The sequence below is a fragment of the Haliotis rubra genome, unplaced genomic scaffold (genome assembly GCF_003918875.1).
Source record: "Haliotis rubra isolate DU_JTF1 unplaced genomic scaffold, ASM391887v1 Scf144, whole genome shotgun sequence".
Classification (NCBI taxonomy): domain Eukaryota; kingdom Metazoa; phylum Mollusca; class Gastropoda; order Lepetellida; family Haliotidae; genus Haliotis; species Haliotis rubra.
The window spans coordinates 1,055,971-1,116,918 of NW_025765381.1; the positions used below are offsets into that span (position 1 = coordinate 1,055,971).

The 60,948-nt window shown below is 39.4% G+C and overlaps 5 protein-coding genes across 6 annotated transcripts in view; 3 read left to right on the top strand and 2 right to left on the bottom strand.

Annotated features, from left to right (window-relative positions):
- The window catches only part of LOC124269332 (transmembrane protein 11, mitochondrial-like), a 6,925-nt gene extending 5,534 nt beyond the window's left edge, over nucleotides 1-1,391 (top strand). Inside the window, exon 2 of the mRNA XM_046704346.1 lies at nucleotides 454-1,391. Within this exon, the coding sequence (XP_046560302.1) occupies nucleotides 454-958 (505 nt within the window). The 3' untranslated portion in view covers nucleotides 959-1,391. The remainder of the gene's footprint in view (nucleotides 1-453) is intronic.
- Nucleotides 1,392-9,027: 7,636 nt separating this feature from the next.
- Nucleotides 9,028-16,852, bottom strand: LOC124269333 (dehydrogenase/reductase SDR family member 7B-like). The gene is made up of 7 exons (XM_046704347.1): nucleotides 16,759-16,852; nucleotides 15,413-15,602; nucleotides 13,977-14,080; nucleotides 13,039-13,258; nucleotides 12,522-12,614; nucleotides 11,577-11,729; nucleotides 9,028-9,674 (listed from the first exon to the last, which is right to left on the bottom strand). The coding sequence occupies exons 2-7, from the start codon at nucleotides 15,567-15,569 to the stop codon at nucleotides 9,463-9,465; spliced, it is 939 nt and encodes a 312-aa protein (XP_046560303.1). The 5' UTR covers nucleotides 15,570-15,602; nucleotides 16,759-16,852; the 3' UTR covers nucleotides 9,028-9,462.
- A 73-nt stretch (nucleotides 16,853-16,925) lies between these two features.
- Nucleotides 16,926-40,385, top strand: LOC124269334 (ubiquitin carboxyl-terminal hydrolase 22-like). The gene is made up of 13 exons (XM_046704348.1): nucleotides 16,926-17,129; nucleotides 19,414-19,546; nucleotides 20,203-20,316; nucleotides 20,659-20,760; nucleotides 21,853-22,025; nucleotides 22,937-23,084; nucleotides 25,844-25,946; nucleotides 27,915-28,018; nucleotides 29,139-29,196; nucleotides 30,295-30,421; nucleotides 31,254-31,417; nucleotides 37,828-37,977; nucleotides 38,498-40,385. The coding sequence occupies exons 1-13, from the start codon at nucleotides 17,010-17,012 to the stop codon at nucleotides 38,538-38,540; spliced, it is 1,539 nt and encodes a 512-aa protein (XP_046560304.1). The 5' UTR covers nucleotides 16,926-17,009; the 3' UTR covers nucleotides 38,541-40,385.
- A 10,331-nt stretch (nucleotides 40,386-50,716) lies between these two features.
- On the bottom strand, nucleotides 50,717-55,078 carry LOC124269337. Its single transcript, XM_046704351.1, has 4 exons — nucleotides 54,910-55,078; nucleotides 53,755-53,984; nucleotides 51,731-51,910; nucleotides 50,717-51,033 (listed from the first exon to the last, which is right to left on the bottom strand). The coding sequence occupies exons 3-4, from the start codon at nucleotides 51,871-51,873 to the stop codon at nucleotides 50,868-50,870; spliced, it is 309 nt and encodes a 102-aa protein (XP_046560307.1). The 5' UTR covers nucleotides 51,874-51,910; nucleotides 53,755-53,984; nucleotides 54,910-55,078; the 3' UTR covers nucleotides 50,717-50,867.
- A 1,084-nt stretch (nucleotides 55,079-56,162) lies between these two features.
- On the top strand, nucleotides 56,163-60,687 carry LOC124269335 (acyl carrier protein, mitochondrial-like). Of its 2 annotated transcripts, none has more exons than XM_046704350.1 (5): nucleotides 56,163-56,359; nucleotides 57,628-57,741; nucleotides 58,533-58,620; nucleotides 59,522-59,630; nucleotides 60,540-60,687. In XM_046704350.1, exons 1-4 carry the CDS (start codon nucleotides 56,201-56,203, stop codon nucleotides 59,611-59,613), a joined length of 453 nt encoding a protein of 150 aa, XP_046560306.1. In that variant the 5' UTR covers nucleotides 56,163-56,200; the 3' UTR covers nucleotides 59,614-59,630; nucleotides 60,540-60,687. The 2 variants fall into 2 exon arrangements, with proteins under 2 accessions (XP_046560306.1, XP_046560305.1); XM_046704349.1 differs by lacking the exon at nucleotides 57,628-57,741 and adding an exon at nucleotides 57,771-57,884 and having other exon boundaries at nucleotides 56,164-56,359.
- Nucleotides 60,688-60,948: the final 261 nt, after the last annotated feature.

Sequence of the window (60,948 nt, forward strand, 5' to 3'; positions counted from 1 at the left end):
GAGATGTGCATCTGTTACTATCACTTTGTGTTATTGTTTAACCAAGGGTATGTTTCTCTTCCAGAAGTGGTCCTCCCGAGTATGTGGTAGTACGAGAGATGTGCATCTGTTACTATCACTTTGTGTTATTGTTTAACCAAGGGTATCTTTCTCTTCCAGAAGTGGTCCTCCCGAGTATGTGGTAGTATGAGAGATGTGGTGGTATGTGCATCTGTTACTATCACTTTGTGTTATTGTTTAACCAAGGGTATCTTTCTCTTCAGAAGTGGTCCTCCCGAGTATGTGGTGGTATGAGAGATGTGCATCTGTTACTATCACTTTGTGTTATTGTTTAACCAAGGGTATGTTTCTCTTCCAGAAGTGGTCCACCCGAGTATGTGGTAGTACGAGAGATGTGCATCTGTTACTATCATTTTGTGTTATTGTTTAACCAAGGGTATCTTTCTCTTCCAGAAGTGGTCCTCCCGAGTATGTGGTAGTACGAGAGATCTACGAACATGAGGACGCACAGGAGGAATTTGAGCTTGAGCTGGAGAAAGCTCTGGATGCTAATGCCAAGATAATCATCATAGAACCTTCCAAACTCGGTGACGAGACAGCCCACTGGATCAGTGTAGGCAACTGTCTGCACAAAACATCAGTCCTTACTGGACTGGGTGCTCTCATATCAGGAGGATGCTGGCCGGAGAGAGGATTGCTGTTTCTGCCCCTCGGTTCTTTGAGTGTATTGTGTGCTGGGGTATATGCCATCTCCTGGCAGTTTGATCCGTGTTGTAAATATCAAGTCGAACACAATAAGAACCGCATTAAGAAAATCCCAGTGCATACATTGACTACTACCACTCCTGTGGTGTTGGTTAGACGAGACGACAAACGGCGCAAACTACTTCACAATGCTGTGTCGCTTTGTGCTGGTGCTTTCTGTGCGTGGAAGATATATCAGTGGTATATAGAATAGTGGTTCCGTATGCAATGCCTATGATGTCAAACTATAACAGCAGAAACAATAGGGTTGTTGTCGATGAGAAATATCCTGCAACTTGTGCCTCGATGACTGAGCGTGTGGACAGATTTCAAGGGTGATGATGTGTGCAGTGTTTTGTCTGTGAGGGCTTAATTGTATAAAGTTACCTCTTCAAGATTTGTATAGATGCCGAATCAGAAAGTTGCACCTTTTACCCTCGAGTGAAACTTCGAGAGCCATGTCCTTCATGGTTCAACCTGAAAAACATATTTTTGGGAACCTTTGACATATAATACTTATACCATTGATTAGCAAAAGCTATTATATTTGAGTATTTTCAGATAACGAAGACTCTTTGTTGAAAAAAATTCAGGGAATGAATTATTCACATGTTTATTGACCAGTTATTAAAATGTGTTCAATTGTAGTGTTTGTGATGTCTTTATACACGGTACTAGTTTTAAGAATTTGTCTTTTAATTACTTTTTTACTCAGTAATAAGTTTATAAGTGTCATATCTATGCATTAAAGTGGGGCAAGACGAGTTGCTCACATGCAGAGTTATGTCCCTTATACAGGGATCCAAGAAAATGTGTGTCTTCTCAGCACAGTGAGTGAGTTTAGTTTTACGCCACTTTTAGCAATATTCCAACAATATCACAGTCCTTAAGGGGACCAGAAAATGGGCTTCACATACAGTGAGTGTACCCATGTGGGAATCAAACCCACAGGTCTTCAGGGTGACAAGCGAACGCTTGNCAACCACTAGGCTACCCCACGGCCCCCTGTCAGCACAGTACTCTCATGCACTGGTGTCATGGTGGTAAACGAGAATGTGCATGGACCTCCAAAATGAGACTTAACTGTCGTATCATTACTGACGTATTGGTTTTAAGTGACGCTGGGTGCTAAATAGCATTCACTCACTGACTTTGGAAAACCAGAAATATTTTTTATAGAGAACTTCTATTTGATTACAGCGCTACTTTGTGCCCCTTTGACCATGTCAGCAGGTGAATACTGAGTTGGCCTGTGTTGTGTTAATGTCGGTAGCTTGAAAAATTTCTTCAGCTTCCCTTGTGTCAGATTTTGTTACTGACAAAAAAGTCTATGGAAAGCACATGTATATACATAGAGAATCTCACCCGAGTGTCTTTTGCATATCCAATATATCACCACGAGTTGATAAAGTACAAATATCAGAAGCTTGCCATGGATATTTTTACTTTTATCAACGAGTGTTGATATATTGGATATCAGAAAACACGAGGGTGAGATTCTATTTATCATCAAAATCACTCTTCTTTAGTTTTCAATGAAAACATGTACACTTCTGAACACGGTACAGCCATAAGACTTGCAGTGCAGCGATGTCATAGCATTGTGATGTCATCAAGTTCATGACATCATATCATTGTCAGGGCATTGTACAAAATCTACTGTCAAAACAATATCTCCGAGGAGATATCGTTGATCTCACACAAGCAATATCTCCTGTGGAACACAGTTTTGGATGATAAACATGGATGTATCTGGGCTGTGGGTCTGTGGGATATATGCAGGTGTGTCATTACTTCTGCAAATTGAAAGGTTAGTGCTTCAAATTTCATGTAAATAAAGTTGGATTGTCGCATTTTGTTGACCTAGATGTAATTTAAACCAAAATAACTATGTAACACATGTTATGTTTAGGATTACACATTCTCCGAAAAGTACAGATTCCAATACTTTTATTGTGTTTAGTCCCATCTGGGCTACAAGTACTAGAATCTGTACAGAATCATTACAGAAAGTGTAATCCCACATATAACATAAGTTACATCTGACCGCTTTCTAAATAGCATTGTGTATTCAAAAATAACAGTGTGAACTACACATGTGTAATTACCATGTCTCTCATATACCGTGACTTGTATCTGGAACACAAACAATCAGTGCTAATATGCATAATATCCCGAGGTATCTATGGTCTGTGCCAAACATTCGGATTGCTGTCTTGGAATTCGTGAGCGTGATCATGCTCCTGCCTTTCCCTGGAGGGACATAGGCCTGTTAATAATCATATAACTTGTTGGTCCTTGTTCAGACAGGTGTTAGTCCACATTCCGTAATCAGTTAGCCAACTTTTGTGAAAAGCTGGATGCAACCGTTCACACAGGCAGTAAATTGTGTGAGCTGATGATGGCTTCAAACAGTATTTCTTCTCTGTCACAACTGCATGTGGTTGACCAGCCATTACCGTTGCAGGTCAATGTCAGTGTTTTCTAATAAGTGAGGACAAACCTAGTAATCATCTGCAAATCTGGGATTTGAAACCAAAACCAGCACTGGCAAAAATGTTTAGACAGATTCCAATGTACACATAAATTATAAGGAATCACAGATTTCTCTAACCTACAGGATCACCCGCTTTTGGAAAAAAGACTTCTTCAACCATACTGATAGTGACTTCTCTTGACTCAACTATTTATGTTTGCAATACAATACTCACAGACAACAACTACTGGTTTTGTTTATGCTCAGTCGCCATGCATACATCTAGCTTACCTGCATATGTTGTTGTTTTTTTGCACTCAGAGACACCATCTATATGACATTTGTCAATACCGGTAAGTAATTAAGTCTCAGCCAGACAATCAAATGATTGAAAATCATGAGCATCGGTCTACACATTTGAGATGTGATGATATACATCAACCAAGTCTGGGGTCTCACTGCCAGATTCTATCAGTCAGTTCTTACAACATGCAATGGTTACTAAAGATCAATTTTGACCAGCATCTAAGGGCTTATATTTATGCCCAAGGTTCATCATGACATGACCAATGAACATGTACAGCTGTAGACAACATAATTCATTAGCAAGAGAAAGAATAAACCTTTTGAATAGATGAAAGTGAGTGTGATATAATTTATGGCAAGGAAAACATCAAATGACAGGAAGCAGATTGAGTCCTTTGCACAAGTTCAACAGGAAATGTTTAGAGGCAGCCTAAGTATATATTAGACACTTTGAGGTCTCTGTTCTTTACTTGATTTACATACACTCTATGTCTACATGTATTTGTTATGAAAACCCTATAAACTGTTGGTTGGAAAATTAATAAAATTTTAAAAGTCTGTCATCAAAAGTGATTCTTCAAATATTGTCTTGTTGGGTGAAATTTTTGAAGACAATGAAAGGGCTATTTACTTTTGTGAGGTGTTGAATTTTGAATATTTTAATACTTTATTTGACTTGTGAACATTTCTTACAATTGGATTTAATTACCAATTTTGTAAAGTTTTGAGTGATGGGTCTGTATCAGGTAAACAGCTTAACATCAAATGATCCATAGAGTCACTGAGATACAGTTCTAGGCTGGAATCTGTAGTGCATTAGTGACAAGCATCTGTTCATCTGACAAGCATCTGTTCAATTGACAAGCATCTGTTCATCCATATGCAGGTGTTAAAGCATTCGCTCATCACCTGGCTTGGATTTCCTACATTGGTGCATGTAAAGTTCATTTCAGCTGTGATATTTTTGGAATATTGATTAAAGCTTCCAAAACCATAGTCACTCACTCACTCATCCATCCATATGCTGGATGGATCACCTAGATTCCACCACAAATGACTCTTAAATGAGTTGTTCCTTTCAAAGATTGAATTAAACCAGTTCTCTCTACACAGATTTAGAAGGCAATATGACTGGGAATAATATCATGATGTAACTTTCAGAATGATGATATTCATTTTCTATGTTCATGTCTCTATACAAACCAAATCATGACCTTATAATGGAAGCTGTGTATCTGCGAATGTGCAGTCAATAACAGCAGCAGAGGGTCAAAGATTTGCTCACTGGCTATCAGATGTAGTGCATTGATGTTTACCTGCAGGGCATGAACTAGAGTCTCTTGCTCACAAGAAAAGCCCATCAAGATCCATCTTAGAACTGATCTTCAGTAACCCATGTTTGTCATAAGAGGTGACTAACGGGATCGGGTGGTCAGGGTCGCCGACTTGGTTGACATGTCATCGTATCCCAATTGCATAGATCACTGCTCATGCTGTTGATCATTGGATTGTCTGGTCCAGATTCAGTTATTTACAGACCACCGCCATATATCTGGAATATTGCTGATTGTGGCATTAAACAACAACTAAACTCACTCACTGAAACGAAAAAGCATTCTTACCCTCTGAATGCTCTCTGCCCATGAGTGTTGTGATCATGCCAATATTTCTTCAGGTCGGTTTAGGAGCTAAATGCTGCATGCTTGTAGGAAGAAAATTTGTAATGTGTGAGGCTTATCCTCAAACTGCTTGAATTAAAATTGCTGCATCAGTTGATTTAAATGCATTATGATCACTAATAATATCACGACTTCTCAGATGTAGGTCATTTCATTATTGAAAAATAATAATTAAAAACATTTTCCATACCACATTATACTGTTTGTTAAAAGTTACAAACAAAATCAGAAAGATTGTAACTTTACATGCATGATAATATATGAATACAAAACCATGTCCAGATAAGTAGTGTTATGAATAGCCAATAAGTCAGGCGGAAGTTTATAATTACATCACTTATCCACTGAAAGAAAACATGTTCGTATGTAGTGGGGTAGCCTAGTGATTAAAGCGTTTGCTCGTCACACCGTAGACCTGGGTTCGATTCCCCATGGGTACATTGTGTGAAGCCCATTTCTGGTGTCCCCCGCCCTGATATTGCTAGAATATTGCTAAAAGCAGCATAGAACCATACTTACTCATGTGTAAGGATAGCAGGGAACTGTCCTTTAGCATCAGAGAGTATGTCATGGCAATGCTTTCCACTTTACAGTTCATGGAACAACAGAAACGTGCAAATATTTTTTCAACACAGTGCACCGCAGCTCTAATAGCTTCTATTTGTTCACACTAAATGAACTGACTAAAGTTATGCAAAATAAAACAGAATCGTTGATCTTGACAAAAGTATTTTATTTTGACCCACCCAAGCTACTATCCAAACAAAAAGCCAATCTAGTGTCACCTTTGTGAGCAATCTCAGTTACCTGATTCACAAGTAGTTTTACTTGAACAAGATGACCAATGTTAACCATTCACGTTTCATTCGATAATAACAATTGCATTGCATACCTGCATAGGTACATTTATAGAATAGGGATAAATATATACTACATCTCTGTAAATACTACAAACAATTTCATATCACTAAAAGCACTTTGATACGAAGGCACAGAAGTTCAAGGCGTTAACAAAACACTCATGCCAATGTTAAACAATCAAAAGGAATTAACAGACTCTTATCAAGTTATATGTTCCAGTGACTTTTGTGCGACAGTGATATAACATAATCATGATAATTATGCAAAAATTAGATGAACAAAACAACTTTCATACAATCTGACTGAAAATAAACTTTATTGAATCATTCACTGTTTCTCTCACACATATTCGTGCTTTGTACACTTTGTATCATACCTTGAAGATGATCAACAATTATCCTGAGTATTGCATCCCCATCTTGTAGAAGCATGTTTCCTCCGAAAGCCAGCTATTAAATAACTCCCAATGCCCTATCAACACAATCAAGATGTGGAGCCTCCAATACCCTGTTCAGTAGCATTACCATACAATGAGTAGTTCATGTGTACTATAGTTTCTCAATTTGGATGTACATAAGATTTGCTCACACAAAATTCTTGCTCCATTTCAAGTTGACACAAAAAAATTTATCTTCATCTTTGTTAAAGGAACAATTATGAAGTCTAGAGCTTAAAAATAAACCATTAATGCAAAACATTTTGTAATGTTTCTTGTCTGCATGCAACATGGTTGGATATTAATGAGAAATAAGCACACCTTGATTATCCAGCGTTTCATTTATTAATAATAATTAATAATCCATATTAATAATAGACATAATATAATATAGGCGTGACTGCTCAGTTTAAGCTACCATTTTAAACACTGATGTATCATTCTGAGGGAGCATTTCGCCTGGTCGTTGATCATGACCAAAGGGAATTTGGTACTGGGTCACTGATAAGTGAGATGAAGTTGTTGACGTCACTTCAATAACAAGCCTATGGTTAAATGGGTCCAGGATGTTTAGACTTAAAAAAAAGTCTTAGTACCAAAGCTCTGCTACATCCTCATAAACTCTGCCACGTTTCGTTTTAATTTCCATTTTCTGAACAAATTAATTCATATACCGCATCTCGAAACTAGAAATTAATTCATATACTGCATCTCATAAACTCTGCCACATGTTTCGTTTTAATTTCCATTTTCTGAACAACTTAATTCATATACCGCACATGACCAAGGCAGTGAAATGCTGCAATACTATGAATAATCAGATCATATACAGCATGCAATTACTTCCCTTTGCATGTGCACTACTTAACTGCGCACATTGTATTATGGTCATGGCAAAAGTATTGTTTAAATTTGATAACGGGTCAAAGTAAAAAGTAGTGTACTTATCATGGAAAAACTTATGTAGGGAGGTTGGAAAAAAGAAAAGACTGCCCACCTGCACAATTTTCAATAGCTATTGCCTGACAACTGTTTTTTTTGTATTTTTTGGGCCTTAGCACAACAGATTTGAGTGAGTTTAGTTTTACACCGCACTCAGCAATATTCCAGCTATATGGCGGCGGTCTGTAAATAATCGTGTCTGGACCAGACAATCCAGTGATCAACAGCATGAGCATCGATCTACGCATTTGGGAACCGATGACATGTGTCAACCAAGTCAGTGAGCCTGACCACCCAACCATCCCGTTAGTCGCCTCTTACGACAAGCATGGGTTACTGAAGATCAATATTCTAACCCGGATCTTCACAGGTACGACAAGCATGGGTTACTGAAGATCAATATTCTAACCTGGACCTTCACAGGTGCAACAGATTTGAGATGTAATGCCCTGGATAACTCTGTATGTATGAATGTTAGGTTAAGTATTTAAAAGCCACAGTCTGACTATGTAATATGTTGTTATGAATTACCATGTCAAACTCAATAAAAGCTGGTACAAAAGAAACTGAATTATTATTTTATGTTTGGGTGGCAATTGTCCTGGGTGGTAATTGTCCTAGGTGGCAATTGTCCGGGTGGCAATTGTCCTAGGAGGCAATTGTCCGGGTGGCAATTGTCCTAGACCCGTAATACATATCACTACAATCCAAACTTGTGGAGCCCTGTCATCAGCACCACTTTAATGTCAGTAAATACAATCACAAGTGATCATTAGTAAATTCATCCCTTCCTTCATACAGAGTTATCTTAACATAATGACCACAAACTATTTCACATGTCTATTATGTCATGGATGTGCAATTATCTCTTGAAATCATTAAAACTACTCACAACCACAGCAAAGCTCTGTGACTAATTGAAATACAAAACTAACAGATCATCCCTGAACATAATCTGAGCTCTACATCAAACAAACATTGTTCATTTGGTAGACAGTCAAACAGTTAGTAATTATTTTAATGGTATTTGCTTGGCATATCACATCAGTCGCAGCTAAAACCCCACACTAACATGATCTAAATTTGGGACCAACAAACTCAATGTTTATTGAAATGACATTAATAATGTTAATTCTAATTCTAAATGAAATGTCTCATTCATAGTAAATAATCAGCTATGTGAAATGATGTCACTGATTTGAACACTGTTGATATTATCTGAAATTAAAACATGTAACACTTCTTACTTCATGAGTTCGATCCACAACAATCAGAGCGTGAAACAAATCTGAAAAATGTGAGCAAATTGTCAGTACCAGTGATTGATATCATGAGTAACCTTCCATGACATTGTGTATGGTGACATACAACCACGTCACCAAGCCCACTCATCCTTCTAGTCATACATCAAGTACAACAGAATCTGCAGTGGGGTTTCTCAAGCATGGGGTTTCTCAAGCATCTTCACGACGAACTCAGTCATGTTATGGCTTATTGACGAGACAAAACTAATGTGACTTGTCTCTGAAAAAATTAAATGTATCTTGGGCACATTTTTCTTAAAGGTCTCTTTAAATTATTTTTGAAAACAATTAAATGCATCTTGGGCACATTTTTCTTAAAGGTCTCTTTAAATTATTTTTATTGAAAACTAAAGTGATGTGTACGAACGCATTTAATTTTTCTTAAGAACTTGAGACAATATGACTTTGTTCAATCATAATTGAGCTAAATTGTGCATTAAATCCTGTGATTTCAGTCTAACAGTCTCCACACAGCACAGCAACTTGAGACCCATTAATTAAGTCCTTCAGCCATTCATCTCCCTCATCCAGCTGGACCAAAGCACACATGATACTGAAGACAAAAAAATCTTTAATATCTCCATGTGAAAAAAAATACTTAAGCAAGGACACTTTGGCTACTGAAACATTGACATCTGGCTACTGAACACACTCAAACAACAACTTATTCTGACAAACCAATCACACAGTGCCCCCTCACACAGACACTTCAAATCACTTATTCTTCAAATAGTTTATTTTCTGTTTCCGTGCACGAGACCTCATCAAAGAGAAATATGTTTTTGGAAACAAGACCCTGGTGTAGTAGGCTAGTTTTGGCATGAGCGTTGCCAGAATGACGTCTGCCTGGTTGAACTCGATGGCCTGGAGTACACGTCGCGCTACATACTCAGGGCTCATACCTAATGCTGTTGTGGGATCTGTCACTGTAACAGAAAGTGGAAAACTGTCAGTCTGTTTGCAATATCACACAATATCACAGCTGCATGTACCGGTATCACAGCTGCATGTACCAGTATCACACATCATCACAGATGCATGTACCAGTATCACACATCATTACAGCTGCATGTACCAGTATCACACATCATCACAGCTGCATGTACCAGTATCACACATCATTACAGCTGCATGTACCAGTATCACACATCATCACAGATGCATGTACCAGTATCACAGCTGCATGCACCTGTATCACACATCATCACAGATGCATGCATATCACCATCATCACAGCTATATCACACATCATCACAGCTGCATGTACAGCTATCAGTGCATGTACCAGTATCACATCATCACAGCTGCATGTACCAGTATCACACTTCATCACAGCATGTACCAGTATCACACATCATCACAGCTGCATGTACCAGTATCACACATCATCACAGTTGCATGTACCAGTATCACACATCATCACAGCTGCATGTAGCAGTATCACAGCATCACAGCTGCATGTACCAGTATCACACATCACAGCTGCATGTACCAGTATCACACATCATCACAGATGCATGTACCAGTATCACACACCACAGCTGCATGTACCAGTATCACACATCATCACAGCTGCATGTACCAGCATTACAGCTGCATGTACCAGTATCACACATCATCACAGATGCATGTACCGGTATCACACACCACAGCTGCATGTACCAGTATCACACATCATCACAGATGCATGTACCAGTATCACACATCATCACAGTGGCATGTACCAGTATCACAGCTGCATGTACCAGTATCACACATCATCACAGCTGCATGTACCAGTATCACACATCATCACAGATGCATGTACCAGTATCACACATCATCACAGCTGCATGAACCAGTATCACACATCACAGCTGCACGTACCAGTATCACAGCTGCATGTACCAGTATCACACATCACAGCTGCATGTACCAGTATCACAGATCATCACAGCTGCATGTACCAGTATCACAGCTGCACGTACCACTATCACACATTATCACAGCTGCATGTACCAGTATCACACATCATCACAGATGCATGTACCAGTATCACACATCACAGCTGCATGTACCAGTATCACACATCATCACAGATGCATGTACCAGTATCACACATCATCACAGATGCATGTACCAGTATCACACATCATCACAGATGCATGTACCAGTATCACACATCACAGCTGCATGTACCAGTATCACACATCATCACAGATGCATGTACCAGTATCACACATCATCACAGCTGCATGTACCAGTATCACACATCATCACAGATGCATGTACCAGTATCACACATCATCACAGATGCATGTATCAGTATCACACATCATCACAGATGCATGTACCAGTATCATTATGACACTGCATGTACACCAGTATCACACACAACATCACAGCTGCATGTACCAGTATCACACATCATCACAGCTGCACCAGTATCACATCACAGCTGCATGTACCAATATCACAGCTGCATGTACCAGTATCACACATCATTACAGCTGCATGTACCAGTATCACACATCATCACAGCTGCATGTACCAGTATCACACATCACAGCTGCATGTACCAGTATCACACATCATCACAGCTGCATGTACCAGTATCACACATCACAGATGCATGTACCAGTATCACACAACATCACAGCTGCATGTACCATTATAACACATGACAGCTGCATGTACCAGTATCACACATCATCACAGCTGCATGTGCGAATATCACACATGACAGCTGCATGTACCAGTATCACACATCATCACAGCTGCATGTGCCAATATCACACATCTTCACAGCTGCATGTACCAGGACTACACAACATTCTCACTGATCCTACCTCCATGTTTTGATCCATCAGAACAGACTGCATTCTGGGAGAGATTAGTGCACATGTACCCTGGACTGATGATGCTAACTTTAACATTTCTATCAGCAACTTCAGCTCGTAGACAGTCGAAAAATGCCTGAAATGCATGCTTTGATGCAGAATCTGGAAGGACAGAGAGAAACATTACTTAGTAACCTTAAAGCGACAGATTTACGTTTTATGCCTACATTTCCTATATCACACACTGTAAAATACATCTACATTTGTATTTTAGAATCGAAAATTGAAACTGAAATCTTCAATCATCCAAAACTATTAACATTCAAAATTGTGGTCCCAGACAGTCTCCAGTGTATTTAACTGAACCAAAGGCTGTAAATAAATTGTGCATCCAATGATCAGTCTGTCAATTTGACACATAACACAAGAATTTTGTATCCGGTGTTTACATGGCCTGTTCCTGGTTACAATCCATAACTGTAGAATTGTGCACATACCAGATATTACTGAGCCATGTTGGTTAGTTTCATTTTAACCCTTTGAATAGTAATCCAAGAAAGGACATTTCCTCTGTAGACATTTTGACAGTGTTGTCATGTCCTAAAATTATGTCACATGGGCCCAAGTGACTTATTATGGTGACAGAATGGCTGTGACAGTTCCTCTGCCTTCATACTATTTTTAAAACAGAACCTTCTGCTTATCATGAAACTTCCATTATGCTTCCATGCTTGTGTTTGTGACTGATTTAAAAGATTTAGGTTAAGTGAAAAAGTGTATCGTGTAGGGGTAGATAATGCTTACAAATATAAATTTCTACCACACATATGTACTGAAAGAAGTGACAGCCAGGCCATGAATTTACACTGATAAGCCACATTTTATGAGCCTGTTACAGTATGTACTAGCAAAGTTAAACAGTATCATCTACACTGAACACATGACACAACTCACATGCTGATCTATATGGAATGGAGAATTTCCCCTGTACACTGCTGATGCCGACTATATAACCGCCACCTTGATCCAGCATGGTAGGGAGGAGAGCTGCAGACACAAGAAGCAATTTTACAGAAATTCAAACATGTCATGTATCACATACTTATCCAGATATGATAGTGTATAATTTCCTACATTTATATCTGTAACACTGAGTGAAAACTGATTGTATCGAAAGCATCCATGGACTATGGTCACTGAATTACTTCCCTTGATCCAGCTCTTGCCATAGTATCACCACGGATTGAGTGAATCTGGTTTTACGCTGCTTTTAGCAATATTCCAGCACCATCACTGCAGGGGACACCAGAAATGGGCTTCACACATTGTACCCATGTGGGCATTCGAACCCGGGTCTTCAGCATGATGAGCGAATGCTTCAAACACTAAGCTACCCCATTGACCATCAAGGAATGAAACAGCTTCAGTTATGGCCATTTGACCAAAGTAACACATGACAGAATTGTAATACCTTTAGTTATGGCTATTTGACCGAAGTAGTTGACCAACATGACCTTCCGGTCCACCTCCAGAGCTGTGTCTTCAATCTGACCACGGTAGCTGATGCCAGCATTGTTGACCAGGATGTCCACCCTACCATGGAATCGCAGGGCGTCCTTCACCTTCCCGGCCAGACTGGGCACGTCCTCCAGATCCATCACCAGAAGCTTTGGATCATGCACCAGACTCTTCTGAAACACCACAACAGGTAGTTCTACACTACTTGGAGGTAGAAACATTTCAAAGGATTGGGCACACTATACTCATCCATCACTGTGAAAACAATTCATCACATTGCCTTGTGGGTGCTATTCTTAACCTATTGATCAAGACATGACCTGGTTCAATCAATGCACAGACTTGTCATCTACTCAACACAATGTTTCAGTATCAGGTAATGTGAGGGTTTGCACAAAGAGGTCACGCACTGAACAGTATTCATTTGACTTGGGTGCGTTGCGGTAGAACTAGTTTCATAACTAAGCCATAAATCCCTCATATGCATTCTTGAGTGATAGAGTAAATTAACAAATGCAAAATCAATGAAAGATATCTATTTGAGAGAGAGAAAGGAGAGAGAAAGAGCCAGTGACAGAGAGAACGAGAGACAGAGAGAGAGTAAGAGAAAGAGAGACAGACAGAGAGAGCAAAAGATAGAGAAGAGAGAGACAGAGAACGTACAACAGAGAGAGAGAGCTAGAGAGAGGAAAGACAGAGACAGAGAGAAAGAGAAATATGATCCGATGAACTACCAGGTTTCACAGCTGTTCTGCTTCATATTGGTAACAACATAAAGTATGTTGTTACATTGTTACACAATTCTCAATACACTGAGATGTCCGACTTACCCAGTCAACATAAACTCATAACAGTGTACATCATTACTACAGTACTTCCATATCTACTTACTCCTAACTCAGTTCTGAGACTATCTGAAGTCTCCTTCAGCTTGTCAACACTCCTACCCGCCAGGATCACATTGCAGCCAGCTTGCAGGAAGATCTTTGCACATGCTGCAGAAGAGAAAGGAGAGCTACAGTATACATCTGTTTGAATGAGTGAGTGCGGTTTCAGTCTGCTTTGTTAGTACTAACTGAAAAACAAACAGTCTTAATGTACTAGGAAGTTGTATGCAATTGAAACACGTACCAATAAGCTCAGGTTTGGTTTAATCAAATAAGTGATAGTACTTGAGTCTGACATTTGGAATCACTGTACACTGGCCCTATTCCACAAAGTGATCTTCATGCTCAAAAGATCATAACTCCCATATTTTACAACTTGAAATTATGCATGAAAGGCTCAAGATGTCCTTGTCATGACCACCATTCAAAAACTCAAACTTTTGAGGGCCCCTGTGTTCAAATCCCATAGAAGCAAACCGTATAGATTCCAGACAAAATCATAATTTTGAACATTGCCATATCAGACACTTCTGCCAGTCCTGGCACTGAGATCACTTTGTGGAACAGTGCCAAGATGTCTGTGTACTGAAAGACTTTGAATAAACAACTTTGTGATCTACCATAGACCGTTCCTGATTGGGTTTAACCTCAAAGCGCCTGCACCACAGATTAAAAATAGGTATCAAAAATGATTATGTGTATAAAGATGTGATTACATTTAAAAGAATCGGAATTAGCGTTAACAATTTACTGAAGTGAATGTCCGCACTAGTTGACATGCCTGATATGATTTTAAAATGATTGGCGAAGAGTATTTAAATGTATTGTCAAGCTATGTTCACTCAGTGTCATCTACTATTCTTTGCAATAACAATTAAATGATTTCAAGTTTCAAATGGTTTGGTAATATATTATAACCATTATCTAACCTGTAAATTTCACATGAAAATGGCAAATGCTCAGTGTAATGATATAAACTCACAAGGAGATGAGAATTAGGTTCACATTTTCAGATCAAGTCACCCCTGAAGATCTGGGTTAGAATTGGTCTTCAGTAACCCATGCTTAGCATAAGAGGCGACTGACGGGATCGGGTGGTCAGGCTCGCTGACTTGGTTGGTACAACCCAATTGCGTAGATTAATGCTCATGCTGTTGATCACTGGATTGTCTGGTCCAGACTCGATTATTTACAGACAGCCACCATATAGCTGGAATATTGCTAAGCATCAAGCAAACATAATCAAAATCAAACCAATCAATCAGATGCTAAAGCTGTCCTGGATTGACAGGTGGGGATTAGCTCATTAACTCCACATCGGCAGTCTATTGTTACCCTAATCAACCAGTTAGTACCCTGAATAGTTCAGACACACTGAGGTGTATGCCCCTGTATGTGATTAAATCAGATGATGATGTTCTCATGGTATAGCGAACATACCTTTTCCTAATCCAGATGTCGCGCCTGTTATAAGAACAACTTTGTCCTTGACTTGGGTCTTCTTCCTGTATCCCCATACAATATACAGCAGGCACAGCAAGCCAATGGGAGCTCCAACTACGCTACTACCAACGACCTCCCAAGAGATTTTACCCATCTCAGTTGGACATGTCAGATTGACTGCACCATTCTGAAGCATAAACAAACATCATAGGAAATAGATCATAATCATGACGGTTATTTATCATTCATTAAAGGTTGTTCGCATATGAATGAGTATTATTGATATATATTACATGATTCTATTTCATAGTATTTGACTATTTCTATTATATTTGACTAAAGTTCATTTGTGCTTGCACTGAACATTCTATTTCAACCACCTATTGCCGGTAATTGCTTAGGGAATAACATGGAATATTAGTCAGTTGGTGTCCTGATTCACCAGTGTAATTAACCATCACACAAATTGACACCTGATGTTATGTTCTACATTGCACATCCCATTTGATTACTGAAACACTAATATTTGCAAAGTTGTGTAATTACTCATTGTGACAGGTTCCTGTTTCAGAATTAACTTACCACCCATCACAAAACAAAAAATGCACAATCTGACTGCATAATACTTTTAGAACAAGTCATATCATCATCACTCAAGTATCACAATTTGTATTGACTTGTGAAGTAGGCCTATCATGGCACTCCCATTAGCCTGAGAAAGTTGTTTAACCAAGCCATTTCCCAGTCAGCAGTATTACAACTGTATCATGATTCTGGCCAAGTAATCCACTCTGGACCAGACAAATGAGGAGCAATGATAGCATAAGAAAAACTTATTTTTATACTACGACAAACAATCCACACACAAAATGTGTACCCGCCCGTCCCATTTTTGTGATTTTTGACACAGCAGTGGGGGCATACTCTAACTAGCAAATTCCATGGTTCCAAAGTGTTCGACTGAGCTTTGAGAAATTGACTACCAAAGTGGACATGGATATTTCTATTTTTAATGCAAGGACATTTTGCTTTTTGACTCCGGATTTTTCATTATTTTTGTCACTCAAACTAAGTATCCTTTACTTTAGTGTTTTGTTCGATTAAATTTTATTGGTACGAGTTACTATTTAGCGTTTAACTGTGACTTCATGTCAATTACAACTTATAATCAATATAATAACTGTCATTAAATTTCCTTCACCGCAAAGGGCTAAATTCGTGTACTTAACCTTCCGAGAAATTTGTCCAAAATTTATAAGAAAACTTTTTCGGGTGCAAAAGGTCAACGACAGCACTATGTGAATGCTTAAGAATGTATCAACTTATGGAGAACATGTTCATACGTGTAAAATAAATTCAAGGTGCTTTGATATCTGGGAGTGTCTTGCTGGTGAGGTAAACTTGTGTTTAGACAATCCACCCTATCGAATCAAAACACAGGAAACGGAAGTGTAAGTCAACAACACCGCATGTGCGCAGACACTGCCGGATTGAGTTGCTCTGCGCATAACCTTTGTTGAGCATTTTGGTGATAAATCTGACTCGAAGTTCACATGAAGTTTGCGTCGCTCGAAAGTCACAGGAGGGGGGAAAGATGAGTGTCGATGGCTGCTCACACTTAAGTAGTTTCAAGGCAGCCAAAGGGACCGAACCTTTCCGTTTCATTCATTCCTATTTTATCGCCTGCACCACAGCTGACACAAGACGACAGAAGGTGAAAAACCTCTCTTGAAACTTCACAATAAAATGTTTGACCGTTTTAATGCACTGTTCACTTTCTGTTCTTTATCATAAGTAAAGATTACGAATTTCTAACAGAGGAGACCACTATTACGCATTAGCTTTTATGTTTGCGATGCTCCTTTGCTTACATGCACTTGATACTCTGTTGAGCGAAATCCGGGTTTCCTTGAAATGTCAGACGATTGTGTTGGGAGAGGTGTGTTTTTTACGTTGTTTTGAACCAGTACGCTTTGTGGCAATAACAAAATACTCATGAAATGATAAATTGCGACCAAATTCAAATTAACTGTGAACAGTCGATTGGTTCTCCGTGAAATACGGTGACTTCAAATTGACAAAAACAAACAAAAGACATTGGAAAAAAACAAGTGCTAATTTGAAATATAAGCTGAAATTTATCCGATATTCTGGTGCAAAGTACTGCTATGTAGTATATCTGTACATGACTCTCAAACACGATACTTAAGTGTCCTTCTTGTTACCATATTTCAACAAAATACATTTTCCTCTCATATTTTCAGTACATGAAACAAGGTGTACATAGTGGTTGTTTCAGTCATTTCAAATACGTTGTTGTTCATTGAAATTTCTGACTACAGTTCAATGTTTTGGATATGACATATTATTTTCTTTTCGTTTTTCTCAGATGGACAAGTTACATTCTCATTCAAATAATACCTATATTCAGGGGTGGAAATAACTTTAAAATTGCTAGTGTACTCCGGTACAGTGTCACATGTAAAATCACTTGCCCTGATAATTTTTCCACTATACCGGCCATTTGCTTGTTGATTTTTTAAATAAACAACATAATTAACATTGGAATATCAACTGGACACCGGTACAGTGTGATATACAAATTTGCTTGCCCGACAGAAAAAAACACTGGACTCTGGTGTCGGGCAATGGGTTATTTCCACCCCTGCTATATGTAAATGTGATTGCATGGTTTTGTGAAGTATCGTTCTTTGTCCGAACATGAATCTTTTGGCATGTTTCTGTACCTGACACATGCTGTTATTTCTGCAATTCCATAACAAACAAGTGTGACACATTATCAGGGTGAAACTTTTAGCAGTAGCTAATTTATGCATGCTGTTCAAACTGTTTTGTTTGTTGACTGACAGTTTGATTACTTTTTGTAATCTCTCAATTTCACAGTGCATTTCTTAGCCTGGTCTAAGGCTGGAATGATAAAACTGCTGCAAGAACCTGCATATTTAGTACAGGTTTCATCCAGAATACAAAAAAGAGTCCAAAATACACATCAGCTTTATGTTAATCAATACAGTGCTTACAAGAACATTGTTTTCACTGTGTTTCAATCGACAGAATGTTCATGTTTACTTTTGTTTTCAATATATCTTGTAAAATCTTGTAATGACTGAACTCATTTCTTGACTCGTATTAGAATTCAGTAACCCATGCTTCTTCTATCAGGTAACTAATGAGATCTGGTGGTCAGGCTTGCTGACTTGAAGTACAGCATCATATCCTAATTGATCAGTAAGATGCTCATGATGCTAATCACTGGATTGTCTGGTCTACAATCGATTATTTACAGACCGTCACCATATAGCTGTATTATTCCTGAGTGCGGAGTTAAACAACAAACAAATCAAATCCTGACTTAGTTGTAGTCATGCCTCTTAGAAATTAATGATACGGGTAATGATATGTGTTGTAATAGGCAAGGTGAAGCCGTGCACTACAGTGGCTGGTGTCTGGATGGTGTCATGCTGATGCTTAGTTACAAACATCACTTGAATATACCATTTCAGGTACATTTGGGTACATTTTCATATTTTGGTATCAAATATTCATGTTATGACTAAACATGTTGCTTGATTGATGCCATACTCAGTAATGTTCTAGCTGTATGGCGATGGTCTGTAAATAATTAAGTCTGGACCAGACAATCCAGTGATCAACATCATGAGCATTGATCTACCCAATTGGGATGTGATGACATGTCAACCAAGTCATCAGGCCTGACCACCCGTACCCATTAGTCGCCTCTTACGAGAAGCATGGGTTGCTGAAGACCAATAGTAACAGGATCTTCAGGGTCACATGTTGGTACAATTGCTTCCAAATTATATACGTTTCAGTCAGTGCATGTATTGTAAAATTTGTAATTTCAGTAATTTAAATTTGTACTTCCAGCTGTAGTTTCAAAAATATGTGTCAGGCACAAACAGTGTGCAGAAAATCCTTAATTTCTCTTTACTTATGTGCTGTATGTAACTTTTCAGGCCAAGTCCTGTCTTTGCCACACATGCAGGAAGCACTGTGTACGTCTCCATGCCTGTCTGTTCTGTGTCTACTTTGGCTGCTACAGTGATCGACATATCCATGACCATGCCAGGAGCAAGAAACACAACCTTGGTGAGACGAATGATCCAAACTGTAAACTGTCATGAATGCATTGTATTTATCTTTAAGGGGTAGGTTTGTATGTGGTTGTGAAGTTTATGCCCTGTGTACCACATTTGCTGTATAAGCACTGTGGTTGCTAAGAAAATTATCCATGAGTAGTTCTTATTGGACACATTAAAACCATGTGAAAGTTAAATTTATTTTCAGATATCTCATGATACTGAACAAGCCTTAAGTTCTTTCAGTGATGATGGCGGCGGGGTAGCCTAGGGGTTACCATGTTCGCATGTCGCACCGAAGGCCCATGTTCGATTCCCCACAAAGCTACAATGCGTGAAGCCCATTTCTGGTGTCCTCTGCTGTGATGTTGCTGGAATATTGTTGAAAGCGGCGTAAAAATCATGCTCACTCACTATACCCTTTCTTGAGTAGTAGTTTATTTCGGCAAATTTCTTGAGTAGTAGTTTATTTCGGCAAATTTCTTGAGTAGTAGTTTATTTCGACAAATTTACCGAAATAAACTACTACTCAACTAGTACTCAGCTATACCCTTTCTGCTGTTTTCTGCAACAGTTGTTTGATACACACATGAAAACATGGACTGTTGTTCTTATCATGTCTCTTATCATATATAGATTACTTACTTGAATTGTGGTTTATTTCAGCTATTGACATGGTGTATGGAGCCATCTACTGTTTCTCCTGCCATGACTACGTGTATGACCGAGAACTAGAGCTGTTGGCTTATGGACTGGGGCGGAAATCGGCATCCTCGCTTGGTCAGTCGGACACATGTAATATCCTGTCATTCTTCTTGCATCCATAATATCCAGAATAATATTATGATGGCTGGAATGAGATGTACTGATGTTTGAAGGGAGATGTGTTTTTAGTGGAGTGAACTACGTATTATCTATGATGAACTAATAGTTACAATTTGGCTAAAAAGTACAATGATATATTCATCATGTTCATCCACATGAAAGTTTATTTTCAGTAAATCATCTCATTTAACTTATGTGAAAAATATTAAGAATAAAGATAAATGCATGTGAGACTGGTGTCTTGTACCATCCATCTACCTGTAACTATGGTAACATGAATTCCTGTCACATTTGCAGGCCTGAAAGGGTCACTGACTCCATGGGACCCATCAGAAGAAGAGGTTGCTCTTCTGAAACTGAACCCCAAACGAAGGAAAGTTGAAGAGAGATCAACCATAGGTATGTCCCATCACTTCCTCATCGATGAGATATTAACATGGCGCTAATGTGGGTTTGGTCTTGTGACTACTCTTGTAACATGTTGGGGGCAGTTGGGTAGCCTAATGTTTAAAGCGTCTGCTCGTCACTCTGAAGACCCAGGCTTGATTCCCCACATGGGTACTTTGTGTGAAGCTCATTTCTGCAGTCTAAGTAAACTTAGGCTCAGTATTATTCATTTCACTTCTATACTGAGTCTAACAAACCCTAGTAGAAGGTCGTGTCAGCTAATGTTTGAACGACCTATAACCGTCCAATCAAACGCGAGACAGATGAACGGATTTAACCAATCAGACAACGGCTACTATTTTAGGGTTCAACGGGACTTACAAACCAGTTTTTGGATTTTCTTTTGCCCTGGTCACTGACACTGATCGCTCAAGAAAATCTGCATAAAACACAGATATTTGAGCTGCAGTATATACGCTTAGGGGTTTCTGATGACATGGTTACTATTAGCTTATGTTTCCACAAGATGACATCCTGGAATATTGACAAAAACGCTATTTTCAGCGACTGTTTACTCGCTGTTGTGAATAATGCGTCCTCCATGTGTAACACTCGGAAACGATCGTGCGGAAAATAGCATTCAGAATCATTCAAGTTTTCGAGGTAAAAGTTCGAACGGCATCTGCGAATGTTAACTTTCATGATTTTGTAAGCTGTGTTCTGATTGGTCAATTCAAAAGGTTAGCTGACGCGACCTTCTACTGGGGTTTGTTAGGAGTGTAACAAATAATACTTTGACAGCTCATTTCTGGTGTTCCCACCTTGGTATTGCTGGAGTATTGCTGAAAGTGCGTTAAAACCATACTCACTCCCTCACTCACTCTTGTAACATGTAGCTTTGAATGACAGGTTGTACATGCTGTAAGTGCATTCTGATTGGCCCTGAGCTTGGGATTTCATTAATTCTGAGTAGTTCAGAGAGTTCAACTGTTCATTTGTGTACATACACTTGTAGTCTCAGCACATTAGAAGGTTTGAGCAAATTGTGAAGCACTTACACGCAAGCTACTAATGTTGTGTATTTGTTTCCTCTGTCATTGACAGGCCTTCGAGGTTTGATCAATCTGGGCAACACCTGCTTCATGAACTGCATTGTCCAGGCCCTTACTCACACACCCATCCTCCGTGACTACTTCCTGTCAGACCAGCACAACTGTCAGACATCCAGCAACTCCAAGCAGTGCCTCGTCTGTGAGATGTCACGTCTGTTTCAGGAGGTAATCTCACTAAATACGATCTGTTACGTTGTTACAATACCTCTTTGTATGAAAGTCCCGATAGACCCTCCGAGAATCTCGTGAACCCTGAGTTATCTTTGATGTGCTAATGTAAATGAAGGATGCTTGTTTTTTAACTTATCAGATTTCAGTTTTCTCAAATGAATCCGCTCCATTGCTTTACCTATTTAATAGGAATATATTCAGTCTCAACAATGGAAAAGTGATAGAAATATTCCTTAGTTTGCCTCTGGGATGTAGACACTGTTGCACTTACAGTGATGAAGTAACAGTCTCCATTGCTTCCATTTCACTGTACAGAACCACATGGTTGTACAGAAAACCTGGAAACCCTAATGCTACTATGCTTATTTGATTGATCACCTGACAATATTTATGGAGGGTTTTCAGATCTTCATGAGTAAAAGATTTTTAAGACCCATATATTAATAGAAACCTATGCTCTTCTCAAGAAATATTTGCCATCTCCTATATCTCAGCCAGTTGGTTACTGAAACCAACAGTGGCCAGTTAAGCTGCTGAATACCTACGTGTTGCATGCCTTGTATGTGTACATGACCTTCTTTGCTGGTTGCGGTTTTAGGTCTGGAGTTGTATTTGTAAATCATACTCTTCTTGTGTGTTGACCCGTGAATATCTGGGGTAGAATAGGTCTTCAGCAACCCATGCTTGCCACAAAAGGTGACTGCTTAGGCGACTAATGGTGGTCAGGCTCGCTGACTTGGTTGACACGTCATCAGTTCCCAATTGCGCAGATTGATGCTCATGCTGTTGATCACTGGATTATCTGGTCCAGACTCGATTATTTACAGACAGCCGCCATATAGCTGGAATATTGCTGAGGGCAGTGTACTCAACTCACTCACTCACTCACTTCTTGTGTGTTACAGTTCTACTCAGGGGTTCGCACACCTCACATCCCGTATCGACTGCTGCACTTGGTGTGGACCAATGCTCGGCATCTAGCTGGCTATGAACAACAGGATGCTCACGAGTTCCTCATAGCTGCTCTAGATGTTCTACATAGACATTGCAAGGGTAAGCTTTCCAAATGAAAACAAAGTGGGTGAATTGTACACCTGACAAGTAAACAATCTCTTTTTATCTAGGTCTTGGTGGCCAGTGAATTTTGTATTGATAGTTAAATAAATCTACAAATGTTATTTTAGACCAGTGAAGTACAGACAGGACCACTTATTATTGTCCTCTCACTTGCCCTGTGGTCTAGTGGAAATTTTGAAAGGTTTCCTTCCCTGTGAATGTCTAGTCTTTCTACATTTACAGTTCAGACTGGTAGACTGTCAACAATATGAAGGCTAGTTTTTGGTCGGCTTAGCTATGGGTAACACTTTCGTCAAACCTTTTTTCTGGTGACCAGTAAGAAAACAACATCATATTGTTTTGCGTGAACGAACAAGAGAAAACGACTTTGTCAGTAAAGACGTCAAATTTGCAATTAAACATAGCTAGACAAGATTATTTATCTTTCCAGTTCTAATTTGTTTTTGCTGGGCATTGTATTATATGCAGGGATTAATAACAATCAGCTGTGCACTCATTTCCGGCGATCAAGTTAAAACGTACCCAATAATCTTAGGTATAATATTATACCTAACACTATTATTTAACCAAAAGAAATATATCCTAGCATTGTGTAATTTAATTACAGGTTTTGCTCTATAAATGTAAAATATGTATAATCAACACTAATGTTTTACGGACCTTCATGAACATGGTAAGCAGTTCGTGATTGGTGATAAAAATATGTGAAATTGGTGATATCGCGTTTGGAGCGAAAAACATACCCCCACGAACATGGTAAGCGGTAGTTGTACGCACAAGGAATGGGGTAAGATAAGCGAAGTTATAATTATCGATAACTGCCAGTTGTCTGTGGTCTGAGTTGGCTGCGTTTTGGACCCCATTGCGGGAGGACAGCTTATGTACAAAACATACCATTTTGACACTGATTTTAAGGGTCAAATTAGGGGGTCGGCTTATCTATGAGATCGGCTTATCTGCGGTAATAGGGAAAAGACTTTTTGATTTTATAGTATATAGTTGTTTTTTGATGACAAAACAAAATGGCAATGGAGCTGTATGGCAATGGCTATTTTGGAGTTGTACAGTTGGGGAAATATAAAATAGTGATGCTTTTAGAAGTAGGGCTGCAACGATTCACCCAGACTTCGATTATCAATATTGGACCCTCGATTCGATAATTTTTTATTCTTTTCATCAACATCAAATTTCATTTAACTCATTTATGAAACAAAACATATCATACTGAAACTTTTTGCAAGATTTGACTAGGAAAAATCAGGAATGTAAATGATGTAACCTTTTTCAAACATAAAATATCATGTTTAAACACAGAACAGCGCTTTTCACTTTCTTGTCCCCATGTCAAGGAACATAAAAGTTAATAAAGTCAAAATTTCGAAAGTCAACTGCAAAGTGCTCTCAGTCTGACTCGGTGCAGATCATTGCAGATGATCATACGGAATGATCATATTATTGGAAAGAAACACAAGCATATCCACATGGTCACTTGTGAGGCATGTCCTTTAGGCAGTGACCAAATCTCTTGCTGCAGAAAAAAATCTCTCACTGGCTCCACTATATCTCTGCTTCAAAACACTGATCATAAATTTGAAACTATCATCTTGAACAGTTGAATATGGGCGCATATTATGCACCAGGTAACCACCAATAGCCTTGGTTATCGCCATTTTCCAAGTGTCATTCAATTTAGATATATTTACAACATCACTAAGTTTCAGCTGTCCACTAGCACTCCGCTCATTTGTGCCAGGTTTGTCCACTGTCGGTTCAGTTTTTGACACCAAGCTATCAGTGACGTCCACATTTTGTTTTCTTTTTAAGTGGCTGGCCAAGTTTGTTGTCGATCCTGTTTTATATTTCACGTCCACAAAACAAATACAGCATGTTGCGGCACTCGGATGTTACACATTAGCTTTCCCTGAAGCTGAAATGCTCGAAAAACTTACGACTTTCAAGTGAGTCGGCTTTTTAGCGTGAAATCCATCGTCCAATTAGCGAAATAGTGATGGTGATTATCGAAAATTGAAATAAAGGTGTAAGGTTCGATTTTTGATAATCGTTGCAGCCCTAATTACAAGTGCAGGTTAATTATTATTAATTATATGTAGGGTAACATGCCTTGAACTTATGAAGGGCTTTGTCATCTCCTTACAGGATTGCAAAGGCAACATACTATACATTGCATTTGATCAATATATGGATACTTCTTGTGTTTTCTTATTTGTCTGATATCTGTCAAATAAATGTGAAAGATGAAGCTGATGGGCAAATAGAAATCAAAACTAAGCCAATGTTTTTATTATCCCCGCAAACTTGGTACATAGATTAGTCTGGTGGTGTACTGGTGCCTTTTGGTAGTTTTGGAATTCTGAATAAAATATTTTTGGCATTTCCATGGCAACAAGTTTGACTTAGATTGAAATTGGTGCTTGTGCTTCTTTCTGGAGCAGAACTTTTAAAACCTTTCAATAATCTCCTTCCACTTTTATATATGCACACCAAAACATTTGACATAATCATAACTCGTAGACATATTCATGAAGAGTATTTTGCCATTGCGGGGGATAGTGATGACTTTGTCTTCTTGTTGGATTTAATTTGGCTTTGGTTCTTCATAAAATCTACAGCTGTGAAAAGTGTTGTGTGCAGCTCTAAATGCTTGTTTATGACTTTAGAGAAGATATCTTTTCCAAATATTGAGAGGGTATGATGATTCTGTTCTGTTTCATCAGGTACCAATGGCCTCAACTCTAACAATCCGCATCACTGTAACTGTATCATTGACCAAATTTTCACCGGGGGCCTGCAGTCAGATGTCACCTGCAAAGAGTGCAAGTAAGTTGACTCCAACAACATAAAGGTTTAAGTAACACAAGATGGTCTTATGTTTCTCATTTACCATGAAAGGATGATGTCATGGACTTTGTCTGGACCTACTGAGAAGGGGCGGTGGGGTAGTCTAGTGGTTAAAGCGTTCACTCATAACACCGAAAGGCCAGGATTCGATTCCCTACATTGGTACAATGTGTGAAGCCCATTTCTGGTGTCACCCGCTCTGATATGGTGGAATATTGGTAAACGCTATATTATAAAAGCTGTTGCTAAACTAAACTGACTGACTGACTCACACACCTACTAAGAAGTAAGTGTCAGTATTCATTCCAAAATTGTAATGTTAAATTCCATTTGGTGTTTTAATCACTAAGCTTGACTGCCTCTTTGGGCAAGCGGATCGTTTGTGGATAGATTGTCTGGAGGACAAAGGGTCAGTAGTTCAATCCCTGGCCGCAGCATACCTCAAGATTTTAAGAGTGAGTCACATTGGCAGTATCTCAGCTATATCATGTAATAAAACAAGTAATACAATCATAATACATATTATTAAATAATAAAAATCTGTCAACGAAGGACAGTATAAACAAATAGAATATCACAGATACAGATGTAAAACTAGAATGAATCTCTAAAATGTTTTAACTATTAAAGACATAGGATGGGATTGTACTGGAGTTGGTGGGGTGGGATTGTAGTGGAGTTGGTGGGGTGGGATTGTACTGGAGTTGGTGGGGTGGGATTGTGCTGGAGTTGGTGGGATGGGATTGTGCTAGAGTTGGTAAGATGGGATTGTACTGGAGTTGGTGGGGTGGGATTGTACTGGAGTTGGTGGGGTGGGATTGTACTGGAGTTGGTGGGGTGGGATTGTACTGGAGTTGGTGGGGTGGGATTGTGCTGGAGTTGGTGGGGTGGGATTGTACTGGAGTTGGTGGGGTGGGATTGTGCTGGAGTTGGTGGGATGGGATTCTGCTAGAGTTGGTGGGGTGGGATTGTACTGGAGTTGGTTGGGTGGGATTGTGCTGGAGTTGGTGGGACGGGATTGTGCTGGAGTTGGTGGGGTGGGACTGGAGTTGGAAGTGGTTGGGTTGGGGGATGTGGTGAGTTGGTACATGCAGTAGTTGGTGGGGTGGGAACTTCGTGGTTGGGTGGGATGTGGTGATTTACATGCAGTAACTGATTGGGAACTTCGTGAGAGGGGTGCTCTTCCATAACATATTTTGTAGCATGTATTAATTTTAGAAATGGATACAGCCAAAGTGTCAGATAATTTGTCCCTGTTTTGTATGAACTTATATGTATACTTGTAAGAGCAATATACAGATCATCCTCTTGTTTGTCCTGACATATTGGTAGGCGGGGATGCCATGTCTTGTATGGATTCTGTGGTATGTGGGCCGCCTCTGTGGTGTAGTGGTTAGAGCTTCCGCCCGGAGAGCGGAAGGTCGCGGGTTCGATCCCCGACCGCGTGATACCAAAAGACGTTAAAATATGGTACTTGTTGGTCCCTGCCTGGCGCTCGGCATTAATGGGTACAACAAGGACTGGTCGGCTTGGAGTCAGTATACTGTGTCTGAGTGGGGTATTCATGCTTCACTGCGGCATGGTATCTTATTGAGCTAGCACTATGAAACCAGCTTCAGTCTGGGCTAGTACAAGCAGCCGCACATACACATACATATACACACGCATGCATGTCGTCATATGAGCGAAATATCCTCAAGCACAATGTTAAACCCAATTTCACCTCACCTGTAGTATGTGATGTGAATGTTCCTGCTGATCTGGGTCCCATAACAAAGCTATCTTACCACTATTACTATTAGTATGACTATCATAATGTTAAAGGTACGATCAGCTCAGTGCTAAGATAGCTTTGTGCAGCAGGGTCCATTTCTTTACACTGGGCATGTCCTGATATGTGTTCCATGTGTTGGTCATTTCTAAATCAGTTTGTGTGTCTTGTTTCAGTAATGTTTCCACAACGATTGACCCTATATGGGACATCTCACTAGACTTGGGTCCAGGGCCCCCTTCCTCCAACAACAACAACTCTCACCTCTCTATTGAATCAGGTATGTCGAGGAGAAGTTCCATTTCTAGCAAACCATTACAGACGAACCTGTGTGACACTTGTCTCAGTCAGAGAGTAAGAACTATTGGACATGGACACACATTTCATATATTCAGTATGTACTAAATTCACATGTAATAATCTGTTTCATGTAATAATCTGTTTTATGTAATAATCTGTTTCATGTAATCTGTTTCATGTAATAATCTGTTTTATGTAATAATCTGTTTCATGTAATAATCTGTTTCATGTAATAATCATGTAATAATCTGTTTTATGTAATAATCTGTTTCATGTAATAATCTGTTTTATGTAATAATCTGTTTCATGTAATAATCTGTTTCATGTATGTTGTGTACATGTTCAGTTGTAACGTTGTCAGTGAATTATAGATCATGTTACAAATGATGAAGCTTGAGAGAAGTGTTAGTCTTGTTGCAAATAATGACTTTGATAGTTAAAGGGTGTCTGTGGTCATAAAAACAGTTTCACTGTCCAGAGTTACCTACCTTAACTTTGGCAGGACCCACATGTCATGGGGTTGAATCTTAGATTGAGCTTCATTGTGGACTGAAGTCCCTCAGCAACATGCATGAGATGTTAGGTTCTGCCCTAGGTGTTGTCAGTGGCATGTATCACTTTGAGGTTTACTCTTTAGCTGCAAACAAAATGAATATTGTACAAGTACTTCTTGTCAGTTCCCTACTGCGTCTTATTATACAAGTGTTCCCAAGTTTTTCGTACTACTGCAGTGCTACTACAGTCAAAGTATTCTCTCGCTCAGTATTATTCGTTACGGTGCTATACTGAGTTTAACAACTCCTAGTAGAAGGTCGCATCTGCTAACCTTTGAGCGACCTATGACCCATAGCTTTAAGATCCCCTTCAAAAATGATAGTGATGTTTGGGTTTTTTTCCCCTTACATTTTGCTTTACTGGAAGGATGTGAAATGATCTGGGATTGAAAATGGCCCAGATCACAGAAGGCTTGCTTGGGAGATATTAATAAAGTATTATGTAAAATTCCAGTATTTTCATTTAGTCCAGAAATACTTGATTCAAGTTGTGTGCAGTCAAGTGTCATACAGACTTCTGCTGATAGAATGTATTGTATATTCCAGGCTACACTAACAGTCCAGGGACATATGAACCTACCTCATTGATTGAGTGCTTGAAAAGGTAGGCGATTTGCTAACTTTCTGTCTTATTGAGTGTATTGGATTGATCAATCCTTTTTATAGACAGTAGATGTTATCAGTTGTCAGTTAACATTAGGAATGTGAAGAATATACATAAATCCAAATATTAAAAATATATCCCTTTTTGCAGGTTTATCGCAGACATCTTGAGAGTATTGATTATGGTGTTTACATTCTATTTGTGAGATTAACTTGGATGAATATTTAATATCTAAAGCTCTAATTACTAATTGCATCACAGGATAAATACCAAGATGTATATGCTAATAAATCATTCAAACAACATTTCAAAAACGAAAAGGTTTTTGAATACAGTGGTCCCTCGCCATAACGCGGGTCATTCTTTTACAAACTATATCTGTCAAGGCGGTGTTATTGCTGAGAATTGTGTGTTTTGCTGATTGTGTTATCAATCAAGAAAACAGTGAATGTTTCTTAAGCACTTTAAAACCCATAATACAAGGATATACAATGGACACTTATTTCCACCCATACTAAATTTCGCTGGTTAACTCTTACATCATGATTAAACTGAGCACAACAGCGGATTGGTAGATACACTATGATATGAAGATGTGTGCTTGCTCGGAAATTGTTTTATGGGAGCCACTGATTACCCTGCAGTTTAACCGAGGTCACGGTATTGCAAAGGTCGTTACTGCGAGGGATGACTTTATGCTCAATAGAACCGATTAACATGATCTACTTTTAATTCAGTTCATGTTATGTTAACAAGTGGTATTGTTTCATTATTGCCATATTACTGTCCTGAAAGGTACGTCATGTACATATTTTGAACGATTAATGGTCAGATTGTTATATTTGGTTTATTCTCATTTGGTTTACCTTGGTGTCCAAGGTGCCAGAATGTCAGAGAAACATCTGTTAGGTGTGCCAGAAGCCGGTGATCATGGGTTTGATTCCCAGTTCTTCCTGATTATGGTTCTAGGGTTGTCAGCACCATAACCATGGTCATAGGTTCCATCAAAATGGTACGCATCTGAAACACTTTACTGTGTTTATTCGAACCTTACTGTTCAAAGTGAACTTAAACCCAACAATGAGTTTCTCTGTGCAGGTTTACCAAGCCTGAGCACTTGGGCAGTTCAGCCAAGATCAAGTGTAGCAAGTGTCACAGCTACCAAGAGTCCACCAAACAGTTGACAATGAAGAAACTGCCAGTGGTGGCATGCTTCCATCTCAAGGTGAGTTGGAATGCTTTGTCACAGCCGAGGACTCATGGAATAGACTTCAAACATTGTGTCCATGTGGGGTATTAAGTGCTTGAACCACTGTACTAACCAATATCTACTGGTGTGATTTTGTGTTTTGTCTAGTGGGAGTCTTTTGGTGATATATATAGTCAAGTTTAAACGGAAATGAAAATATGTTGAAGAAAGAAACATTTAACTTGTAATGCTTGTTTTAATAATATATAGTATATTCCTCTAGAAGCATGTGATAAGGTAGGATTATCAAGACTCACTACTGTGTCACCACTTGGATACACAGGAAGCAAAAAAATCAGCTATCTTCCAAGCCCTCATCAGGTTACGTACCTGTGAAGGTCCGGGCTAGAATATTGATATTCAGTAACCCATGCTTGTCGTAAGAGGCGACTAACGGGATCGGGTGGTCAGACTCGCAGACTTGGTTGACACATGTCATCGGTTCCCAATTGCGCAGATCGATGCTCATGCTGTTGATCCCTGGATTGTCTGGTCCAGACTCAATTATTTACAGACCGCTGCCATATAGCTGGAATATTGCAGAGTGCGGCGTAAAACTAAACTCACTCACTCACTCATCAGATTACAACATTAAAAGGCTGCTGTGACAGGATGGCTCAAAACAACCAAAGCAGATTGCTATCACCAAGCCCAACTCTCCACAGCAAGAAACTGTAGAGATTGAGATGAGAGCTTTAGCTTTAGCTAACTTGCATGACATTCAGACCAAACTTGACACTCAAGTGATTCATTTTTGGCTGCATGATATGTTAAAGAGTTTTTATGCTGATCATATTTTTTGTTGCAGAGATTTGAGCATTCCACAGGCTACCATAAGAAGATCTCAACATTTGTATCATTCCCAGAAGAGCTAGACATGACACCCTTCATGTCATCTTCGAGAAACAACAACAATGGCTACTCAAATCAAATTGTGCAGGTCTCTGCCAAAGGTCTTTCATGTGAAAACAAGTGAGTGGTAGAAACAATAATTTGACATGACTGGATACAGCATCAGTTGACATGACACGATTCAGAATCAGTTGACATGACTAGATGCAGAATCAGTTGACATGACTGGATGCAGAATCAGTTGACATGACTGGATGCAGCATCAGTTGACATGACTGGATGCAGCATCAGTTGACACGACTGGATGCAGCATCAGTTGACAAGACTGGATGCAGCATCAGTTGACACGACTGGATGCAGCATCAGTTGACATGACAAGATGCAGAATCAGTTGACGTCATTTGCATGGATTGACCTTGCATGCACTTCATTGACCATGGTATGTCTTTACCAATGTTCAGCCTATAAAAACAGAAACTAATTACCATAAGTTTACATGACAACGTTTCCATGTTTTGGTTTCATTTTTTGATTGACATTTGCCTTTGATTGATCAACATTGCAAGCACATAATTGAAAAATGCTTATTTTTCCTTATCCTGACTCATGCTACTTGCTTGTCTTCTTCTTCTTGCGAACACAGTGGAACACTTGTATCTCCCAATTGAAGTTCCCTTCAATGTAAGATCACTAATTAGTACTCACCACGAGTTATCTGTCCCCTCGTAAGCACAGGAACGAGGGCGCCACCTCCTGACATGTGCCTCACTCTCTCCTTCTTCGCCCAGTGAGCAGGACGTGAGAGCACCTGTGTCTCCCTACACATTATATCCTTTATTTATATTTAGTTATTTACCTCTTATAATCTTCTATAGAGGTGTAACTAGTATCCTTATACATGATGCATTGATATTTATTCGTGTTTCTACTGTTTTATTCACGGTCCGCCGTGTTTGCTCAGTAGATTGCGTTAATGAAAATCTGCACTGTTTGTAAATTATGTTTCTCTGCTGCTGATCCGCATTTAATATGCCCTAGTTGTACTACGCCATGCTCTACTGTTTCACGTTGCAATTTTTGTATTAAATTGTCTAATTCTGCCTTTGATAAATATTTATGTTGCGTCTTGAGACGTGCAGCAGATAGATCATGGAAACAGACTTCAGTCATGGCTGATAGATCAGAGTCAGATATACCCTGTCAACTGTTGGCGGACGACCCTCTACCGTCTGGTGTTCCGCTTGAGTTACCCTCGGGGGAGAAGCGTGGAACGCAGTCCGCTATATCCAAGAAGCGACCTGCATCCCAGGACATCCCGTCGTCCCAGTCTAAGACCAGAAGAGCTTCCACGTCGTCACAACGTACGCTCGACTTCGTGACTCGATACCTACACGAAGGTTAAGTGGCTCCAAGTCATCTTCATCCAGAAGATCTATAAGGGATTCATCGTTCGCCAAGGAAGTCTCCACCAAGGTCTCCCTATACAAGCCACTCGTCAGTCCGTTCACCACATTCTTCTCGTCGATCCTCATATAGATCTAGGACTCCACCTCACTCTATTATCTGTGATCCGACGTCAGAAGAGGAAGAGGGTATCGTATTCTCGGATGCAGAAATTAGATACTGGATGGTGAATGGTTTGGAACTTTCTTCCCCGTCTAAGAACGAGAACTCAGCCCATACTTATTTGATGAAGGAAGATGATGCTGACACTATCTCCTTACCTCCTATTGACCCGATAGCAGCGGTTCCAGCTAATCTGGATGTAGCTTTTACAAAATCTACGAAGTTTCAGACGGCACATTTCCCGGTTTTCAACGCTAAAAAGTTTGCAGGCCACAATATGGACTCCTTTTTCAAGGCTCAAGAGATTGATGACAACTTTAAGTTAATCAGCGATGCCAAGTCCAGGAATTACAAGATAGACGATCGCAAGCTAGCCCAGTTGGATACCATTTCTAGGAGAATGTTTTTGGATTGAATAGATCTAGAACTGTCAATGAAACTCTCATCACCAAGTTCAAAGATTCTACAGATGAAGAACATAGGATGATTTATTCGGCTCTACTCATGCAGAAAAGAGACCAACAGTTCCTAACAGATCACTTGTCAGCTCTTTCTGCAGCTACTACTATGGCTCGTCGTCAGGGTCTCCTAGCCTCCTGTACTTGGGGTAATCAATTTACTGAATCCCTCTACGCTGCCCCGTGGTCATCTCCATATATCTTTGGTGGTAACATAGACAAGGTCTCCAAAGAGGTGTCTAAGGACTCTAGAGAGGTGCTTATGATTAAGTCCATGGATACGTTAGCTAATGTCATTAAGCAAACATCCTTGAGATACCCCAGCCGTTCCAGTACAACCATCTCAAGTGGGTGGACGCCTTCAGCTGCACTGGGAAAACTGGGGATTCCTACAAGATCCTTATGTATCCAACATCCTACAGCACGGATATCAAATACAACTCAAGGCCAAACCTCCGTTGACAGTCATCTCTCCAAGGTTTGACTTCCATCCGTTACAACTACCAATGTTAAGAGAAACAGTAGCTACTCTATTCAACAAACAGGCCTTAGAAGTTCTGGATCAACGAAACAGCGTACCAGGTTTCTACTCCCCAGTTTTCCTAGTGCCCAAGAAAAATTCAAAGGAAAAGTTTCGTCTCATATACAATATGAGCATCTTCAACAGAGACTATCTAAGCAAACCGCCAGCGTTTTGCATGATACACCTACCGCAACTACGGCACTTAATTCCTCCCAGAGATTACGTGGCCAGCATAGATCTGCAAGACGCATATCTACACATTCCGATTCATCCAGATTCAAGGAAATATCTAAGATTTATCCTAGACGGAATACATTACCAATGGAAAGTGCTTCCCTTTGGAATCTCATCGGCCCCCTGGTTATTCACAAGAGTGACGAAACCTATCATCTCATATCTACATCGTCAAGGTCTTCGCAGTGCGTTTTACCTAGACGACAGGATACAAGTGGATCCAGATCCACAGCGTCCCAGACTACAGCTGAAGTTTATAATCATGTTACTAACTCAACTAGGATGGTTAGTAAATCTACTCAAGTCAGACCTAGAGCCAACACAAGATCTGCAATTTCTAGGTATATGATTTCTAACAGCCCAGAATCGTATAGTTGTACTGGAGGACCGATGGATCAAGATCCAACAGTCAATCCCACAAGCCTTACTCTCTCCGCTACCACTACGACAGTGGCGGAGCCTATTGGGATTACTCACATCAGCTCAAGACTTGACAGTCAGAGTCAGACTACAATTACGCCCGTTGCAAGTCCTTATCAATTCACATCTCAACGACTCTCTACCGTTCAGTCTACCAGATCACGTCAAACCTCACCTACTATGGTGGACCAAGAGATCGAATGTTTGCGTAGACGTCTCCTTAATAGAGCCGGAATCGGAAACACATCTCTACGTAGACGCGTCACTACAAGGTTGGGGAGCCCATCTCGCCAACAGGACAGCGTCAGGCCTATGGAGCAATCTAGAGAGCAAGTTACACATAAATCTGCTAGAGATGCAAGCAGTCATAAACGCCCATAAGTCACTGGAGCAACTTACTACAGAACGCTCAGTTGATGATTCACACAGACAATTTGACAGTGGCGTTTTATGTGAACAAACAAGGCTCAACAAGGTCCCCGAACCTATTGTCTCTGTTTCCTATTGTTCGAATTAATCGACAATCTCAACATACATGTCAGAGCATGTCACATTCCAGGAGCAAAGAATGTATTAGCAGACGCTCTCTCTCGGCCACACCTACCATCGCCGACAGAATGGATGCTCCACACAGAGATATTCACTCAAATTATCAAGGAAATAGGAACTCCACTAATAGACCTATTTGCCACTCGATTCAACAAACAACTGACAACATTCGTATCGCCAGTTCCAGACCCACTAGCATGGGCAACGGACGCACTAAGCATATCGTGGGAAGGACTCAACGCGTACGCTTTCCCTCCACCAGCATTAATCCCACAAGTGTTACTCAAAATCAGACAAACTCAGAGCCTCCATCTGATTTTGGTCGCGCCCTACTGGCCAGCGAGAACGTGGTTTCCAACTCTTATTCAAGAAATCGGACAACCAATACTACAACTTCCAGAGTGCTCGAATCTGTTAATACATCCGCACACCAAACAAGTGCACGGAAAGCCAGAAATATTCCAACTTCACGTATGGATTGTATCAAGGCGTGTCTGAATAAGAGAGGTTATTCAGCCAGAGCGGCAAAAGCAGTCACACTTGCCCTGCGTAACTCAACTCGCAACTTATACGATGACAAATGGCACAGTTTTGTAAATTATGCTACTAAGAAAGGATTTACAGCTAGATATGCTACTCATCCTCAAGTGGCTGACTACCTATGTTATCTATGTCAGACTAAAAATCTAAAAGGCTCAACTTTGTACACTTATCTTGCAGCAATAAGCTCTGTCATAACTATGAGAACGGGTGTCAAGTTAACCAAGACCCCAGAGTTACTCGCCTTGCTACGAGCATTCCGGATTGGAGGATCAAAAACGAAGATTTCACGCTCCAGCTTGGGATCTGAATATAGTGCTCCAACACCTCACAAGTGAGGCTTATGAACCGTTAGAATCTACATCCTTTGAATTTCTGACTCAGAAAACCTTGTTCCTGTTATCTCTAGCTTCGGCTGCCAGGATGTCAGAGATTCACGCATTGGATTACGAGAGAACATGCTTTGATGATATTCATAACATCGTGCATTTGGGACTACGTTGGGATTTTATCGCCATGAACCAGTTACCAGGGCAACCAGACAGATTATTCCACGTCCCAGCTCTCTCATCTATACTTAGACCTCATGATACGATGGATCTATCACTATGCCCAGTAAGAGCACTGAAAATATATCTCCACCGATCCAAACAGAGGAGGGCAAAATTCAAGAGATTATTTATTCCTCTATCAACAGCTACGCAGACGAAAGTCTCACGTACTACTATCTCCATTTGGATCAGAACTGTCATACTACGTGCCTACAAGGCTGCAAGACTGGACCCTCCAAGAGCATCTAATCCTCATGAAATTAGAGCGCTAGCATCTACACTTGCTCTACATGGCAACTGCTCTTTGAATACCAGGCGGTGGGGTAGCCTAGTGGTTAAAGCGTTGTCTCGTCACGCCGAAGACCCGGGTTCGATTTCCCACATGGGCACAATGTGTTAAGCCCATTTCTGGTGTCCCCCGCCGTGATATTGCTGGAATATTGCTAAAAGCGGCGTAAAACTAAACTCAGTCAGTCAGTCAGTCTTTGAATACCATAATGGAGGGTTGTTTCTGGAGATCCGATATGGTGTTTGCCAACCACTATCTGAGAGATATCTCCACCACCGAGGACGTCTCAGGTATCCACCATTTCGGTCCCATGGTCCTCGCACAACAGTTGACAGTTCCTCGGAGAAGATAAGTCAATCTTACAGATTTACTACTTATCTTATAACAGTACTAAATAGCTATATGCTATATATATTTTGCTTAAGTTCATTTATTATCTTAAGCTCAGTACTATGGTTGTCATATCATAACAATATATTAGCTAACAAACTCTACGGAGTTTGCTATTATATATTTAGCTTAAGTTTAATCATATCTTAAGCTCAGTATTATGGTTATATTATAAAATATATTAGCTAACAAACTCTACGGAGTTTTTGCTATTATATATATAGCTTAAGTTTATTCATATCTTAAGCTTAGTACTATGTTTACATCATAAAAGTATATTAGCTAAGAAACTCTAAGGAGTTTATGCTATCATATTAACAAGCTTAAGTTTATTAGTCTTAGGCATAGTATTCTTGTTGTATATACTTTTATCATAATAATTATATTGTAATAACTCATATATGGCAGCTGATAAGTTAGCAGCAGGAATTCATCAATTCAGTGCCTTTATGAAGTTCCCATAAGGGTTATTACAAGCATTACTATACAAATCACTAATTATCTAAATCCAAAGTATTCTGTATTCCCACCTCCGTATCCGTCGGATTCTACAAGCAAGTAGCATGAGTCAGGATAAGGAAAAATATGTAATTTTCTGATTAAAATTGATATTTTATACTTATCCTGACTCATGAGGTAAGCCCTCCCGTCCTCCCCACATAACACTTTGGATTTCCCTGAAAATTCAAGTGTTGGGCTCGCTATAAAAGGAGAGAGTGAGGCACATGGCAGGAGGTGGCGCCCTCGTTCCCGCGCTTACGAGGGGACAGATAACTCGTGGTGAGTACTAATTAGTGATTTTACATTGAAGGGAACTTCAATTGGGAGATACAAGTGTTCCACTGTGTTCGCAAGAAGAAGAAGACAAGCAAGTAGCATGAGTCAGGATAAGTATAAAATATCAATTTTAATCAGAAAATTACATGATGTTTTTACTTTCTTATTTTGCATAAGTTTACTTATCTCTATTTTTTAGTGAGTTATGTTTTCTCTGATTACTGATGTTTCAGATACTCTTTGTTCTCTGTGGTGAATCACAGTGGTACTATAGAAACTGGTCACTACACATGCTACATCCGCCTCCACAAGGACCAGTGGTTCAAGTGTGAAGATCACATGATCACAAAGGCGTCACCAGAAGAAGTTCTCAATAGTGAAGGGTAATACCTTTAGTCATGTCCTATCTTGTTGAGAGACGTGTGAAAGAACACATGGAGTAGGCAATCCCCTATTGTAGGCTTTGGAAACATCCAAGTCTTTCCTTTGAACCTGCAACAGCTGCAAGCGTAATTCTTGTAAGCAACATGTAGGGACAGTGATATTCTGTCCCATGGTGTGAGGATGGTGTGAAGCCCTTTTCTGGTGTCCCCTGCCGTGATATTGCCTGAATATTGCTATATGCGCTGTAAAACCACTCGCTTACTCACTCCCATCAGGGTGTGGGTCTGAATTAGTACCAAGCAATCTATATTTGTCATTTGAGGGCAACTTGGTGGTCAAATTGGCAACTTAGTTAATAGTATGTCAGCATAACCTGATGGCATGGATCATTGCTCACAGTGGATTGCCTTGGTTAGACTTAACAGACCCCCTCATTAGACTGGAATACTTCATGACATGTACACACACTACCTCCCTCCCTCCCACCAACTTTTATCCTAAATGTCTTTTGTCTTTCAGGTACCTCTTGTTCTACCACAAGCAGATCCTAGAGTATGAATGACATACGTGGCTCTTAGGAAATGTTTAATTTGTCAACTACTTGCTCAACTGTTGTAAATCAGGTGAAATCAAACGGATGCACTACACCTTGCCTGTCGCTGCCTCATCATTTTGCCCAGCCATGATTAACCCTTACCCTCAATTTCCATGGCTGTACTTGGACTTTAAGTTGGTTGCACCATGGACTGAAACATCGGTTGCACCTTAGACTGAAACACCAAGGGTTGTACTTAGGGACGCACCTTGAATTGCACCGATGTCCTAACCAGCAATGTGACAAGACTGTAAAACCAGTGAACTGGTGGAACACTATTGAAATGATGGAAAGCTGGTTATGGAAAGCTGGTGAAACTACAGACATATTGCCATAATTACCACTGACTTCCTGCTGTTGGCAAGGACAATTATGATACTGCGATCAAAAGTCACAATGGGTAAAGGGTTACTGTGCCAATGTACAACCACAATCACTCTACCCCACCCTAGTATTCCACCCGTGTTGAGCTGCATCTGTATCAGACAAGTCTGATATACGGGTACTCAGATGACTGGCCAACACCTCAAGGCAGCCATCTTCCCCCGATGGCTTAGCAAAGGTGGGAGAGGACCTATAAGGGTATTATTATGTATGATGTGTAGATTAGCTACTCAAGCGACAAGGCGTGGCGTCTATCGTCTGTACATATCATGAGAGTACTTCTACTTCGGTGTGAACAATACATGTGTATTGTCAAGTAGCTGTGTTACAATGCCAAAGATTATTTTGTTACATTATGTTGTGATACGCTTCTTGATTGAATGTGAAGCTAAGTTTGAGCCGTCAAAACTGCACCTTGACTCGTGCTGAAGTCTTTCAGTCAGTTTCTACATTTACAACATCGTTTTCATTGTCGACAACAATGACTGGAAAATAGTGCTTCAAGGGTTGATCAGCAAGCTAAAACTGGCCCCACAAAATCAAAATCAGTGCTGCCCTTCAATTTTGAGTTGGTCTGTTTGGTTTAATTGTAACATACTATTTATTGTCCTTTGAATGTCAGGAAAATTAAGAACTACTTAAGTATATCACTGCCATTCTCACCTGGTGTGAGCTTTTTTATGTATTTATCAAACGCATCTTTTGATTGATTACATTTTGGGTGTGAAAATCATATTTCTTGAATACATAGCAAAGCTTTAGAATTAAAGCAAGATACCAAGTTCATTGATCACATGCTTTGTAGTGGTTTTGGTTTTAATCGTTGGTCAAGTTTAAATATCAAGACGGAGGGTGATTGTTTCCATATGGTCCTGATTCTTGTTCATCTGTAATAAGTTGTTATTTTCAAAGCACATTTAATGTTTTTTGCTCTTGCACCTGGTACTGTTCAGTTTACTGATCGTTACATGGTATTTCTTGTTTGTTCATTTTTTAAATTTATTTTCAAGATCAATAGTTCTGTATAGTTTTGGTACATGGAAACTGCGGAACAGCTTATAAGTAGTAATGATGCATGTGACTTGGCATGTAACAAAATAATGATGGTAAACAACTCAAAATAATTAGTCACCCTTAGGTTATGTCGCTATCAGGTCACACAGAAAAATTCTCTCAGCTCCCTATTATAAAAGAATTGAAATTTGTTTTGGTCACAATGTGTCTTTGTATTATTTAATACATTTAAGACAATGCGGGGATAATTTAACAGTAAGGTAGAATGGTCTCATTTTGAAATATAGTGACTTCATGTACAATCATATTTAAAGAGTTAGTATATAAGTTCCTTTATGGTTTGAAATAATTACTTGTGTGATATAAGAATGTATCCCTGAATGTTTTATTGGAAACATTTCCTGTTAAACCATGTTAACAAAATTAAGTCTAACAACTTGATAACGTAATCTGGAGTAGTTGAATGTCAACTGACGTTTCCCCTCTTCTCCACCAGTTAATTTGCATACAACGGTGCATGGAGCTGTATAATTATTTTGAATGGATGCTATATCAGTTGCAGCAAAGAGTTTGCAAGTCTTAAAATTTGGCTGATCTTGTTAAGAATGTTAAGCTTCTCAATATTGGTAGTAGATGAAAGTGTTTGTGTTTGTCAAGACAAATCCATCCCTATCTGTGTTCTAACACATGGCATAAGGATACTTCATGCATGGGGAAGCTCTATTTGCAAGCTTTAACTTGTGAAACCTCGGCCATGACACAAGATCTCTAATGGGTTTCACTATTTTGACAAAGTATCAATGCTGACAATACCAACTTTATGCCAAGATATCCCCTGATATCAAAACCACAACGACTTGAGGATGTCAGGGGGTCGTTTTCTATCGAGACTTTTGTATACGGCAATAGAAGTATTCTTAACAATATATACTGTGTATACACAATTCTTAGAGTTGACCATAACAGTCAGTGTCTTCAGTGTTGATTTCACAGGATTGTACTTGGTTCAGTTGTCAACTTGGGTATTGAAGTTCTGCAAGTATGCAAGATAGTAGGTAAGTTTCTAAGTTTAGAGAAATTTTAGGTTTCCATGTACAAAATTGGCCTTGTCTACATATTCACAGACAGTGTGTCAAATACATTCAGCAGGGTATTGTTGGAACTCTTCTGATTCCTCTTGGCAATTATGTGCAGTGAACCTGTTTATCCAGACTATAATAACGCAGTTAAATCGCCTCGATTAACACATTGCTGGATATGCAAACTTGCAGATAAGCAAAACTAACAATAATTTCCGTTCTGTTATTGTTGCCATCAATGTCCAGGGTATCATAGTGTCTCTGTTCATAGGTGGATCCAGTCTTGAAATTTAAATGACCATTGAAACACTCATGAAAATGAAGTCTGCTCCCCCTTCCCCTTAAGAATGTGCATCCCCTTTCTCAAAAAGCTGTATCTGCCCATGCTGTTCATGGAGAATGCAGTGACAGTCCTAACCAATTTCAGCCAATGGGACATAACCCATCTAGCAAAGAACCAAGTGTTGTTTGTCAACAAACTGATGTGACATGTTCTGTTACACATTTTTATTAGTTATTTACAAGCCACCACTTACATATGTCGGAGCCAGACCATAAGGAAATATGGGTGCTGCAGGAGCGGATACTAGACGGTGTGTACCTTAGATAAGTGTAGGAAATGGTTTAACACCAAACATGACAGCGAATTGCAAGTTTAAGTAATACAACTTGTACTCATTGCCTTTTTGTACATTTTTACTGTATTCTTCCTATCTCTTAGAAATCTGTGATATATTGTAAGTATGTTTTGCAAAGTATGTTTACTAAAGTACATTGTCTCAAGCTTACATAGAATGCTTCCTGGATAGGCTCTTTACTGAAAATGAATATTTTCTGCCAGGTAAAAAATGTAGTATTTGTTGAATAATTGTTGCTTCAAAAACATGGGAAACATGGTCAATACAGCCATTTTGGTATAAACTTTCTTTTTTCTCATTAGAATTGCTATGAACATGTTAGACAGTCTTCCGAACATTGTGAAATATTAGCACTGATAAGAAGCCATAGTTTTTGTTCTTTTTAGTACACTTTGACAAAAATGCATGAAGTGGGCTAATCTTTCAGGAGATGTCAGGAGAAAAACTAAGAAAATGAGATGGATGAAAATTTGAGAAATAATCGTATCATCCTAACATACATGGCATGTTCATTTGGATCCTATTTTAGTGTTTCAACTGAACCTGAACTATAACTTGTCTTATGTCCTTAATAAACAGCATGTCTTGGCAATGTGGAATTCCTGAAAAGAACATTATTATTCACTGAACTTGTGTATTATATTCAGAATGCATAGATCAATTTGAATGTTTAATATTTTGTTTTATTCAGCTACTTTTGTATAATTTGAAAATGCTCTAAAGTTTCTAGGAATTATTTTCTTGCTGTTGTGTTGGTAGAGATGTCAGCCATAAGGCAGGTTTGTAATTCTTAACAGTATGTACAGTGTACAGTGGTGTTCAGTTTCAGTGATAATTAGCTGACGTTGTGTCAGATGTCTGTGGATAAGTTGACAATGTGGTGTAAACTTCAGTTCAAATGCTGCTGGTGAGGGTGTGCCAGTCTTGAGGAACTTGGTATTTCTTTGATTACACAATGCCACTGTACATTTCTCAGTGTACCTGGCAGCAAAACTAATTTTTCTGTGAACTGTAAATGTTAAGATGATGTTGTGTTAAACAATTTTCAAGGCGCCACTAGTATATTTTTCTCAGACATGGAGTAGAAGTTTCTTGTTTGCTTTAGGGACAAATTCCTCTGAAAGTAAGGTGAAAATAATTAAATTTTCTGTAGAGTTGTGAAGGTCAGAGACCTACATCACTTTGGTTTTCGTCATACAGCAACCTGACATAATTAAAATTCTATTCAGAACAGCCTTACTCAAAGCCGCTCTTTCTAGGTGTTGCCAATTAAAAACATAAGCTCACAACAAATAGTTAAATATACAACAGTTAATTTCTGATGAACAAATATTAATATGAAACACTCTTACAATTTTGTAAAGGATTGCTGCATTATGCGATTTCTGTAAAAACTAATAAAATAACAGCTTAATGTGGATTACTGTAACTGTGAGTCCTTAATCCTGGTACAGAACTGTCAGTTGATGCTCTAGCATTTAACAGACAGAACTAATCCCAGTGTTGCTGTTGATATCATCCTTCGTTTGTGAGCACCATGACGTCGCTCATGGGTTTAACCAAATTGTAATTGTCCATAGCCTGTGTTGCCTGCTGCTTTTCTCTCACATCACGTTGACATGACACAACTGAAATACCGTTCCAAGTGGCAGTGCATCTTGCTCAAACAGTGCCTGCCATTTGAAACAAAGGGCAGGGTTGGCATCTCAGTTGGTCAGCTGGTGATTGGAACTACGTCTTGTCTTCACAGGCCTCACTGAAATGGCACTCTTAAAACTTTTATATTCCCCACAGACTGTTTTACCTATGGTTTGTGGTTTCTCACAAATGTGATGTTGTGGCTCAGAACTCTCCAATCTTATCATTAATAGTAAAAAGCCTATTTGTAACACAAAGTGAGCAATTAGCATCACAAGCTATGATGGTTTGGTTTATACTTAAGTGATTGTCAAAGATGTACAGCTCAAACATTCCCTAGCATTTGTCTGTATTGCTTGTAAATTCTGAGAATTGACTCAGGAAATGGCCGTCTGTGCTTTTCTGTGTTTCTCATCTACTAGCCAGATAAAAATTTAACACAATGTTTTGATATTCACCCATGTTCCTGCATGAATCTAAACTGACGTTCAAAAGAAAGTACACACCTGATTCTTTGGTAAAATATTTTCTTGAAAACAACATTAATTTTTAAAAAGTGTTTTGACTCTGCCTTGTCACAAAAATTCTGCAAATGTTTCCAAAACACCACAGATACTGTACCCAATTACAACATTGCTAGCAAAATATTTGGGGGGTTTTGTGGGGGGAAATAGTCACAAAATACCAGGTGTGTACTTTCTTATGTATGTCAGTATATATCTGCTCTGGTTTGGTGCCCTTTATAATAGTTCTCTCAGTATTGAAGGAATATTTGAAGAAAGGGAGGAGGACCACCAATTTAGATCTAAATGCTTTATTCATGTAAACCTGAAACTGAACACATTGCAGTTTGAATATAGTACAATGGACGATCACTTTGTGAACTGTTTTTACAGGTGCTTACTTATTGGATGGATTCTCAACCAAAGGAGGGCGGTGGGGTTGCCTGGTGGTTAATGCGTTCTCTTGTCATGCCGAAGACCCGGGTTTAATTCCCCACATGGGTACTATGTGGGAAGCCCATTTCTGATGTCCCCCTGCCGTGATATTGCTGGAATATTGCTAAAAGCGGCGTAAAACAAAACTCATTCAACCATAGGTAGATCTGTTGTGTAATTTTTTTTAAATGACTTCTCTGTCTGAAGCTGATGTACAAGATGTAAAACACAAAATAATGTCCAGTTAATGTGTTGTCCACAGGTCTTTTTCAGGGTATTCATGTTCCTCTACACATTTGTAGTCTTCAAGATCATTTTGAATACGTCAGTATTTTAGAGGAGATTTGTGTATAACATCTTGGACTAGATCATCTGTCACACTTCTTTGAAGGATTTTATAGGGCAATCGTGTTTCCTATCTCTCAACATTATCTTGAAAACTGTTGGCATTATCTGAATCTATTTGACATTGTATTCTTGTGACAAAGTGTGAGTTTCTGAGTGAAATTATTAGCCTGTGTAGACCAGTTAAATGAATGATCTCAATATTGGCAGTGAGATATTCTACTAAGCTGTGTATCTGAGATGGATAGTGAATATATGACACATTTAAGTGCTATCTGTGAGACTTTGTATATTTCTGCTTGTGAGTGTTGACATGGAGCCAATTTGTCCTTTACAGGATGTCACAGTCCATGTTTACTGTATCTTGTTTGTTGGTGCTACTGCCCGGACCCATCAGGCTCACTTTGTTATGTATAATGATAGAATGCTGGTTCAGTTGGCAGGGCAGATAACTCTGTTTGCAGCTGACACATGTTTTGTTTTTTGGGTTGTTTTTTTTGGCCTCGCCACCGGGTTAGAATTGGTCTTCAGTAACCCATGCTTGTCATAAGAAGCGACCCACAGGATCTGGTGGTCAGACTCGCTGACTTTGTTGACTGGTGTTATGCTGTTGATCGCTGGATTGTTTGTCCAGACTCAATTAAAGACCACAGCCATATAGCTGGAATATTGCTGAGTACAGCCTTCAAACAACAATCAAGCAATCAGCCTTATGGTCTAGCTGCCACAATGATTAGTTATTATGTTGTTAAAATCCAAGATTTTATTTTATTAATAGTCATCCACATCTGTCAGCATCCATCATTAAGGGGCAGAGGTTTATAACCATGATATTACTGTATCATGCCGTGGTATACCTAAAATGGTCTTAAATACTATAACCTTAAATCCAACTCACTATTATTGTTGTAAAGCAGCCTGACCAACTTCATATTGTTTTAATAACGTTCACTGTACCAGCTGATATTTGGTCCTGAAGTTAAATGATATCTGAAATAGTCACTCTATTTGCATTAACTTCATAGAGCACTTCTCCTTTGGTTCTAACAGAAATATTGATTCCTTATAAGTTAGGTAATCTTCTGTCAAGTTCTCTCCCATTTTGAGGGGCGGTGGGGTAGCCTAGTGGTTAAAGCGTTGGCTCGTCACGCCGAAGACCCGGGTTCGATTCCCCACATGGGCACAATGTGTTAAGCCCATTTCTGGTGTCCCCCGCCGTGATATTGCTGGAATATTGCTAAAAGCGGCGTAAAACTAAACTCAGTCAGTCAGTCTCCCATTTTGATAATATAAGGCTTCCAAAGAGGCTGTCACTGTGTTCCCTATGGGAATGCCAATAACAAATAATCTTTGTTGATAATGCTTGTATAAGAAGTCAAGTAAAATGGGTATTTGATGTTTGCAATCTGCTGTGTCCTTCCATGATGACTGGTGGACTCTTGGAAACTAAAGGCTAGGATGTTGCCAATGTGACTTTAATGCTTAGCATTCTGCATGCAGGTTGAGATAAGGTTGTAACATTGCTTACTGGTGTAAATCAGTTCACTCAACTTGTCCTGAAATATGTATTATCAGTTTCTTCGCAAATTCAACTCATAAAGACACTATCTGATTCTGCAGTCATCAGTTCATTTAATTAGTAAGTTTAAGGGATAATTATCACTTGATGGTGCTTATAAGTACCTTATGACATCTGCCCTGTCGACTGGCCTGAAGGTTGCCAATGTAGCTCAAGTCAATTTGAGTTGTGTGTGTTAAGTTATATCAGTCCTAGTGTTAAGTTTGATCATGGTTCCAATAAGATGTAATTGTTGATTTGTACTGGATGTATATTCAGATCTGAGAAGTCTTCTACCCCTGAAGTGCTGACTTTGACTGCTGATTACTATACTATTGCACAGTGTGCAAGTTCAAGTCGTATATTTATCATTGATACTTGCTACTGATTTTCAGAATTATACATATTGATTGTTGCGAGAGTTTTGTATGTAAAAATGTGTATGTGTATGTGTTATGCTGAATGGAATGATATTACAAACATCAAATCAAAATCCTTTGTTACTCTTCTTTTCATCTTCAGCAATCCATGCTTGTCCTTAGAGGGGACTGTTGGGTTGGGATGGATAGACTCACATTGTTGTTCCATGTCCTGCTATGTTAATTGTGCAGATCAATGTTTATATCAATCACTGGTTTGTCTCATCCAGACAATCTTCAGTGATCATATAGACAGAACATTGCTGAAGGTGGCATGAAACAACAAACAAACTTTAATGTGAATATTTAGATACAATTTCAGCTGATTTATCTGGAGCTAATATACACAACCCAAAACAGTAAGGTAAAAGATCTGATGGATCCATTTGGTTTGTTGAAGGGGCTTTATTCACAATGAAGTCCTTTGTTTGATTCCCACATGCATACATAGTGAGAAGCCTTATCCGTGTCTTGGTATTGCTGGAATATTGCATGTTGGTATTGCTGGAATTGACATAAACCATAGTCTCACTTAGGCTTTTTCACAACATAGCTACCTACTTGAACATTGAATCATTTCAAACTTCAATTGTATTGTTCACAAAAAATAACTGCCCCACTGATCACCAACGTCCCAGTTCAAGTCAAGGTGCATTGATCATATATTTGAAGAAAACGACTCAACTCCAAAAACGACCATGAAGACACAACACAAGAGAAAGGTATCCCCTTGCTCTGCCACATGTTAAAAACAGTTTCAGTCGTTCCTGGAACAGTCTTGAAGACGGGGCCATACTAGAAAGCCTGTCCTGTCTGCAGCACCAGAAGTTAACCAGAGAATCCAAGGTAAAGCGCCGACTTAGTGTAATATTGCTATAAGTAGACATTCCCCAGGAGAGAATACATTCTTTTATCATTTAGAAACAGTTTGCTGGATTCCATATCTTCCTGTATTATATGTCGTGTCAGGTGTTTAAGTGAGGGGTATGGTACTATAATATGACCAGAAATTATTGAGAATTTTAGGAATATGTTTAATTGGATTTCTAGTATAAACAACCTTGACCAGCTATCAAGTGCTTGGTTTCATTCAAGAGACAACTCCGTTACTCCTTTTTCAATAGTTTGTGAAGAGTTATCCTCCTTTGTTTACTTGCTAGCAGACGACATTTTCAGTGATCATCAGTATGGATGATTTAGAGAAGAGGAAGTTGATTTTAGAGTATTATAACAAGGACATCAGATCAGCTAAAGTGATTTCAAGTAGAACAGGCATCCCTTTGTCCACTGTTTATCGTGTTTTGAAAAATATTGCAAATGGATATGGCGTTGAGCACCAGGGAGGCGCAGGTAGGCCCAGAAAATTGACTGTCGGTGACAGGAGGCGCCTTGGTATTCTTGTTTCTAAAATCAAACGAAGGAGTTTAGAAAACCTAAGGCTGGATATGATTGATAGAGGAACTGTGGCTGTCTGTAAGGAGACAATTAGAACTGAGCTGCATGCAATGGGTTGGCAGAAAAGTCGAGGAATTCCATCACCGATCATGAAACCTGAGCAAAAGGAGCGAAGGTTGAACTGGTGCTTACAGCATAGAAATTTTAACTGGGACAATGTGATTTTCTCAGATGAAAGTTCTGTGTGGCTGTTTCCTAATACACTGAAATTCTGGACCAAACAAACTGAAAAACCTTTGTATCAGCGCCCAAAGTACAGTCCGAAATTTAACGTGTGGGGTGGCATATCTGTGGTAGGGGCAACGCCCCTCTGTGTATTTGAAGGGAATATGAACAGTGAGCGGTACACAGATATTCTCGAGGGACATTTACTTCCATCTGCTCTCGTGTTCTATGGAAATTTTTGGATTTTCCAGCAGGACAACGACCCAAAACATCGTTCAAAGCATTCACAGGCCTGGTTTGGGACCCAAAATATGACATTATTAGATTGGCCAAGCTACAGCCCTGACCTAAATCCAATAGAAAATGTTTGGGGACTTATGAAGGAAAGTGTCAATAAGAAAAATCTGACAAATATTGCTGAAATGAAAGAAGAGGTGGTCCGATATTGGGACAGCATGGACCACGACTTTCTAACTTCTTTGATCAGTAGTATGCCCCGCCGCATTGAAGCCTGCATTGCTGCCCATGGTGACTTGACAAAATACTAACTGTTCACCTGTCTTTGAATCTGGAGTTATGTTCTGCTAATATTTACATTTAATACGTGAGTAATGAGTGAAATTCTTTTTAAAATTACAATCTTTAAACTCTCAATAATTTCTGGTTGTACTGTATATTCAATTTATTTAAGAAAAATTCTTTAACCGTTCAAAGTGAGTTATTCATGACATTTCTAAGGGCTTGACTGGTTAAGTCGACAGGTACTTTGAAAAAACCTTAACCTTACAAAAACAAAATAGTGTGCATAACTTTGGGGGTACACGAACCAGTTTTGAGTTGGTTCACTTAAACGTAAATCGAAACGGGACATGAAAGGATGGATATAAATCAAAGGGTATACAAAATGTGTAGTCTCAAGCAGTTCGACTGCCAAACACACCTTACGGTGAGGGCGTCTTGGGGGCTCGGGGGCTATGGCGCCGGAACTCACTGTTAAGCTGATTCCCTTGTCATGAACAGGATCTACTGTTAAAACGTGTACATGAGTTTAATGAAAGTGGTAAATATCGAAACGCTTTAGATCTGCGTCATTTTGTACATGAGTCCCACACAGAGCGTCGTCAGACCTCTTTACTTCCGTATCAGTTGAATTAGCTGTTAAAATCCCATCAGAGTCGCTCAATATGTATTCCTTTGTACGAGCCAAACGAAGGCGAACAATGTTTTCACTCACGTAATGGCACATAGAGATTATGAGCTGAATGTGTTCTCGTATCTTAAATATGATTTATGTATTTGGATTAGAAAATGTATTGTGCAAACCTCTGATCAAATGTTATGAAGCTATAACGAGGACAAGGACGAGACATTTGAAACCCCACTGCATATTGGGCACGTTTGTCACTAGTTAACGAACAGAGATATGTATGGTGCTTCAACGTTGTTCCTGAAAGCGACCTTATCCGTATATTTAGATCATGATCCTTATATTACTCTTTATCTAAAAAATAAACCCGTGAAGATCCGGGTTAGAACTGATCTTCAGCAACTCATCCTTGTCGGGGATCGGGTAGTCACGCTCACTTGACACATGTCATCGTATCCCCATTGCGTATAGATCAATGCTCATGCTGTTGATCACTGGGTCGTCTGGTCCAGGCTCGACTATTTTCAAAACGCCGCCATATAGCTGGAATATTGTTGCGTGCATGCGGCGTTTAACAACAAAAGAACCAATCAACCAACTAAAAATAACACAATTCTATATGTGACAAACTATTTGAAAGTGTTTATATTTTATTTGATAAACTTCAGAACGTATAACAAGTAAAGAAATTAACAGATTTTCAGCACAAAAACTGGACTCATCGTTTCTGTAGTTACATCCGGTTAATGTCCGGATAAACGAATAGTAAGTAGTAGTGTATTGTTAGCTATGTATATAAACTGCCGGGCAGAGGGAAATGTACACTTGAAAACTTCAGGGTTGTTGAATGGTCTTGGCTGAAAACAGTTCCCGAAACACTGCAAACGTTCGGTTCAAACTCAACTATGATATTCGTATCAAATATATGACCATTTCTTGATTGTTTCATTTTAACCACCATCCTTTTGCCCGAGAGTTTCGTTCGTAGACACATTGTCCGGAATGTAGACTATCAGGGTTAACAAGCTTCCGCTATATCTTTAGATGGGATACCATTTTCTCGTTAAACTAAGTCAATGTTGCTAAATGGAACTATCATCAAATAAAAGGCAAGATCGCGTGTCTAAACCATGTCAGGAACCACGACTGATCCAATTCAAGACTCCCATTCAATGTTTGGTGCTCTGAACTCTTCTACTTCCAAGGCTTTGCATATATTCAAACAAGATCTACCATCCAAACCTGGGCCCTTATTCTCGAAACGTTCGTAGCCCTAAGAATTCTTAACTTTGATCGTAGCCAATGTGTTAAGAATGGGCTTAAGAAGTTCGTAGGGCTTAAGAAGTTTTGAGAATAGCCAGCCAGGCCCCAGAAGACTTGTCTTAAACACTGTAGAGACAGTATGGGCTGCACGCCTGGCATCAGACAGTGGATGTTGCTCGTGCTCTCGACCACACGTTTGCCAGTTTCGAATTCCTAGACAGATTTGTCTTGACATGTTATAGCATGACAACCTACTGAAACTGAGCACTGACGGCCTTCTTGAAGGCGGGCCTGCCCTCGAGTCGACTAACATAGTTTTGCACCTCAGGGTAATCTTTCAGCAGCGATCCCTCGTTGAACATCTTGTCTGACGCTGCCCACACGCTGTACCCCAAGATGCAGTCGGCAGCTGTCAACCTGAATAGATTTAAATAGTTTTATACATCATCCTCGATCGATTAAACAGGGTACTGAAGGGCCATTCCATTTTGATACTTTCGACGTCATTGTCACCCAGACATTTAAGAAGTGACATAAAATTACCTTCATACCACACATTCTTCTCGCTCATAAGTGAGTGAGTGAGTGAGTTTAGTTTTACGAGGCACTCAGCAATATTTCAGCTATATGGCGGCGGTCTGGAAATAATCGAGTCTGGACCAGACAATCCAGGGATCAACATTAGGAACATTGATCTACGCATGTGGGATACGATGAAATGTGTCAACCCAGTCTGCGAGCCTGACCACCCGATCCTGTTAGTCGCCTCTTATGACAAGCATGCATGGGTTGCTGAAGATCAATTCTAACCCGAACCTTCACGGGTTTCTCGCTCATGAGTGTAATCAGATTTGGTGGTATGTCTGAGAAGGAGAACAGCTGCAAAGCTCAAACTAGTTCTAGTTTTCTAGGAATTTCAACTGCTGAAAACCAAAACTCCCTATTTGCTTCTGCTGTCTGCTCCTTATGAAATTCAGCCCTGCCTACAGGAGTAATTTTCATAAATGCACTTCCATTTTGTATACCAGTTGCACCCATATATTTTAGTGTTAAATACCTAACATGTACAGAGAATCACAACTCATAATATTTATTTATATTTCTCTGAACCTACATGTCGCCACAGATAAACGGTCTTCCTTCTAGGGCCTTCGTGAGCCGCTTCATGCAGGCGTCCATCTTTGCCACCATCTTTTCTATGCCCTGCGGGTCGGGTTTTTCTGGTTTAACGGCCCACTGCCAATACAACAGCTCCATTGCCTCGTCTATTGTCGCGCTAGCATACAGTGCCCAACTGGAAAAGGAAGAAAAAAGTTAAACGCAATTTAAACTAGGACCATGCCTTCGGATGCCGGCTAGGAGTGCGGCGAAAAGCGCAAGAACTGGAGGACAGGCAAACCAGTCCAAACACACTTTCGCGCGCTCTTTCCAACCACTGTCTAATCCAAAACGAGATTTGAATGTCCTCTTTTCAATGCATCCGACTCTTGTACCCGTTAAACCTTGTTTTCCCAGTAACGTTCAGTCGAGGTTGTATCCCAATTGTGTAGATAGATGTTCCTGCTGTTGATCACTGGATTGTCTGGTCCAGACTCGATTATTTACAGACCGCCGCCATATAGCTGGAATATTGCTGCATGCGGCGTTAAACAACAAACAATTAAGGGACCGTTCATAATTTATGGCTAGTGGGGTTGATGATGATTTTAGGACGGGGGGTGTCACCCATTTTTTTCTGGGGAGGTAGGGGGTCATCAATTTTGTATACATGTACTAGGGTGGGGTCAGCAATTTTGTACACAAAAATATTCAAAATCTATGCTTACAAAACAAGGGGAAAGGTGGGGTCATTGATTTTGTACATGACATTCAGGGGTGGTTGGGGGGTTCCACTTACTTTGTACATACATTTTAGGGGTGGGTGGGCGTTGTGGCACTCACATCGTACCAAATCAATCCCAACTCTCTCTCTCCCCACCCCCCTCCCCCCGTGATGCTTAACTTCAGTAAAGTACTATATACTAAAGTACTGTCGGAAATAGAAAAAAAACTGTTTTTAGGCTGTGACTCTGTATCCCTAAAATGTACACAATTGCAAATAGCATATGTTGAAATAACCAACATCGGCATAATTGAGCGTTCAGTAGGATGCGCAATAGGATATCCAGAAAAGCAGGTTTACACGTAAAAGCGGGCAAAACTTAGAAAAAATACGAATAGCTGCTGAAAACAAAAGATCAGACAATAGAGGCAATTAGGTCGGTCAGCCATGTATCACGACGGACCGTCGACTCACCTGGCATGAAAAGCATGTGCTGCATACAGGCACGAGGGGTCATCTCAAAGATACTTTATGCTTTTTCATGTGAGTTGTATATGTCTCATCTATTGATTAACATCTTACGTGTCTTTGTTTCATGATATGTATGTTGGGATATGTAAAAGAGTATGATACCCATAGAAAAGCTTAGATCAGCCATCGTATTAAATGGTTCAAAATATATAGGTGACATGACCACCCGATGATCGACAGGACTGGTTATTATTTGCAAATTGTTGACATGCCGATTACTTCCCCAGTTTAATTCCCCTAAAGGATTATCTCATCTTAGCTGATATCTCTATCCCCTAGCCCGACTCCCACCACCGTCTGCGACACCCGTCCTGGTTTTGCTTTTGAGACGACCCTTCCTACCTGTTTCTTTTTATAGTGATAGCGAGACTCCTTGGTAGCTACATCCTTAATAGTTTCTGTCTTAAAATTATTATTTTTTTACGTCAGCTATCGTTTATAATGAAGCTAATTTTAATTTCAAAATGGGCATTTAAAAAAGTTTCCTTTGTAACACAATATCATCGCACACAAATGTGCATAAAGACATGATCCGTTCCACAAAAGTCGCTTTCGTCTTAGAAAAAAACTGCAGTGCTCATTTCTGCACTAATCTCTCCTCAGTAAAGTCCTTTTTCTACGTTTCCTATCTCCCTACCACTGAGACTGTAGTTAGGCCGATCTTAGTTTAACAGATATGTCACATTTTCACATATTAACTACAGAAATTGTAGATATATATGCGAAAAAAACACAGTTATTTTTCTATTTCCGACTGTACTTTAGTATACATTTCGTCCACTCACTCATAGTATTCAAGCCGCTGTCCGATGGGAGGAGCCAATTTGTCGTAACGGTCTGCCAGGTACAGACATATCGCCCCCGACTCGATGATCACACCCTCACCCTCTACCTGTAGGGCGGGGATGGTCCCATGGGGGGTGGACGGACCGTTTATATTCCTCGTATTCTGCGCTGTCTTTCCCCTTAATGGAGTCCAACTTCACAATTTCGAAATCGTCCACAGCCTCAAGCTCTGCAATTCATGACCAAAATAGGCATGGTTTGTAGTTTGTATCTGCTGTAACTCAAAACATATTCAAATGTTCGTCTCGGTCTGCCATCCTAAAATTAATTATTTTTTTTTTTATTGTATAACAGTAAATGCATGGCGATAACTGAGTGAGTGAGTTTAGTTTTACGCCGCTTTTAGCAATATTCCAGCAATATCACGGCGGGGGACACCAAAAATGGGCTTCACGCATAGTGCCCATATATGCATGTGGGGAATCGAACCCGGGTCTTCGGCGTGACGAGCGAACGCTTTAACCACTAGACTACCCCACCGCCCCAAATGGCGATAATAATGATAATGTGCATATAGAGCGCCAAATCACACACTCAAAGCTCTACGTACATCATTAACCTGGTCACTGAAAATAACACACAACAGAAGACCCTGGTTAGTCATGATCTTCAGTGTCCTATGCCTGATGTAACGGGAACGAGATCGGGTGTCTGTGACGTGGTTGATGTATGTCATCAATGCACGTGGTGTCAATCACTGAATTTAATTATTATCATAGTTACAGACCGCCGCCAAATTGTTCTAACTGCGGGGTGCGGCGTTAAACAACAAAACAAACACAAACGACTCAACGCTCAAGAAACAAAACAACGCAAACTGCGAGAGTGGAAAATATGTTCGACTCAATCGAGTTCGACACAACGAAGTTCACCTGCAGTTATTATATAAGGCCTATATGATAACAGCAGCTGAATGGACAGCATATAATCACTCCGTGTGAAAGCTCAATATTTAGCGACGTCACTGTTCGTGTTGACCAGTCGCACGCATGGCCACCCGCCGATTTCATCCCAAATGATAACGTGCCCCCGAAACTGTTACACAGAATACCCATGTGTGTCTGTACACTCACCCCGTACAGATAGTTACTTACCGTGTATCAGCCACATACACCTGAACGATCTGTACATTGGACACTGATACAGCTTCATAGTTGCACGTTTTGCTTTCTTCGCCTCGTCAGCCATGACTTCTGGAAAACGGGTGACAAAATGTCCCGCGCTTTCTTCCTTTTGAAACCGGGTCAACCTGTGTACATACTGTGTCAAGGTCTCACTAAGCAGCCAACCGTGCAGTATACAAGGCTCACAGTCATGATGACAGTGAATAGATCTGAAAAATGTTTGTAACTCTGGTAGTTTTACGATAACAACATATACTTCCCATCTGTTATCAGAAAAGACGCTTCAGCAAATGTTGAATTTCTATTTCGAATGGACGGTTTTGGCATGGATTTAGAAAATATCTTGCAGTGTTTGCGTAATGTGGAAAACCTTACCATTAAAGGTTTAATTAACGCGAAGCCTTAGGACTGCACGCACGCGCAGGCAGGTAGGTACGCACGCACGCACGCACGCACGCACGCACACACGCACACACACACAGAAGAGATATAATGTACTGGTGCATGATTCTTTCTGTGTTAAGTTTAAATTATAAATAACTATTTAGCTAAAACTGGGTTTTTCCTTCTAATATGTCCTGTTTATACAACTCTACGAAAGAAATACCTCTTAAGCCATACTATTATAAGCATCCAAGTGTAAGAAAATTAATTTCACTGTTAACAAATATTGCCACATTATTATTACAGAATCTGGCAATGTACATCTACATATATGAGTTTAAGAAAAAGGACTGTTATAGAAAGGAATTTGTAAATGACTTCTAATTACTCATGTAAAGTTTAAATGTACTACAGGCCTGTGGCCTTTTTTAAGTATACTGAATAAAGATTGACGAACTGGGTTTTTAATGCACATAATTAATACACGAACATACTTGTGTTTCATTGCTAACATATCTGAAATCCAAGGGTTACGTACAGTGTATATATGGATATTAATATTAAATATGTTCATATATCTGTTATTGTTATTTTGCATCTTTTCAATAAACCCGCGTCCACCTGCCTGAAAATATTGTCAATAATCATCAAGAGGAAAATATCATATAAATAATGATGAACAAATATTTCATTCTCTTCATTTTATTAATGAATGAAACATATCTGAATAATTTCAGTTCGAATGATGCTGAGATAAAAAGGCTGGTGTTTCCAATGAAGACGAGAAACGTGTGATACCAGCCTTCGATATTTCCGTGCCTGCACAACGGAAGTCATGATGGCTGATGTTGAGATGCATGCTGGGTAATCTTCAAACATGGCTGCCATCTTGAGAAACGTGAGGAGTGTAAGCAGCATTGCTGCTGTCTCGTTACGTACAACTCTGCCAAGAGTCAGTGCGATTGCACTCCTTCATAGTACACAGTCAAGATGCATGCATACCCCATCTCTTCTATCCAATGTCACACTCACAAAGGTATGAAAACTAGTAACCGGTGCGCTGGTTGTGATTGACATCGTTGACATTGAAAAATGAAATCCATCTCCGATGCTTGTGTGTTTTCGTGTATCTCGTATTTCTAAATTCTGTTCAGGCGCTTGTACAAGTTATGCATCGATAGTGCATTGGGGAAATGGCCCCAAAAAGTTCATTTTGATGTCTGTTTAATGAAAAGGGGTGGTATAGTAGGTTACTATGTTATGTATCGTTCATTTAGTCCGAATTGGACCCAAGCCTGCAACGGACACAAACCACGAATTTCGTCTTTGGTAGAGTAAGAAGTAACGTTTGTAAAATTTCTATCAAAAGTTTAGATACGATTCCCTAACCCTACGGATCGTAAAGGGTGCCAATACCCTTACCCTAAACCTAAGGATCGTAAAGGGTTGTTTGACTGTAAAGATGTGTCAGCTCCCTAAGGATCGGAAGGGGTGCTAACTCTAAACCCTAAGGATTGTAAAGGTTCCCTAACCCTAACTCAAAGGATTGTAAAGAGCGCCATACCCTAACCCTGTGCATCATAAAGGGTTGTTTGACTCTAAAGATGCGTCAGCTCCCTGAGGATGGGACTGGCAAGTGAAGGGAGACGGAGCAATTACCGCGATATAGCAAGACAGTGCTGGAGGTAGCGCTATAGCGTGAAAATTGCCCCTGCAATCGGCAGCGAGGGCTGTGCACGATAATGTGCACTCTAGCCCGATTCTTTAGTAACACACCATCCATTATGTTGCTTTATTTACGAGGAACATCTGTTTACCATGGTGGTTCACTGGATGGTTGTTTTTGAATCATTGAGCCTCACGTTACATTTAATAATATATGTATGGCTGGTACAAATTATTTTGGATATACATAATGAACATGGTAATTTTGTTCATAGAACCAGGTATTTGTGGTTTGTTTGATGCAAGTAATACATTTGGTGAGAGGTAGAATTATCCACTGTGTGTATCCAATAAACTATTTATTTACTTCGTACGGAAAGGGCCATCAAACAATCAGTTCACTTTTTTTATAAGTAATTGATAGTAGACGTTTGTTTTTTTTGCCACAAAATATGTATTTTCTTCACTTTATTTTTGGCATATTTCTGACTAAACTTTTCTTTTACTAATTGTTAAAGAGAAAATTGTTCAACGTGAAATATATAATATGAGCATTTGTTTCTTCTGCTAGTTGTGGTAGGAGTCTTAATACTTTTATGAAGAAGCTGAGGCAATACTAAACATTCTGTCACTTAACAGGTTGGCGTGAATGTTACCAACTTCTCAACTGCCACCACTATCACCTCAGTGGAAGAGATCCAGCAGAGAGTCCTCAATGTCCTCAAGCTTTATGACAAAATCAATGCAGAAAAGGTACTGAGCATTTTCATCTCTCATTTCAGAACACGGTCAAAGATGTCAGGTTGTACAGCTCCAAGCCTCCTCTCACTATTGAAATGATACAAGAAAGAGTATTGCTGGTTTTGAAACTGTATGACAAAATTAATCCAGAAAAGGTACAAAAATCATTTATTTTCCCTTTGCATAATAATGCTTAATTATAAGTTAATAACAGTGACAGTAACTAATACCAAGGGACTGGTCATTTTATATTTTGATAAAGGTAATTTCTTCCTCAAAATGGGTCATGCATGACCCTGTTATCTTATTTCCAAGAATTCAATGTGTGCAGAGTTGCATCCCTTTTAGCACACCAGGAACCTATAAGTATGAGTTAAAATTCTGTTTTGCCCTGCTGTTTCCAGATTTGTAAGCACCATACCTGTGCTTATAGATGTTTTTTCCCAAAAGTGGTAAATGCACAAGGCTTAAAGTGTTTTGCCCACATTATGCTGCCATCCATAATATAACTGGAATATTGTTTTGAAACAGAGTTAAACCTACTCAATCATGCATTAAAAAAATATGAAACAAAACTCACTTTGCCATATATTTTACTTCTGGCAAAAACAGCATCTTTTTAAATAGATGCTCAGAAAAGAAATGTGTTGGGAATATATAAAGTAATTGTTACGTTCTACTCCACTATTAAATGCTCATTCTCTTCATCTTTTACAAATATTTGGGAACAGGATGCAGGAGGCCTGTTTTCAATAAGCAGATTCCTTTGGTAGTTTCATTAAACAGTGATGTTCTGGTTTCAGCTCTCCTTGGAAAGCCACTTCATGAATGACTTGGGGCTGGATAGTTTAGACCAAGTGGAGATAATCATGGCCATGGAAGATGAATTTGGTAAGTTGTGTTGAAATTTATGCTAAAAATTCAGATATCTTTAAGATTTCCATTGTCGTAATGATACCCCAAAACATTTGAGAGGGGATTAAGGTACCATTCAATGCAGTGCTATTGCCTAAGACAACCCCCTTGACTTGTTTATGGATTGGGACTGTACAGTATTACTGGTACACTGCTATATGTTTTTCATATGATATGTATTGCAGCATTTTTGTTGTTTGATTTATTGGGTAGAAAAATGGAATAGGTTTTGTCATTATTTAAACTTTGAACCTTAAATTTAAGCTGAAATTCATTCACAAATGATGTTCAAAACAGCCCAAACATGGAAGTGATGTTTCTTTCTTATTGTTATCTCCCTTGTGTCCATGTCTACTTATGTGGCTGTAACTTTTCATACTGAGTAATGCACGTTTGGTTTGTAGAAATTTGAGTAAATCACATCTCTCAAATCACAATGCATATCATGATACAAGTACATGTATTTCCGACCCGTGAAGGTCCAAGTTAGAATTGACCTTCAGTAGCCCATGCTTGTCGTGAGAGGCGACTAACGGTATCAGGTGGTCAGGCTCGCTGACTGAGTTGACATATGTCATCAGTTCCCAATTGTGTAGAATGTTCTTGCTGTTGATCCCTGGATTGTCTGGTCCAGACTCGATTATTTACAGACCACTGCCATATAGTTGGAATATTGCTGAGTGTGGCGTAAAACTAAACTCACTCGCATGTATTTCCATTTATTGTGATACAGCTATTTGGCCATTGACACAACCAATACACTAATAACACCCTGAAATCTGTCACTTAAAGGAGGGTATCTGATCAGTCGTGGATATCACACACACACACAATTTATGCCATTGGAACAAATTTAATTAATGATTATGTTTTTCAGGATTCGAGATCCCTGATGCCGATTCTGAGCGTCTGATGCGGCCAAGAGACATTGTACAATATATAGCAGACAAAGAGGATATTTTTGATTAGAGAAAATGAGAGGAATTGTAAGTTATTGAAGAAATGATTCCATCTTTTCTGTATATCAGACACCAGTAGGAAAGGTATATACCTTCACTGAAAATTCCCAGGTTAATTGCTTTCTAATGTAACCATGCAGTCTAGATGATCAGTGTAAGCTGTTGTTGTTTTCAGTGGTTCACCAATTATTTTTAACCAGGATTTTGTTGGAAAACACACATAGATTTTCAGCAAACAGAGACTTTACCATAAGGCCGATATGACAAATACATTACTGAACATACTGAAAAGTAACAATAAATCATAATAGAAAAAAATGTTTTATAGATCCAGAGATCATGCTATCAATGTCTGTATTTGTTTACCTTTTAGAAAGTGTTTTATAGATCCAGAGATTTCTCTAAGAACCTGAAAAGGAAAGATCAGGGACTTCTTTCATGAAGCAACCTTTACTAAGGTTAACCTTAACCCCCATTCTTTAACATTGCACTAAGGTTCCCTTAGTTACTTACGATCACCTTAGTGTTTTGTGAAAGGGGGCCCAGGATTCTGGGTTAGTGTAGGTCCTCGCAATTTGTGCATGTCAGTTTTGACTACATGGATTGGATGGTCAAGTTTGGTTTATTGCGTGTCGCTGTACCCAAACACAGTGAACATTGCTGGATTCACTGCCCATAAACGTGGTATGGATTTTAACTCAGATTACCAGCTTCAGGTTCGCAGTTGCCTGCTAAGGGATGTGTTACCAAGGTTATATTGTTCAGAATTACGGTGAATAGCAGAGTTAACAGTCTGTGGCATGCATTACTCGCTAACTTGGTAGTCTTAAATTATCCGTCAGACACCAATTTGTGGACTATTTAACATGTTTAAGAAGAAACTGTTAATGGTTTGTTAAACAAATTTGATAATCTTTTGTTCGATTTGGTTTCCAGATGTTTTAGTGCTAACCCAAAGGAAGATGTTTGCAGCTCTTTGAGGACAGCTATACAAATATGTCCTCTCTTCACTAGAATGGTGTGACGATCTGTGTATTATTACTTGTACATGTTTGCTTGGAATAAATCATGTTGTATGAAATCATTCATGCGTTCTATATTTTCTGATGAACTATGCCACCATAACAGTTCATAATAAACAGATTAGCCAGTGTTCAGGAGGTTCAATCAGTGTGTTATTGTACCGAACTGGATGCGGAGGGAGACATGTGAAGGTGGTCTGTTGTTTACTCCTGCCAAATATTCTTTCTACCTACATTAAGCAACAACAACAACTTTATGTTCAGACTACAAGATCCGTTACTGTTCATGTTATTCATTCAATCCAGAGCACCTGTTTTATGAA

What these genes read in the sequence shown, in the direction of transcription:
- LOC124269333 (XM_046704347.1), bottom strand. Translation starts at nt 15,569, where the DNA reads ATGGGTAAAATCTCTTGGGAGGTCGTTGGTAGTAGCGTAGTTGGAGCT. An exon ending in GACATCTGGATTAGGAAAAG is followed by an intron (nt 14,081 to 15,412) that starts GTATGTTCGCTA and finishes TCTCTTCTGCAG; the next exon opens with CATGTGCAAAGATCTTCCTG. An exon ending in GTCTCAGAACTGAGTTAGGA is followed by an intron (nt 13,259 to 13,976) that starts GTAAGTAGATAT and finishes GTGGTGTTTCAG; the next exon opens with AAGAGTCTGGTGCATGATCC.
- LOC124269334 (XM_046704348.1), top strand. Translation starts at nt 17,010, where the DNA reads ATGAGTGTCGATGGCTGCTCACACTTAAGTAGTTTCAAGGCAGCCAAA. An exon ending in CTGACACAAGACGACAGAAG is followed by an intron (nt 17,130 to 19,413) that starts GTGAAAAACCTC and finishes GTAACTTTTCAG; the next exon opens with GCCAAGTCCTGTCTTTGCCA. An exon ending in GTCACCTGCAAAGAGTGCAA is followed by an intron (nt 25,947 to 27,914) that starts GTAAGTTGACTC and finishes GTCTTGTTTCAG; the next exon opens with TAATGTTTCCACAACGATTG.
- LOC124269335 (XM_046704350.1), top strand. Translation starts at nt 56,201, where the DNA reads ATGGCTGCCATCTTGAGAAACGTGAGGAGTGTAAGCAGCATTGCTGCT. An exon ending in CCAATGTCACACTCACAAAG is followed by an intron (nt 56,360 to 57,627) that starts GTATGAAAACTA and finishes GTCACTTAACAG; the next exon opens with GTTGGCGTGAATGTTACCAA. An exon ending in GGCCATGGAAGATGAATTTG is followed by an intron (nt 58,621 to 59,521) that starts GTAAGTTGTGTT and finishes TATGTTTTTCAG; the next exon opens with GATTCGAGATCCCTGATGCC.
- LOC124269337 (XM_046704351.1), bottom strand. Translation starts at nt 51,873, where the DNA reads ATGGAGCTGTTGTATTGGCAGTGGGCCGTTAAACCAGAAAAACCCGAC. An exon ending in CCGTTTATCTGTGGCGACAT is followed by an intron (nt 51,034 to 51,730) that starts GTAGGTTCAGAG and finishes AAATCTATTCAG; the next exon opens with GTTGACAGCTGCCGACTGCA.